Here is a 72,089-nt window from a genome sequence, read left to right on the forward strand (position 1 = left end):
TATTTTCTCCATCTCCACCTGTACCATTACATTGTGTTATCTAACAGCAGCCCTGTTGCAGGGTACATGCAAACACACACGCGGGTTCTCTTGATAAGGCTTCTTTATTGAGCCTTAAAAATATACAGCACACAAAACAAAATAGCTTCTCTTCAGCAGACAAAAACAAAATAGCTTCTCTTCAGCATAGAAAACAAGGCAGCTTCTCTTCAGCATGCAGGACAGACAGTTCATCACACATGTACTTTGAAAAACAGACCTTATAGCAGTAATCTCTTCAGTATTTCAGTCTTGTCTCCTGAACAGCTAGCTTCCATGTGTGTACAGCCTGGGGGGTTTAAAACACCTTGATTATGCAGCTGAGGTCAGACTAATTAAGCAGCTCTTCTCAACTGACACTTAACCTTGTCACTGCTGCACTGCAAGCCTAAACATAGGTTTGCCAGGTATATGGCTGGTGATGTTCATTCACCCTGTCACAAGCCCCCCTTTGTCTTACTCTGATTATCTTGTGCTCTCTGCCACTTTGTAATTCAGAGGTGCCAAGATGGGTACCCGGTCTAACCCTTTTCACAACCATTCGACCTAAGCTACATGTAGCTTCAATGGTCTGATCCATTGAAAGTTGAAAAAAACACCACACAATAGCTCTTGCATTGAAAACACGGCCAACAGGAGACGTAACTGCTGGTTCTGGACGTTGTGGATGTAATTGTTGTCGGTGTTGTGGTGCTGTTGGTCCTGGGTTAACATATCCATCCGAGCAAGAACCCTGACTGGTCAATGATACGTAGTAGTGATTAAGACATCTGTGTAAAAGAGGGTGCTGCTGATGAGGAAAGTAACATCAATGTACTTGATCATGATGATGTTTGGTTATGTTTATTAAATAATGAATATATAGGATTGTTATTACTTCTTGGAGTTTTTGCTTTACTTGTTGTTGAATATGTATTTTTACAATCTTTAACAATGCTCATGGTATCATCACTTCCATCTGAAGCCTTATCACATTCATTGCCCCTACCACCAATGCCACTGCCACTGAAACCACCACCACTTTAATATTATTTTTTCTATTTTTGATCATTGATTGTTGACATATTTTTATTTTTCCTCTGCAGGATTCTCAGATCTCATAATTTTTCCTTGGACAGTCTTCATGGAAATAACTGTACATTTTTGATGTGTACTTCGATACAATATAACATTTTTGCAAGTTCATAAACTATTCAAAGTTGCCTTTTTCATAATTTTTTTATATTACTAATGTAGCCAGGTCACCTGATGGCTACTATTCTGCCCATGTACTGGCAATAAGTCCTGGTACAATCAGGTTGCCAGTAGTTGATATGGGGTTTTCCCCCTCCGAGGAGCTGCACTTGAGTGACAGCAGAAGGGGGTGACATCCAGTCTGGGCATGACCAATCATGAGACAGACCTGGTGCCCTCCTCCAGCTGTACTTAAGGGCAGTGCTGCCCCGTATTTGGGATTGCATCTACCCACTTGACAGGGGCAGGTCACACAGCCAAGAACCTGACTATTGGGCCTTCTCTGGTCCTCTTCTCTCCGGGGGAAAGTGAGTGTGTACCATACCTCTGCCTCTGCTAGAGGGGCAGGGAAGAGCTGGGACTGCTGCGGGTGCCCTTGGCCTGTAGTGAATGTCCAGGGACCATACTTCAGTAGTAGCTGAGAGACTGCATCGGGCAGAACTCTGCCTTGTTACTGTACTGTACAGTGAGGAGAATAAACTGTTCCTGTTGTTATACCTCCTGGCTGGTGTGTGACCTTACTGGGGGAGAGGTAATCGTTCTACCATGGGAGATCACCTTCAGTTCCCTGGAGCCTACGGCAGATGGAGGCGCTGCACTGCTAAAGAATATGTAGTGTATGAACCCCAAAAGCCTAGTCCCGTGTCCCCACTACCATCGGTGGACGACTCAGCCCTCCTGTTCCCAGCAGGTATCATGCACCACACGATCAGTAATGGCCAAATCTCTCACTGGGTGGGGGAAATACCGTTACACGAATCAATCATATTTTTGGTAAGTTTTGAGTGCTATTCCATTATAAGCAATTAAATCACAATCTTCCACAACTTCAGCAACATCCTCATCAGAATCCTCATTCACAACAAGTTATATTTAAATGGATGAATCAGCATCAAGTCCACTCCTTGTTCCTCATAGTCATCAAGTCCCTGTGACTCTCCCTCTTTTTTATCTGACTATTTTAACAACTCTTCTTGTCTTGTGCAATAAATGTCACAGCTTGTTCGGCATTCATGAATGTTTTTGACTGTGACAAGAAGCATGTGCCTTTTGCACATGATGTAATAGTGGGATTGGCAGCAGTAACAGGCAGAGCAGCCACTGGCTCTGGTAGCACTGCTGTTATTGGTGGCAGCCAGTGTTTACACTTTCACCTTTCAGATTTCCTGTTCCAAATCCTAAATTTCCTGTTTTTTGCTGGTCAAGAAATCAAATTTCCTGGTCCACAAATGTATTTAAAAGACGATGAGAAGTAGATTTAACAGCAGTTTTAACTTGTAGGACAAGAGACGTCTCTATGTGTGATTTCCTGCTTTGTATCTGTTCTGCATTTAATTAACCTGCTGCATTCAGTGAGCAGTCAGTGTGCGGGTGTCTCTGTGTGCGTGAGCAATCAGTATGCAGGTCTCTATGTGTGAGTGAGAAGTCAGTGTGTGGGTCTCTATGTGTGAGTGAGCAGTCAGTGTGCGGGTCTCTGTGTGAGTGAGCAGTCAGTGTGCGGGTCTCTATGTGTGAGTGAGCAGTCAGTGTGCGGGTCTCTATGTGTGAGTGAGAAGTCAGTGTGCGGGTCTCTATGTGTGAGTGAGCAGTCAGTGTGCGGGTCTCTATGTGTGAGTGAGCAGTCAGTGTGCGGGTCTCTGTGTGAGTGAGCAGTCAGTGTGCGGGTCTCTATGTGTGAGTGAGCAGTCAGTGTGCGGGTCTCTATGTGTGAGTGAGCAGTCAGTGTGCGGGTCTCTGTGTGAGTGAGCAGTCAGTGTGCGGGTCTCTGTGTGTGAGTGAGAAGTCAGTGTGCGGGTCTCTATGTGTGAGTGAGCAGTCAGTGTGCGGGTCTCTATGCGTGAGTGAGAAGTCAGTGTGTGGGTCTCTATGTGTGAGTGAGCAGTCAGTGTGCGGGTCTCTATGTGTGAGTGAGAAGTCAGTGTGTGGGTCTCTATGTGTGAGTGAGCAGTCAGTGTGCGGGTCTCTGTGTGTGAGTGAGAAGTCAGTGTGCGGGTCTCTATGTGTGAGTGAGCAGTCAGTGTGCGGGTCTCTATGCGTGAGTGAGAAGTCAGTGTGTGGGTCTCTATGTGTGAGTGAGCAGTCAGTGTGCGGGTCTCTGTGTGAGTGAGCAGTCAGTGTGCGGGTCTCTATGTGTGAGTGAGCAGTCAGTGTGCGGGTCTCTGTGTGAGTGAGCAGTCAGTGTGCGGGTCTTTATGTGTGAGTGAGCATACCAGCCCTGGTATGATCTCGGACCAAGTCATTACTGCAGCGCTCCAGAGGGCTTTAAATCTGGCACAGTCAGTGTGCATCTGGAGGATTAGGTCTAAAGACTTGGCTGCCACCAGATCATTCTCGTCCAGGTGAATCATTATCATGCGAGCATCCTTCCATAGTCTGATAGCACTCTTGTGGTGGTTGGCACCAAATATTCCTCTCTAACCCAGCCATCGTATGTTCATGCCCTCTTGTGGAATTCCAAGCTGCAGACCACGCGCGCTCGCTGCCCGCTCCCAGGCCCAGTAAATGAATGACCTATCAGCCGGACTTCCCACTCTGCGCATGCTTTTCCCAAGACAGAAAGCATGTTAGAACTGCACAATTATTTAATTACTCGCCTAATGTACCCTTTGTAAGCATTTGATTTCCACCTCCGCAGTTCCTTAATCTGCCCCACAGGCAGACCTTGTTCAGATGCCACTGTTACCGCCCCAATCCTAAATGAGTGGGTCCCAAAATTGGTGGAATGAATGCCCCCTGCTTTTAGGCAACGTTTAAAAATGCTGTTTAACTGGAATTTGGTTAGGGGAGTTGAATCTTTATGCATCAGAAAACCCTCGCCCATTGCGATTGCTGCCTGGCATAGCGCTTTGCCGCCCTCACAGAGCACACCCTCCTGTTCTCATGCTTTCTCAGATGTACCCAGGACCCTTTCCATGCTTGGTCAGTTTTTGACCTGTGTACAGGTATGTGGCATGCTACAGTATCCTCCTCTATAATAACGTTTCATAACAGGCCAGTGTCTATGCTAGTTTTTGATGCTGCTACTCTAAAGGCTGCAAAAAAGGCAAATGTGACAGCCGCTTTAAATAAACTGATTTCAAAGGGCCCTGCGCATACTGACTCATCCGCCTTGTTCAGGCTCTGTAACCTCTCCACCGTTACCGGCTCCCTCTCATCCCCCTGATTACGCTCCTCTCTGCCCCAACCAATCAGTTTCGCCTGAGGAGGAAGTCCTTGGTGATATCAACCCGCCCCTGCAACTTTAGAAAAAATGCAATGCCCGCTAGCGTATAGCTCGCCTTCGCCCGTGTCATGCCCGCCTGCCTATGGTTAAGTAAAAAGTATATTAGCTGATGGGCTCTGCTAACTGTACCGCTCCCCTTGGAAGCCGCCATGCATTGTTATACGTGTTCCACGTGCGGGCGGCTAGCGATTGCTGCACCAAGTCCATTAGTCTCTCTGCTCTAACTAATACAGGTAATTAGGGCAGGTTAAACCTTTTTCTTGTGCGCCTGGGGCTGCCCGCCTAAAAGCAGGGTAGTTAAAGCGAGATAATGCGTCCACGATTAAATTACCTGGGACATGCTTTGCCTTAAAATTTATATTACACTGCATGCCCTGCAGGACAAGCCTGCGCAATAACCTTATCACAGGTGGTAAAGTTGCCAAAGGGCCGTTCACTGCCTGTTCTACCCCCAAATTGTCCAACCAGAATATTATAGGCTTGTTTTACAATTTCTTCGCCCATAAATTGACTGCTACTAAAGTGAGGATCGACTCAAGGAAAGCCATGTTCTTAGTTATCTCTTCTCGCCCCTCTACTGGCAGCCTAAACATATGCACATATTTCCTTTTAACTATATCTCTCTGGGTTTTCCTGGGTAGGTGTGCGTGCAGGGAGCTAGTTGCCACCGCGCTCGTATCCCTACCACTGCCGGCGGAATCTATCTGCATCCGACTCAGTACTCTCCCTCGCGCTCCCACTATCTGAACCCTGGGACTCACAGTCCGACCCTGTCACAGCCGGACCCCCTTCACTATCATCACTTTCAATTACAGCATTATAATCCGCTGGAGGGTTGGCCGGAAAAATGGGGTGACCAGGTGACCCCCCCGTGGCCTGTGGCAATGGGGATGCAGGGACAAAGGACAGGGCGGGGGCCACCACTGGGTACGGGACCCCACAGGAGCAGGGACCCCTTCTGATGCTGTTGGAAGAGGGTTAAAAAGCTCACTCGTGTGGCAAGACCCCCTGGGTGATGTGATGTGTGCCATGGGGGCCAAGAGTAACAAGGTGATTGACCTCCAGGGTAGCCTGCAGGCCAGGTGGCTCCACTGCGGCCCCTCTGTTGGGAGTCAGGCTGCCTGGGATCCATCAGCAGTGGGGACGAAGGGGCTGGGGTTTGAGGACACACCCCGTTTCTGGGATGCAGGGGCTCTGCTGCCAGGGGATGGGGGGGGGTCGTTGAGGGCTTTTGTGCAGCCTTAGTGGGGATCAGAGCAGTGCTCACCTCCCTGGCAGCCGTAGTGGCTGGTGCCAGCCGGCTCACCATTCTCCTTCCTCACACAGCTGATCCGGCAGCCCGGGGGCACCATGCACCAGAGTGAGGGTGGAGGCAGAGATTTCTGCCGGGAGCTCTGGGGTCAGACACTCACCCCTCGGGACTTCTCTGCGTGTGGTCCGGCGGTCCGATGAAGATGGCTGGACAGCAGTGAGCTGCTTCATGGCAATTTGGACACAGGTACTGCTTGGAGAAAGCAAGAAAATGTAGTCAAAGAAAATGTAGTGATGGATTCGAGCGAGCGCAGAGTTTAAATACCCTGCGCCAGCTTGACTCCTCCCACCCGGGCCCTTCCCATTGGTGTGCGCAAAATTTGAAGACCTTGTTGTGAGAGGGAAAAGAAGGGGGGGGGAGAGACGGCCATCTCCACTCTTAAACCTTCTGTGGCACATCAGCCGTTATGTGGGCGACGGCCCATCTTGGGGCCTCTGCCTTTCTGTTCATTAAACGAGAAATAGGAGTTTTTCCATTGTAGCTCGTAAATGTTAAACTGTTGTAATCTAATCTGAGACACTAAGATTACTATAAGGCCGAGCTCTCACTGCCTGCTACGGCCGCACGCATCCATGCTCGTCTCTGCCGCGCGCTCCTGCAGCCCAGTGATCTCTGCTCAAGCAGCAGGAGTTGGGTCGCGGCGGGGGGCGTAAAAAAAAATTCACCTTCAGACCGGGGTTGTGTGCCGCGAGGACCGGGGGTGTATGCAGCGGGGACTGGAGAAGGGGGTGGAGGGTGCGCCAACAGCCCTCAGCAAGCACTAGTGAAGAAAGAAAACCTGTCCTGCGCTCCGGCAGTTACTCCCTGCACCCGTAGGTGTCAGTGTGGAGAGTGCAATAACGGACGTCTAAATGGATCAGAGCTGGGAGGAAAAATTCCCTTACCTATTGAAGCTCTCAGACCTGGGTCCTGCTCTCCTCTGTGCTCCGATGCCCGGCGTGCAGAGCTTGATGGGGCGGAGCCTGCGTCCGATTCTCACAATTTAGCCATAGTAATCCAATGTTTTGTCTGTTTAATACAGCCTTTATCAGAGGAGGGACCTAAATACATAAAGAGAACAAGAATATATACATAATATAGAACTTACCCACACCCCCCTGGTGTAAGTAAATTCTGCACCGTTTAGGCTTCTCACGGGGTGTGGGTAAATCATAAATTATGTATATACTGTATCTTCATTTTCCAATGCCGATAAGCCACTATCTTGATAAAGGCTGTATGAGACGGCCGAAACGTTGTATTACTAAAGAAAGTTGAATTTATAAGAAAGTCTGAAGTGCCCAACATACAATGCAGCACAAAATAAATAGTATGGTAAAAGCTCTTAACACAATAAGAAAACGATCAAAAAAAATATTTATCAAAGTAATAATAATAATATACCAAAAATGGGAAACTAGGGCCGACACACCTGAGAACTTCTCAATGTTTCGGGACATATTAATCAGATTTCCTCTTGACAAAGGATTGTATTCTGAAACGTTTATGATTTCTTAGGTGTGTCGAACATTTTCCATTTTTGGTATATTATTGTAATTATGTGCTTTGCTTTACTATAGTGTATTATTTTTATTTTTGGAAATACTTTATTGTTATCTTTGGATATACTTAAACATTGATACATTCCATTTTTTTTTTTAAAGGTACAGTATTTAGCTGATTGCGGACTCTTTTTCCTATTGTCAGAGTTTTTCCCATACTATTTAGTTGGTGTGATATTTGGGCTTGTTTTGGGATATTGTACCTTCCATTTCTATATATTGTAATTTGGTTACCTTATTTATCTATTTTTGAGTGCACTACTACCCTTTTTGAGACCACAACAATATAAAGCAGAATACATGTACACTCAGCCATCACATTATTACATTTTGACATGACATAGAGGTCATTATGATCTGCTATTAGGCATGAACTGATCAACTCTGTACAAGCTTCACTGAATATCTATTTATTCTTTAATTGCCTTGTGTAGGTAAGAATAGTGAATTCGAGGCATATTAGAATTTAGTATACAGGACAATTATATATGTATGTGTATCTTTATTTGTATAGAACTATTAATGTACATAGCGCTTCAAAGCAGTAATACACGTGACAATCATATAAATAACAAATAATACAAATAACACATAATGGCAAGAAGCGCTTGAGAAATAAAAGTGACATTTAGGAAAAGCAGTCCCTGCCCCGAAGAGCTTACAATCTAATTGGTAAGTAGGAAGAACGTACAGCAAGGGGCCAAGGTTCAAGTACAAGATGTAAAGTATCTTCCACAGAACTACTCATATGCTTCGTTAAGGAGGTGGGTTTTAAGATGGGTCTTAAAGGTGGATAGAGAGGGTGCTGGTCGGAGAATGAGGGGAAGGGCATTCCAGAGGTGTGGGGCTTTCAGTGAAAAAGGATTATGGTGGGAGAGGGCTTTAGACACAAAAGGGGTAGAGAGAAGACATCCTTGAGCAGAATTCAAGAGTTGTGATGGTGTATAGTGAGAAATTACAGCTGAGATGTACAGTAAGAAGGGGCAGAATAGTGTAAAGCCTTAATGTGAGCAGGACAATTAAGTGTGTGATACAGGATTTGATAAGAAGCCAGGAGATGGATTTCAGCAGGGACGCTGAGACAGATTTAGGAAAGAGTAGACTCTTTCCACTCAGTAGAGTGATTCTGGCACCAGTATTTAGGATAGATTGTAGGGGAAACAAGTGAGAGGCAGGAAGGCCGGACAGCAGGTTACAGTAGTCGAGACAGGAGAGAATGAGGGCCTGGGTGACAGTTTTAGCAGTCGAGCAAAAGAGGAAAGAAAGTTTGTATCTTTGTAATATTGCGGAGGAAAAAACAACAAGTTTTAGCTACTTTTTGAATGTGAGAGGAGAATGTGATAGAGGAGTCGAGTCTGACCCCTAGACAGTGTGCTTGTGCTACTGGGTGTATGATAGTGCTTCAAACAGTAATGTAGAAGAAGGTAGTAGGGCCAGATTTGGAAGGAAAAATGAGAAGCTCCATTTTTGACATGTTACGTTTCAGTCGGTGGAGGGCCATCCAGGATGATATAGCGGAGAGACATTCAGAAACTTTGGTTTGTACAGCAGGTGTTTTAGTTTGGAGAACTAAATTTGTGTGTTATCAGCATAGAGGTGATATTTGAACCCAAGAGATGTTATTAGGTCACCCAGAGAGAGTGTGTAAAGAGAAAAGAGAAGAGGACCCAGGACAAAGCCCTGTGGTACACCCACAGAGAGATCGATAGAGGAGGTGTTAGCAAGAGAGACACTGAAAGTACAATGTGAGAGGTAAAAGGAGATCCAGGATAGAGCTTTGTTACAGATACCAAAAGTATAGAGAAGGTGAAGGTGAAGGAGAAGAGAGGGTGGTTCAAAGTATGAAATGCTGCAGAGAGGTTGAGTAATACGATTAGAGTGTAGTGACCTTTGTCTTTGACAGCATGGAGGTCATTAGTTATATTAGTGAGGGCTGTTTCAGTGGAGTAAGCAGTGCAGAAGCCAGATTGTAGAGGGTCTAGGAGAGAATAGGTGGTGAGAAAATGGACACACAGATACCCAACAAGCTCTGAGAAACCCCTACCATTACCACATAATAAATATATATATATATATATATATATATATATATATATATATATATATATATATATATATTATGTGTTAAAAAGAGTGCTAGTGGGCGTGGCTAAATGTATACAACAAAAAACAAAGATGCCCAAAGCTACTTCCAATGTGACAAAAATACACAGTGCAATACCTATATATTCTCTTGAAAAAAGGGTCATTTAGTTTAACCCTTTGGCCAAAGCGTCTTAAGCCTGCTGCCACTTTCAAGACATGACCGTAGCAGGTCCTAACACTCCCTGGTTAGCTTGCCCCTCTCCACTTTCCAAGTTGGCAGGTCAGTTTCATTTTGCAGGTTACGACAGATCAAATGTGATCATTATTCCTGTAAATATACAGGTTTAAAAGAATTTTAACCCAGGGAGTGTTAGAACCTGCTACATTGGAAGTAGCTGTGGGCATCTTTCTCTGTTTTTTGGTGAGAAAATGGAGCAAGCAAGAGAAAACAAGGTGTTTAATGAGTTTAGCAGCAACAACAATAGTGAACTGGCAAGCCTTGCCACACAGACATGTCCATATTAATGCACCTACAAAGTGGGGCTGAGGACATGAGGTCACATAAAGGTCATAATTGCCACTGAGTATGTAACCTGGCTATTCGTGTCCTCCAGTCAGTAATCATCCACTCATACTTCGAGGCTGGTAACATCAATGCAATGGCCCACAGAGACAGGAGGAACCGCGCTATGATGCAGAGAATGAGATCAGCCGCACAACGAATGAAGAAAAGGGGCCAAGGAAGGAGGACACATCGCAAAAGAAGAGGTACTAATCTATTTAATACCATTATCTCTTACCAATGTTAACATAATCTCCCTGTAGACTTGGATGTAAATAGTAGCAATTTTGCAAGTTTTTTGGCCCCAAAGTTTATTCCCCCCAAGGCCTTGTTGATTTGTTAAGAGACTCATTAGGTTTTGCTAATTTTCAGTGAGTCTCAGTTCTTGAAAGCAGGCCTTTGCTCAATTTTAGTATCAGTGCTCTCAGACATCAATGGAGTCTCAATCATTGAAGTCAACACTTCTATTAAAATGTAATTTTCATGTTAAGAAACCCCAAATATTACTTGGGTCTTTGGAAGCTGACATGAAAGGAAAGTTAAAAGCTGATTATAACCAGAGAGAATGAGCTCTGCCCAGGTCTTGCTTTTGGTCTAACCAGTGGTTTTCTCCCATGTTCTCAGTAGGACGTGGGCCCGTGGAATATCACTATTACTACAGACAGATGGGATAGACCTTGACAGACGGTTCCTGCTGCTTGGTGTGCTTTGACACTGCGCTGCTACACTGATGAGCCCCACTAGAAACCTGAAAAGCTAAAGCGGTTAGAACGGAAACCAAAAATGAGAAGGAAGCAACCCACCTGAACCTCCAATGAAAGCAGAAAAGCAGCGCAGTGAAAGAGAAGGACTAGAACTGATTGTTATGTACACAACCCAATGATCAAACCAGGGGGATATTTGTTCGGCTAATAAAGACAAGCTTGCAAATCTTTTGTGGTCCTTCTGCTTGCTGTTTAGCAGAATCTGGATATATTTGCAGTTTCGTCACACAAGCTTTGAACACCAAGTCCCATATTTACTAAGGGGTGGTATTCCATAAGACACCTTATTGATCTATTCATTTCAATGGGTTGTGGCCCTTTTGTGGTTGTGGTCTATTCACTTCAATAGTTTGTGGCCCTTTCAGTTTGCGATTTGTAGAACATTTCTGGCAACAATGGGGATAAAATTCCTGCTGTTTTTATTGTTACAGCCATCAATACTTTTACCAGGGTTGCAGAATATATAACCTACAGGCATACCCCGCATTAATGTACGCAATGGGTCCAGAGCATGTATGTAAAGCGAAAATGTACTTAAAGTGAGGGCACTACCTTTTTTCCACTTATCGATGCATGTACTGTACTGCAATCGTCATATACGTGCATAACTGATGTAAATAACGCATTTGTAACAGGCTCTATCGTCTCCCCGCTTGCGCACAGCTTCGGTATTGGTAGGGAGCTGGTATTGCTGTTCAGGACGTGCTGACAGGTGCATGCGCGAGCTGCCTTTTGCCTATTGGGCGATATGTCCTTACTCACGAGTGCACTTAGAGTGTCCTTAAAGCGGGGTATGCCTGTACTGTCTTCATACAGTTTTAATGGAATTTGGGTTAAATTTGAAAGATAAACACACATCATTTTTTTTCTTTTAACTCTGGGAGCGTGATTTCTCATTTTTGCAGGGGTAGTGTTTCCAATATCTTTCTATGATTTCTGGAAGTCAGAAGGGCTCAGCTTTACGGTTATCACAAATAAGGGAAGGTAACATGAACTCTATTGGAAAAAGAAAATGAAACTTGCACTCAACCCAGATCTCAATAATGGCATACTGCATCCTGCAGGCAAGGTGCGAGGATCATGTGTCCATACCGCTGGGTACAAACAAAATATATTACAACTTAAGTTAAAGGCTCCACCTCCTTAAGCCTAATATGTCTAAGGCTGTGCTTATAACGGCGGCGCGAGCGCTGCAGAGCAACCGCACGCAAGCTTTTCCCAAGGAGATTTTAATTTGGCCCGCGGGGGGCCCGCGTCACAGTAGTTCAGCCAATGAAGGCGACCTGCTCACGGCCACGCCTCCCAATGCCTCCTGCCTGCAGTTCAGTTTTCGGGTGTGCGCATCGCCCTTGTGATGTCACGAGGGAGCGCATGTGCGAACTGTCGGACCTAGTATAGTCAAGGCCTAAAACAGCTCCTCATATTTTCCCCTAAATCTGGCCTAATACCCCCTTTTCCATCACAGTAGATGGTATTAACCTCTATCCTGTCACCAAAGCACGTTACCTAGGAGTGACATTTGACTCTTACCTTCACATTCCCAACATGGCCAAGATCCGCCCTATAGTCTGGATTCATGGTTACTGCCACACACCGAGTTACTCATACCTCACCATTGTGGTCAAGCATTGCCATCTACAGTACTTATTTCCACATCTGCTGTCGCTGTACTCCCAACATTCCACTTAGATTGTAAGCAGCAGGGATTTCCTGTCCTATTGACCGACACTGTAGGGCTTATTGTATTATACTTCTCTTTACAATCTTTGTAAAACACTGAGTACACTGTGGGCACTATATCAATAAAGCTATACATACATAAGGTCAGCACCCAAGAAAATTAAATATTGAAGAAATATCCTGCGTGGATGCGATCTGAACTGATAGCAGCCGGAAGGAGGATGATTCCTCCCTTCCCGTCATCAGTGTGACAGAAGCGCCCACGTGACTGGTGAATTGGAGGGGCACTCAAATGGTGAAACACCGTGTTTTAAAAAAATAATTCTGTTTTACCCAATAGTCCGTTCAAAATGGAAAACTCATAAATACTGAAGGAAAACATGGGGTGAAAAAAAATAACCGTAGAAAAATAACTCCCTGCTTGTCCAAAACTGCTGCATAAACAGCACCTCCAAAAAGGAGGAGGGGCTAAAGGCATCAGCTGCAGCAGGATCTGGGTTCATCCTTGTACTACACCAGGGGTGGCCAACTCCAGTCCTCAAGGGCCACCAACAGGTCAGGTTTTCAGGATATCCCTGCTTCAGCACAGGTGGATCAATCTGATTGAGCCACCTGTGCTGAAGCAGGCTCATCAATTGAGCCACCTGTGTGGAAGCAGAGATATCCTGAAAACCTGATCTGTTGGTGGCCCTTAAGGACTGAGTTAGCCACCCCTGTGCTACACAGTGGCTACTGAAGCACTCAGTTGTTTGGTGATGGGGGTGACTATGGGTCAGGGTTGTAACATTATGAGTCTTCATTGTCTGTTTCCGTTCTGCCTCAGAACGTTACGTTTCTTCGTCTATGACGTAGAGCACAGCGTGTACTTTCCAAGGGAATATACAACACCGGAATATACCACTCTGCACACAGGGCACTGAACTGCAACGCAGGGAAAACACATTTTTTTTATATTGTTTACACACAAATAAGCAGTCAGCTATATATTAGTTTACGTTAACGAGCTTGTCCTGAAGCGTACGGTAACGCAGAAATAACCAACGTGCACCCCACCCCCCCCCTAATGTGCTATGGTTCGGTCCGCAGACTGGGGATTATGTGACGAAAATGACGTAGAGGCAGGTTGGGGAATACCACTGACTGTAAATAGCGCAGGTATTGCACATATGACACATTTCTATGTACAATCGTGTCTGCGATATTTCGTGCTAGGAGTTACTCTCAGCAATGTTACCGGGACGGGGGAAAGTGCCAAGGCTGCTGTGGGTCCCAGCACTGGGAAATATCTCCATTGTTTATTTTCTAGTGTGGATTGTTTTACCAACTACCCCTTTTGGAGGTGATGGTATGTTCCACCAGCCTGGAGTGGGTGAGTGGCTAGGGGAAGTCCATGCTGCTTTCAGTGAGGGGCAGAGGAGACAATAGTGGGGCAGGCAGAGCAGCTTGCTGGGGGAGGAAGCTCACGGACAAGGATCAAGATTACACCCAACAAACACACTGCAAGAAGAGCGCAGGACGCCGGGGACAATGTAAGTCCTTAGTTGACATTTCAGCCACTCATTCTCTGCTATAACCTTACTATTCCCAGTGTGAGCTCACATTGATCTCTATTAAACACACTCTGCAAAAGCTGAACGATATCAACCGTGCTGTGCAACTCGTAAAACTCACACGTTATTCCTGAGAACATAACTATTAATCCTAGCATTATCCCACTACTATCTGCCGCCTCTGCTTCCTGATACTGGCTTTTAAATAATCATTGCAACATTTGAGTTGTAGATCCCTTTAGTTTCACTTTATTTCTGTTGATGTGGCATTGAGGTGTATTTAATTAGACCGGTTGTGACTTTGCATTGCTCCCCTACAGATATTTTTACATACCCCCCCCCCCCCCCGTCCCGAGTGACGGGATAAGGGCCGATGTTAGAAATGAGTTATTTGTTGCCATATGAGGTTACTGTACTTTGCATTACAGGAGAGCATGGCCATTTAACACTAGGCTAAAGTTGTTTAAACACCATTAAATACAAATACACGCGATAGGCACAGAAAGTGTTGTCTGTTTTAGTTTTACTTAAAGTTTACGTTTCTAAATAATTTAAAAGTGCTTGGTCAATACACTGACCACTACATGGTACATAGTTGTTACCTCTTCAGTACTACTAATACTACGGGCATGTTATGTTTGTGTGTGTCTAATATATATATATATATATATAAATATATATATATATATATATATATATTCTCACACACACACACTCCTCGGTAATCCGACACAATGCGTTACTCAAAATGGCGTTGGATAGCGAAACGTTGTAAAGCGAAACACGTTTTCCCATAGGAATACTGTTTTCCCATAGGAATACCGTTCCTGAAGGCATTTTTTAACACAAAAATACACCAAATATGTTACGCAGGCAATAAGATATGCAGTACACACATAAATTAAATAGTGTATATACTGTATTATATATAATATAACATAATAAATAATATATCATATAGTATAATATTATATATATACGCTTTGAAACGTGTGTGTGTGTATATATGTGTGTGTATATATATACACACAAACGTTGCAACGCGTCGTAAGAGCGTTGGACAAGCCGTTTTGGCGTTGAAGAAATGAACATAGGTATGCATTGCATAGCGTTGGATAAGCCATTCGTTGTGTGTGTTGGTGTTTTCTGGTAGTTCTTTTCTTGAGAGGTGCAGATATCTAGAATTCTATGTAAATGTTAAGCTTTTTGCTTGTGGTATACGCAGAAATATACATTTTATGCTTAAACTTGCTCAAATCTGTGATCTTAGTGGGAAAAGTAGATGCCAGAAGACAAATCAAAGATTACATTTATAGCATTCATTTTTAACTTAATATTGTTAATATAAAAGTAGCAATGTCTAAAATAGTTAAGCCATTATTCTACACCCTTCCCCCACCACATGTCAGCATGGGCTGTTAAAGATGCAATTCACCAACAACTGTTTTGAAGAGCAACAGAGCACATTTCTCACCAGTCACAGAGGGGGACTCACTAACTTTCACTATGGGTTACTGTTAATGCACTGATCCCAAATTAACGTGAATGCAGGCAGTTAATTTGTGATCGCAGTGTGTTAACCTGTACTGGAAATTAGTGAGCCCCCCATAATGTTATGCAATCATAGTGGCAATGTGACACCCTGGTTATAATTCATAAAGAGGTGATGCATTTTGCATCAAATTATGATGGTTTATGCCGTAGAAAAGAAAGGGACATTTTATATGTATGTCTATTTTTTTGTAGAAGAAAATGAAATCTGTAAATGATGCTATTACATACGCCCTGGTGCAGGGGTGCACAGCTCCAGTCCTCAAGGACCACCAACAGGTCAGGGTTTCAGGAAATCCCCCGCTTCAGTACCGGTGACTCAGTCAATGACTGAGACACTGATTGAGGCACTTGTGCTGAACCAGGGATTTGCTGAAAACCTGGTCGGCCGGTGATCCTTAAGTACCGGAGTTGGCCACCTCTGTCCTCATGCCACTAAACTTTGATCACAGAAAAAAGTCTGTTATAATATGTATTTAATTCTTAGGCTGCGTCCAGGGTTGCAGCAGCCGTGCGGAGGTGCGCTGAGGCTGAGGGAAAGCGGGTGCTTCCCTGGCCTTGGTTAGCGCGCCATCTGTGGGCGTGTCGGGGGGTGGGCCAGTGACGTCACGGAGCTGGTTCGCCCTCATTGGGCGAACCGCTCACGTGACCGGCCTTGCACTCCCGTGAGCGCTTGAAACTAAATTTTTTCTAAGACCCACGCTTCCGCACACGAGCCCCTGCTAAAGCCGCTCTCATTGCGGCTGCAGGGGCTCACTGGTAAGCATAAGCGGGGCTCAGCGCTAAGCGCTGACCATGCCCGAGGCCTTAGGCATTAGTTGTATTTTTGTACTTTTTTTTTTTTTTTGCGCGCGGAAGCTTTTCCAGCTCTGTAAAAGTAAGGAATCGCCATGGATAGATTTTGAAGCGCTGTTAATGTGACTTTAAACGTTTTATTTTTAAATCATATCTCGCGTTACATGTTTAATCCCAGAGTGTTCTGCAACATATTTACTGTAACACTGGCTCTTCCTGCAGTTTAACTTTTTAACACTTTGGCCTGTCTTTAATCGGTACCCAATTCATGTTGTGGTTTATATTCTGATATTTTGATTGCTATGGTGTTAGTATTTGATGATCTGGCATCAAATGGATATATTTCTCTTTAGATTGAATTAACTATACAGTATATGTTCATTTTTTACTGAATGAGCACAGCCTTAGGCTGCGCTTATAGTGCCCTGCGACGCCGCCCCAAAACAAATAAATTGACTCCGTCGCAAGCGCTTACAGTGACGCCGACGGAGCGACATCACGACTAAAAATTTGGAAGCCGGGTAAATTTGATTATTTTTTTTTAGAGGCTTTCGCCACCTGTGACTCTCTAAACCAATCACTGCCCTTGTCGACAGCAACGTTGGCGTCGCCGGCACTATAAGCGCGGCCTTGATCTGACAAACCGTTTCAGTGTAACTTCTGCTTTTTGTTGTTTTGATGAGGCCACTCACTGCCTTTTAAAATGGATGAATCATGTGTAACGGGTATTCCCCCGCCCCCCCCCCCCCCCCCAATCGCAGATATAGTGTGGGGTGAAAGGGAACATACAATGTTACCAGGTGTGGTGCTTTACCTGTTGGCTCGCAGGAGGGCTGAGCTTCCGCTACGGGGAACCTGGGGCAATTATACTAGGGGTAATCACTTACATCGGTGCAGCGCCTCCACCTGCGATGGCTCCCACCAGAGGGGGAGGGGTTCCTCGCAGGACAATCACAATAATCACATACACGGTGAGGTATAATAACTAATACCATTTACTAACATGCCATACAACATCTCACATCAATACCATAACAACAGGTGTCCCTGTTTAAAGGAGACACTAATCACGGCGTCTCAAGACGCTACCGCTATCTTGCGCCACGGCGGACGCCAACACTTTATGCGCCACGGCGGACGCCCACACTTTATGCCGCCCTTCCCACAGAAGGATCCCACCCCGTGTCCAGTAATCCCACTGTCTCACACTACCAAGTCATATACATGTACAGGTGTGACTGCGCAGTCACTATGTCTGATAGGCCTTGTCGGTGCACTTTATAACGGTACCTGCCCTGGCTCCAGCCACGGGTGCTGCTATACCACTGGGGTTGGTTCCGCCGGGATATCCTCCTACGCGTGGGGTGAATTCCGGCGTGGATAATACCACCGCAGCTCTGCACCGTCTGTACCTTGGCGAGGATCTGTCTGCTGCCAGCAGGCCGCAGTCACTGCTTGCTTGGCCTCCGTGAAGATAGTCCTGCTCTCTTTAATGCGTGGGCTTGAGCCCACGCCTCGTGGCGGGAAACGCAACGTCCGCTGTGTCCCTAACTAGCAAACAGCTAATGGGGCAGGGTCCCTAACCTAGGGCCTGTCCCTACAGCACCACAAGCTATCAGAGGGACTCAGGACCTATCTGGGACCTAGGGGGGTTGCTGGCCTAGTGCAGGGAGTCACTGACTCCTGCACCCTACCTCCTTCCCCTAGCTGCTCCGGTCACCAACTGCCAGTCTCTCAAAACCCCGCGAATTGTATCTCTTTGCTCCTGCAGGGAGTCACTGTGCCCTATTGGCTCCCTGGCATCACGTGGGGCGCGCAAAGGCTCCTGGGATCTGTAGTCCCTGCCTATAGCCTTCCCTAACAGGCTAGGCTTCGCGGGTTCCTCACTGCGCATGCGTGAGCTGTCTGGAGTTCTCCCGGCACCTCCTCTAACTGCGCATGCGCGAGCTATCTTTCAATGGCGGCGCCCTGCTCCGCTAGCCGCCGGGACCCTAACGACGCGACCGCGGCCCTAGCAACGGCCCGATCGCGTCCCTGGCAACCGGCCGCCTCTACCTGAGCCGCGCTATGCTCGCACACGCCCCCACACCTCCCCACGAGCGGCTCCAACCTCCCTACCGCCCCGGTGAGTGTCCCGAGGAGGGGGGCCAGCAACGGGATCGGGGGACCGGGCTTCACATGTATAGCTCTTTGATGGCACCTGCTGCTCTTGGGCACTTGGTCTTATTGTGCACCTCTGAGCACACTGTTGGCTATGTATAGAAAAATAGATATATTATAGTCTGTAGAAGTGCACTGTAAAAGTTGTGATGCCATCAGATAACCAACCTCACCATCTGATGGCAACCAAAGTTTCTGCTGTTGTTTATTGGCATTATGGCAACAGATGGAAGCATCTGAAAGTGTTGTCATTGACCCACATCCTTGGTGCATGGTTCATTGCTGAGAAAGTGTCAGGAAAAGCTGCTTTCAACCCTAGTAGAAGTTGAGGCTTGATCATTTCTTCAATGGGATCTTTGTACAAAGCAGTTTTGCAAGATATACTTTAGTGCTTTAATCACAGGTCTCAGAAGAGCAGGCACAAGTTCCTTTCGGTCTGATATTTCCACTCCTCCACCCCCAATTAAAACAAAAAACAAACACATCCGCATTGACTTAAATTGTATTACCTAGTACTACAACTTTCAAGAAATACTTATCCGGGATGCCTGCATTCTACTTTAGTACCATTGTAACCGTCTCTATTTCCTTTATTCAAATTAGATTGTTTGAGAATCTAATGAAAGTAATACATGGGGACTATACTAAGGCTGCGCTGATAGCGACGTCGCGTCAAACAAATGCATTGTCCTCTGCGCTTATAGTGCACGCGGCGGCGACCAAGCGACAGCGCAACCAAAAATCTGGTAGTCCACTGTTATTTTATATATTTATTTTTTCAGCAACTGTCTCCCCTTGTGGCCAATCGGAGAGCTCCGTCCCTCTGCCTTCCCACTTTCTGACGTCACTGGCCTTGTAGCCAGCGACTTCGCCTAAACTTTAAATAAAACTGTCGCGACGGGTGACGTATCGGTCGTGTCGCCAGCAGTATAAGCGCAGCCTAACATGCTATGTTATGCATGCGCATATTATATCAACTATATTTTTATGTTGACTTCCTGAAAGGATACTTTTATTGAGGAAAACACACGTTATTGACGTTGTCTAGGCAGAGAGGATATCCTATCTAGAAGCCCTCCTACCTACCGTCTTTCTTGTCTCTACTCCCAGTAGGGGTACCAATGAACATATTCTCTGCAGGTCTTTTACCCGTGTTTCCTTCTGCCCCTCGATGCTGGAGATGACAATGAACCACGTGTTAACATGAGATGTCTGATGCAAGGCTATGCAGCACCATGAAAGTGCAGGGACGTGCAAGATTTCTTATGTCATCTGAAATCCTGTCTTGTAGAGTGGGCACTCAGGATGTAGTCACTCATGGCCAGAGTGCAACAGAAAGTAGCCACATTCTGTTCTAAATAGAACGGTTGGCTTGGAAAAACTAACACATTGTCGTTCCCCTGGAGGTTTGAACTGGCATGTCTTTCCTCCTATACCTCTTTTATACACGTGCTCAGGAAAAAGAAAGCAGAGCAACAGTAATTCTGATAGCACCTGATTGACCTAGGAGGTCATATAATCAGAAATCCTGAAGATGTCAATTATCCTCACTCGGAAACTTCAATTATTTCCCAATCTTCTCCCTCTAACCATTATGAAATCCAGAGCCAGCAAGGTTGGCATTGAAGACCTGGCTTAGACAAAGGTGGTAAACATCCTGTTAAGATGAACAAAGCAGTCTACAGCAAAGGTTTATTACAGAGCATGGATTACATTTTCTGGTTTTGTTTTTTTGCAGGGATAGGCATATGGATCCCTGAAAAGCTTTGATGCCATTAATTAATGACTTGATTCTGGGGCTGATAAAGGGTTTAGTGAAAGTTTCAGCTTTGTGAGGCAATAGTAGAATCAGCATTTGTACAAGCATGGTATCTACTGCTGGTGCAACAAATGCTGATTGGTACGCGAGTTGAACCTCTAGAAAACCTGCTAGATTTGCTATCCTACAAGTTATCTTCCTGGTAGCAATAACTTCTGCCAGAAGGATTGGGGAACTGCAATCTCTATCCAGTAAAGTGCCCAATGTGCAGTACAAAGGACAGCACATCACTTCTTGGCCAAAGTAGTGTCGAGCCTACACCTGGACCATCGTCTTGCCCAAACCTCTTGCTTAATGATCCAAGAAAAGGTGATTAAGCGTCCACCTACAATTTCAAGGTTGAATACAGTGTGCAGTAAAGCTTGCCAACCATCAAATAAGGAAATTCAACTGGATATCACAGGATGTTCTAGAATGGGGGTGCCCTGGGGGAGGGCGTGGGATTTGAATTAAAAAAAATTTGGGGGGGGGGGTTACAGAGGCCCCGCGCTTCCCCGAAGGTATGTAAATGTCAGGGATTGCACACGGCCTCTAACTTTCCAGGGCTGCCGAGAGGGGGGAACAGCTGGGGCTGGTGTCCCGGGCCCGCTGGCTAGGGGGGGGGGGGGGGGGCCTCGGTCGGCGCTGCAAATTTCTCCCGACCTCTGGCAAGGCCCTGCTGCCGGTCACGGCCGGGCCCCGACTCGGCTGCCTGCAGGACCTTTCCTCTCTGTCCCACGCCGTCGAGCTTCCACTGCGGGCGTGCGATGGGGCTCTGACATCAGCGTGCCGGAAGTAAGCTTGGCCCAGCTTCCAGCGCACTGACGTCAGATCCCCGGCGCTCGGCGGCGTGGGACAGAGAGAGGAAAGGTCCTGCAGGCAGCTGAGTGTCGGGGCCCGTCTGCGACCGGCAGCAGGGCCTTGTCAGAGGTCGGGGAAAATTCGCAGACACCGGGCCCGGCTTGACCCAAGGTAAGTCTGTATTTGTATATATATATTGGGGGGGCTTGGGGTATTTTTATATAAAACATACAGGACACCTACAAGCTCATATTGAACCCCCAAAATAACCACAACATATATATATATATATATATATATATATATATATATATATATATATATATATATATATATATATATATATATATATATATATATATATATATAAAAGCATATAAGTGTCACAGAGGACTGCTACGGAGCATGGCAATATATATTTAAAACCAGAGACATAACATAAAACACAGACAGAGCTCAGTGCACATCCAGTGAAACTCATACATGGTACAGTGCCTAAATATATTTGTATAGATATCTATTAAATAAAATGGTCTTTTAGTTTAACATTTTGGCCAAATTGTTGTAAGCCTCTGAGCCACTACACGGCAGACCACATTTCAAGGGTCCCTAACACGAATATAAATTCTTAATAACCTGTGCATTACCAGGAAGAATGATTTATAATCTGTCAAAATTAGGTGCATAGTCTAAAAAAAGACCATTTTATTTAATAGATATCTATATATTTATACACTGTACCGTGTATAAGTTTCACTGGATGTGCACTGAGCTCTGTCTGTGTTTCATGTTCTGTCTCTGGTTTTAAAAGGGTATTTTTATGTGTTGGGGTATTTTTATATGTATTGGGGAGGGTTTTTTGTTTATATTTTTTTTAACATATATGTATTTTATTTTTTTATGGATTGGGATCTTTTTTTTTTTTTAGATGTATTTGAGTCTTTTGTAAATGTATTGGTATTTTTTTAATTTTTTTTAGATGCTTTGGGGGTATTTGTTGTATTTTTTTTTTTTTGTACGTACAGTCTGGGGGTTATATGTATTATTTTTTTATGTGGTAGGGGTTTTTTTTGTATGCCTTTGGGGTGGGGGTGGAGGAGGTTGTATATATTTGCGGGGCAGGGGATTTTTTTTTCTATGAATTTGGTGGTTGGAAGTTTTTTGCATTGGGGAGTGGGACTTTTTTTGGGGGGGTTCAGAACTGTAGTCCTGTGCCCCGGGAAATCTGTCTGCGGCCCTGAACTTTACTTACCTTCACAGCAACACACGTGACCCCGCTGCGGCATTTGTCACCGGAGCTGTGCAGGGCGGGGGGTGAGAGGCAGGGGGTCGCAGGGAGATGAGTTTGCTTACCCCTGTTCTAGAAGATCAACAGCCTCTTCCTGGACAGAAAGGGCCATGGCTTCCATTAAGGAAGTCTGCAGAACAGTAACGTGGTTGTCGCCTCACACCTGCTTTTACTCTGGGAGTGCTGATGCTGTGGCGGTGATGATCAGCATTTAAGTCTGGTAGGGGAGCGAGGTGCAGCGCTTTAAGGTTATGTTCCTGCAATTAACTTGGTGGGAGGGGGAGACGAAGCACTCTAGGTGGATAGTGTGGCCGGGTGACAGGAGTTTGTGTTCCTGAAACGAGGGGGGGGGGGGGGAGATGTTTAGTGCAGTGATGCCCCCCCCAAAAAAACATCTCTTGAATAAACTGACCATCAAGTTCTCTTTTTAATTTATTATTTTTAAAATCTGTTTTTGTCTACTGCTGAATCAGTGGTTTAACACCTCGAATGCTGAAAGCATGAGCAATACACTGCACATTGCTGAATTGCCCCTGGCTTCAAAGGGCAGTCAAAATATAATACAATCTTTTGAATGGCCCCAATTTGGATATGCTGTAAAGCTGCTTTCCCTGTGCTGGAGAATATTTTAGTTCCATACATTTGAATAGAGCTGTACTTTTCTCCAATGGGGATGCCAGCCTCACAACTTATTTAATAGGACTAAAACCACCACCAAACTCTTTAAACGAGTAAAATAAATGTAAAAAAAAAAGTGGTCTACATATTTTTAAATACGGAATTTCCAAAAATAGGTTGCCCTGTTTGATAACAATCACTTTACCATAAATCTGTTTGTAATTGTCTTAATGTGTCTTTTTTATTTATTTATTTAATGTGTCTTTTTTTTTTTTTTTACTTTATCAGGGGCACCATGGTTGAAGAGGAGCAATTTGTTAACATTGACTTGAATGACGACAATGTCTGCAGCATTTGTAAACTGGGAACCGACATAGAAACCCTGTCATTTTGCCACATCTGCTTCGAGCTAAGTATTGATGGTAAGAATGTCTCTGCTAGTTAGTTAGCTTCTGTTTATTCTGTGACATGGACAGTTTCCTGTCGAGGCAAAGTATATTTAGCTTGTCAGCAGAATTTGGTTCACTTTCCTCTTCAGGATAAACCCCCTTATTTTTAAGTATTCATTTCCTTCCACAATTTTGAAGAGTTTATGCGTTTTTTTTAAAATGTATTAATTCACTATACTTACAGAACTTATATTTGCAAATAATGTAATCAATGAAAATGATGGTGTGTAAATAGATTATTGCCTTAAGCTAATAATCGATAGCAATTTTACATTACATTGTACTTTTAACCTTTGGTCTATTGTTGTTTTTTTTTTTTCTAAAAATGAAATACCGTGGGGGAAAGGGGGAGGGGGACGAAAACAAGCTGTCTTACCTAAATCAAACCCTGCTTATGTGTATCTATACTGGGTCACAGTGTACTTTACCTCTCTTCTGCCCCTTTTTTTTTCTTTTTAAGGCCGCGTCCATAGTGCGAGTGACGGCGTGCGGCGCCAACAAAATGAAGCAGCCATAGTGCGTGCGATTTAGAGCGACCGCGCGGACGAATTTTGAGCCGGCAAAATTTGTTTTGTCGCATAGGTGGTTCAGCCAATGAGGGCGAACCAGCCTGGTGACGCGTACGTCACACCTGCCTGTTGCGAGCTATCTGAAGTCCACAGATCGGTCAGGCGTGCGCGACTACTGTATCCGAGGCCTAAAGCTTATGTTATTGAAAGAAACTAAGCAGTCATTTTGACCAAAATCAAAGTGTTTTTTTTTGTTTTTTTTTTAACCTTTTAGATCTCATTTATTAATAAATGTTTGTATAGAAGTCCTAAACATTATGACACTTTACTGACCTGTTTCTTGGTCATCTCACGCTTGATCAGTGTTACTTTGGAATTGTTGCTGCACTGTGATTTAGAAATGAGCTCCTAACTCAGGAATGCAGAAATCCCATGTGCCTAAAATTTCCCTCCTGGGCAGCAGCAGTGATTGACAGGTCAAGTGACCACGACACAGTGAGATGTGTGGGGGGGAGGGGAGAAGAATAGAGATGAGGCCCTCGCCTCCTGCTCTCAATGGTTAGGTCAGTGTCGGAGGGGTTTTAGTGTGCATCTGAGTGTTGGTGTGCTACTGTCTGTGTGTCAGAAGCACACTGACACACAGGTAGGTGCTCGGTCATACAGAGCTGTTTAAGAGAGGGGGGGGGGGGGTTGCCAGAGCAGCCGTCCCCCCACCGATGTGGCTTTGAAGAAATGTAGCTGCCGCCTAGGTTTTTACTATTTTAATCTGCCACTGAGGGCCTCCAGATCCTTACGTTTATTGGGAGATATTCTATTGTAAGTATAGGGGCAGGAATTAATTGTGTCAATAAAATACAGTGCCTAGGGCAAGTGATCTCAAATGTTTCCAGATCTCACTGGACGGTGTATTTTTTTTGTATTTTTTTTTTTACGCAGCATAACTTTTTTTTTTTTAATGAATACAGCGCAACCCCGTTATAACGCGATCCGTTACAACACGAATCCGCTTGTAACGCGATGCAAGTGTGGCTCCCAATTTTTGTATTTATGAATACTTTACAACACGATTATTGCTATCTTAAATACTTTATTGTACAATGCATACAATTCTACATTATTTCTAACGTGATCCGCTTATAGCGCGATGTGATTCTTTGGACCCCAAGCACGGCGTTATAAGGGGGTTGAGCCGTAGTAGAAATAGAAAAAAAATAATATTGAGCACAGCAAATTGGTATCCCAGTTTAGACTACGGATTTCATCCTGATATCTACTCAAAGTAATTATTCAAATCTGCACCTTAAAGTGACTTGATTAAGGATTTCCTACACGGAGATTCGTTTCTCCTAAATATACATGAACTTTTTTCGTGTCCAGATTTTAGACAAATATAATATCTAACTATTCATCAATATATTTTCTTATACCTATAACATTTAAAACACCTTTGGCACACGATGCAGGAGAAGCAGCCTGGCCTTTTTAGGGGCCACCATTTTGAGAACAACTGCTGTAGGGCTATACAGGACATACAATTATTTTTATTATCGTTTATTTGTAAAGCGCCAACATATTCCGCAGCGTGGTACAGAGATTTGATGTTAAATTTTTTTAAATTGGAATGTGTTAAATTAGCTGTTTAATTTGGTTGCACTGCGACTTTAAAAAATAAAAAGTCAGTGAATTAATGTCAGTTCTATGCTTAATATCTGATTAAAATCTTATACTTGAAGTGTAACAATTCAAATAGACTTAGAGAGATGTCTGCATAACCAGACATTTAACGTTATGGTGGGTAAAAAGTGAGAAAAACCCTCCACTGTACAGTGTACATCAAATAAAAAAATAACACTTGTGGGTACATTTGCATGTCTCAGACTGGTCGGCGACGCCGTCTTTCTCCCACTATCTGTTGGCAAACGATGGATAAGAAAAAGTGGCTCGCGGAGTGCTCATTTACATGTCATTACCCACGAACCCTGGCTGCAGTGGAAGCATTGTATGCTAGGCGGTAATGGTGAAAAGCAGGGTCGCAGCGGTCTAGGACATTTGGTCACGGCTGTTTCCCTGCGCCCAAATGATCGCTGACGCTGAGGCGCACCTCACCGTCGGGACAATCGGCTGCTAGATTAAAGCCCCAACCTTAACCTTTATCCTTGAACCCCGTAATACTAATGCTACCACCTACCCTAATAAACTAAGCCCCTAAAATCCCTAAAGTTGACCCCCTGCCCTAAGCAGTAAAAACTTACGCTGCACTTATAGTCGCGTCAAAACAAAAGCATTGCCGCCGTCCCGTGCGCTTATAGTAAGCGCGGAGCGACGACATGATCGCTGGAAGTCATATTAATTTGATATTTCCAGCGACCGAAGCCTGCCGTCGCCGGCACTTTGAGCGTAGCCTTACCTTCTCTTAGAAGCAGCGGAGGGTCCGTTCTGCAGCCAAACACCCTCCGTGACCTTGGTCTGGTGTCACAGACCTGTGTGAGATGCAAATGTGCCCACAAGTATTTCAGTAACTTTATTTGCTGTGAGGTGGAAGGGTTTTTTGTTTTTAGTTTTTAAACGGCACCATAACTTTTTTCTTTAATGTGTGGTGAAATCCTCTTACCAGCTTCACGTTGCATAGCCAGCTACCAACCTTGCTCTGATGAGATCCACAAGGTCGATATTGCTGTTTATGAGTAGGTTTACTAGCTATGCACTTCTTTAACCCAGGCTGTGCTGAAAAGCTGTGTAATATGGCAGGCATGAGCTTATAGGGTTCCATGTTAAAATGGGTGAGAAGTATGAGTACTTGCTGTGCTCATTTGCATGTCATTACCCATAATCCCTGACTGCAGTGGAAGCATTGGTTTGGTACCTGGGAAACAGTGTTGCAGACCTGTCTGAGACATGCAAATATGCTCACTAGTGATATTTTTATTTGCTGTAAAGATGTCTGTGAATTGGTTTTAAATTGTAGTTCCCTTATCGTCTGCCTTTTTTGTGTCGCTGCGTGATATGTACCGTCTCCCGTTTTTTGCATTTCCTAGTTTGCTCTAGGACAGCAACTCCTATAATGTTAGTACAGCTGAACCCCGTTATAACGCGGTACTCTGGGTCCACCCGATGCCACTGCCTTATAAGCGGGATCGCGGGTAAAAAATGACTGCCGCATCAGGGGTTCCGTGTCCGCCGGAAGGGGAGAGCTGGGATAACTCTCCCAGCGTTCCCAGACCAGGTGGGGCAGCAGCAACCCCGCGCAGCACTGACCCAGCATCTGGCAGCTCTTTCGTCGCCCTGCTTCAGCTTCCCTGCTTCAGCTTCGGTCTGACAGCGCGAGAGCCAGCTCCCTTAAAGAGACAGTGAGTGACTGTGTCTCTACTCCCTGGCCTAAGTTAGGGAAGAGGGGAGGAGACTGCAAGGCATTACAGGGAGGGATGAAAACGGGGTAATGTTTAATTAACCTTTAAGATCTAATAGATCACTGTATGTTACGCCCAGTACAGCTAGTGTATATATCTATATCTCTCATGACTGAAGCATCTGATTTTAAGAATAGAAACAGCTTTTGAAAGGACAAGAAGGAAGATTTAAAAAGTGTCAAATCAGAACGGACTTGTGCTTTAAGCGCTTGTCTGATGTATATATTTGTATATCTATATAAATCTATCAGGACAGATGCTCCTATACTATTGGAGTCAATAAGTGTAATTTTTTTGTATAGGTGTGCCTGTCCTGTTTTCCTTTTTTGGATGGTATGCACCCTCCCTTTATCTTTATTTCATATTTTGCTTTGTGCATGCACTTTAAAAAAAAAAATTTATACATATATTTATAGATGTAACCAATTACATCTGCACTTGTCTTCACAATTAGACTGCGTCTTCAGTCTTTCCTTCTCTTGGTCATAACCTTACCTATCATATTGGTGAACAAATATTGAACCTAGGACATTTTGTTACCACGCTCCCGGTTATTCGTGTGACTGGAACTTTTCAGGACTACTCTGTTTTTAGTGCTGCATGCAATTAGGAGATTGTTATGTTACATATTCACATCCTGTTTGTGTGCGGTGTGTTTTAAAAAAAAAAAAAAATGTTTTTATCCAGAACGGTTATGCTCTGGATGTGACACTAACTAGTCCTATGTAACAAAACAAAAATAGACAGCACTCAAAGAACAGCTACCGTAGATAAGGGTGGTGCAGCGTGGAACAGGGAGGAACCCCAGTTCCTCCAAACAAGCAATGAACACAAATCCAATGTTCCCAGCACTCATAAAGGACAAATAGAAAAAGGTATATGCCAAATGTTTTAATGGAGAAGAAAATCACAAACCCGTAAGAGGTATAAGTAAATCACAATATCATAACGTGACGAGAGAAAAAAAAGGGAAAGGGAGGGGGGTGAGGGTGGGTGCAAACAAGGTGAAGATGCAGGGGAAGGGGGGCAATGTTTTGGAGTCAGGACCCCTTCAGGCCTGTTCCCAAAGGGCAAAAACCTGTGCTGTAGCTGGGATATCCTTAAAACCTGAGCGGGGGGGGGGGGGGAAGGGGGGTTGAGAACCTTGTGTCTAAGGTAGCATATCACCTAGATTTTTATTATTAAAATATTACTGTCCTGTATGAAGTGCACCTTTGGCACAGGTTGGATAACCTGTTCTCTATTAAGAACATAGTTGCTTTAGCTTACTTCCACTTTGTTGGTTTTTCTCATGGTTCCAACTTATTAGGCTCCTTGTACTGTTGAATGTTTACCACACTAGGTATAATATTTAACAAGTGCTTGTTCTCAGCTTACTCTACTACAGAGATTTGAAGGACACTAGATAACCGCTTCAATTTGACACTGTCTGGACAAACAGATTTTTATTACTTGCTCGAGTTTGAAGTCGAATTCTGGGAATCAGAAAGCACAGCTTGGTCAGGATACAGGAGGGTACACGTAGGGGATGGCCAAATTAGGAATTTGGTTGGAAAACAAGTAAGTTAGATCGGCCAATGAACACTCTGGGGTTTGTTCACTAAAGTGCAGTAGTGCTGATCGGGGCTCTATCCCCTGGGAACTCCAGCTGAAGTCAATGGAAATTTCCATATGATGGAACTATTGCATTTTAATGAATAATCCCCTCTATTCTCATGGGACTATTGTAGAAGGTATTTTTAGTATATCTATGGTGTAAGGTGACAATCTTGAATAGATCTGATTTTATTTATATATTCAGCTAACTAAATGTATTGATATGTTGGAATGACAAAAATCTAATCACACGGCTTGTAAACTGTTTAAAATGTAATTTTTTTCCTTTCTGGTACATTACATAACACTTAATAATGCTAACATATAAAGTTGTTGTGAGGTAATGAGTCATATTGTTAGTACAGGTAGATCATTTAAAGCTCTGTCATTACCTACATAGCTTGTCATAGCATGATGGTGTATTTAAGCCTCTTGGCTTTAAGTTAACCTCTGTTGCTGGCCCCTTTGCCACAGACTGAGTTCCTCCTGCAAGTGTTTATTTTTTTTTTCCTCTTTATTCCTTTAATATACTATACAGTAGAGGTTGGTTTTTCACATCTCCAGTATTTTTCCTGCTAACTGAATTTTGTTAAAAATAAGTAGGTGCTCCTAAATTGGTGATCAGTGACTACGTGTCGGTGAAAATAATATGGATATAATTAATGCAGAAAAAGCATTAGATAAAAATGTGCAGCTCAAATAACCCAAAATGAAGAACTGCTCAAAATTCTTCAGAGGGGAACAATGGAAAGGGATAAGTGGTAGAAAAATGATGGTGGAACTATAATACACCCGCAGAATCGGTGGAGAAAACGAATCACTAACCCCAATGGGTTAAAAGCTGTTGAGTCCAAAACACCAGATGTAAATTTTTGTGTGTGGCGTCTCCTATTCTCAACAGGTCTTGTAGTTGGCAGAGTGTAAATGGTGTTGATCTCGAGTGAAACGCAAAGAGAATACAGTACAGATGTTTTTCAATATTTGATGTGCTTTATTTACTACATTACATCAGAATGCGCACTCGCAATTTGTGGATCTATAAAAAATATCATTGGTTTAGGCTGCGATCCCAGTCTGCACTGTAGCACGCGCGCCCGGCGGGGTGGCGGCGCGTGCAAAGCGCTTCACTGCGATCTGCAGTCTGTGGCAGATGACAGAGATTGCAACGGGGGCGTGGCCATGACTTCATGCAGATGGTTTGCCCTAATTGGCTGAACTGCCGTAGGTGGTGGTGGTGGTGGTGGGGGGGGGGTGCGTGGCCACCCTCCGTCACAAGTTATAAATTCAATTTGGATGTCTTTTGAAAAACGGGTATAGGCTGCCAAATGCGCGCAAAGGTACATATGGGGCCCAGCCCCATTGAGGGGCGGTACTTGTTCGTGCAGCGCCGAGGCGGGCACTGTAGAACGTACTGGGGACGGAGCCTTATACTCTGTTCAGTCACGGCGATTTGGCCACCCCTCGTGACTGGAACAAAGTCTGCGTGGTCACTTCTGGTTCTCGAGACACTTATAGCTGAGGGGTGTTTTAGACTAAATCCTTCCAAGCGGGCCGGGGATTTCCCAAAAAAAAACTCTGCGTTTCACTCAAAAGGCTTTGTTCAACTGAATTTGAAATGTGTGATTTGTTTTTTGTTTTGTTTTTATCACTATCACTAAAAAATATATTCCATAACAGAAGGCAACATGTCTGCCAAGCCTCTCCCAAAATCTCGGTATAAGACCGTTTCTTTGGTAATCTCTTTGAAGTCTGCATGGAAAGCAGCTCAGAGAACGGTTGGATCAAGTTAGAATAAACCAAAGTTGCCATGTGACTACTTTTTTTTGTTTGTTTTTTTTGTTTTTTAAGCAATTATCATTTGTATTTAATTGAGATGACCATAAATACAACTCTTCTAAAAAAAATATACACAAACAGGATACAGTTATGGTTATATCTATATTCACAATTTAGCTCTAGGAATACAGTACAAATCGTATGAAGAAAGGAATCATTGGACCAGGGAGAGTAAATAGTATGATGGTGACTTTGTTTGAAATATTTCTCTTTGATGTGGAACATTTGCTGTTTGAGACTGATAGTTTATATTGTTTTCTGCAACTGTATTCTATATAAAGGCTGTTCTCTGAAAAAAAAATAGTTTGTCTGCTAACCAGGTCATAAGCGACACACTGCACATTTGGTCACCAAATGTAATGTGCTGGTTGATTCCCTGTCCTAGTAACTGTTACTTTTATACTTGTTGCTCAGGTCAGAGTATTTTTGATGGCCTGGTCATGGGATACGGACAAACAAAACCGTTGTAATTATTTTAGTATGGTTCACACACTGCTTCTTTGTAGTATTAAGTCAGTCAATATGGACACATACAAGATTGTATAGTAGTTAATAGATATGATATATATTTTTTTGCAGGATTTGTATGGACATGAATTTAAAGGAGACGCAGAAGTCTGTTAAGTTAATCCATTGGAAGATCTGAGTCACGTCATTTTCACTTAGACTACTAGCAAATGTGCACTTTTAGCAATGTGCAGATGTTATCGCCCCTGTTAACACACAAAATAACACATTTAAATAACGTCATCTCCTCCTTACCCATTATTTTTAGGGGATCAATCTAGAAGATAGAAAGTGCACACAAACCTTATGGTGTAGTACAATTTAATCACAAAAATGTGGTTAAATAAAATGCACACAAATAAATGTGAAGATTCAAGCTTATTGCAGAAGAAAGGGGGGTCTCTATGCGTCAAACACACTGGGGATTGTCTCAGATGTTCAGCTAACACCTGGTGCCTGCATCTTCCTGCACTCCAGACTGAACCTCCTGATTTGCTGGATATGGCTGTAATGTCCCTTCCGACGGTTACGCTCACTCAACTGCCCCACTCTGCCTGGCTCTTTAGATCCAATCCTACGCGTTTTGTTAGTCTCTGCCAACTTCCTCAGGGATGGTTTTAATAGCACTACTTACTGTTAAATAATGCGCCAGAGATAACGCGATGCATTGCGTTAACGGATGCAGTTAACGTCTGCTACCTCTGTAAATAAAAACCAAAATGCTGAAGGCAACTTTAATAATTAATTGTAAGTAGTTTATGGTTCTGTTTTTTAAGGCTCTCCGTTTCTTAAAAACTGACATGCAGCCATGTAAAAATAAGTTAAATAGTGAATACATTTTGCCATGTTTGAAAATAGAGATCAGGAAAGAACATTTTTTGGTTTCTCCCTACACAACCCGTTCTTTACTTGTATAGCCACACAGCCTGTTCTCAAACTGTTTTTTGGGTGGAAGGTAAACCAAGAAGCCCCAATGCACATCCAATTTAATTTCTATGTTGGTTTTTTTCTTCTTTTTCTTATAAGTATGGGTCGTTTAATTAAATCTTTTGGACAAAACGTGTTAAACCTGCAACCACGTCAAGATGGACCATTTCAGCAGGTCCTACACTACCAATATTATACTGCACTTTGTATTTCCACCACTGTGTAGAGCAGTGGTTTTCAACCCGAGTTCCGCAGAACCCCTAGACCCGGTGGCGTGGCTGCACCCCCACATTGCAGTGACTGGCATCTCCCGAGCTAAGCAGCGGCTATTCTTCCTCTCTGCCTGCTCCGGTCGGCGCCGGCTGACTAGAGGGGGAGAGGGAGGATTGGGCGGACGCGCACGCTCTCGCAAAGTGGGGTGTGTGGAACTACTTTAACTTGTCTCCTGCAAATGCTCCTTGTTGCAACACTACAAGGGTGTGTGTGTGTGCGCACAAGGGGGAGATTGGCAGGGTGATTGGGGGGGGTGCACGAGGGTTGGGGTTCCCCAAAATTTCAAAATCGAATTCTGGGGTTCCCGAACCAAAAAAAGGTTGAAAACCACTGGCAAAGAGAAACCAATGTAGTCCATACCAATGGGATGCATGACATGTATGCAGTGCTCACGGGGTTCAAATTTAGAAGCCCTATATTGTGCTTTTGGTTACTGTTGAATATTTGAGGTCCCTTTCCCAGTAGCACTCACAGTTGGCACAATTAAATCTATAATACTGTGGGACTGGGTCTTGCGCTTCTGAGGATTGTGCATGTCTAATTATAAATATGTATATAAACATACTATAACATTTTGAGTTTTGATTGAACTAAACTAGCTGTCTTATTTTGTACTTGAAGTGTGCTACAAGGAAACGGCCTATGTGGGATTGTGCTGTACTTTGCAGTGTGCTCTCTAGATTCTGTGTAATCACATTTTGGATAATGAGAAATTAACAGAAATAGGTGCATTATACTCAACAAACCTAATGAGCTGCAAGAATGTCACCCTGTGGAAATGTCTGAATATATACCCATAGTGGGTTTTGCAGAGATAACATTTAACATGGCAGGTTGGTTGGTTGCACGGTGGAAACAGAGCAAGCTTTTTTTGCTTCAGAGCGCTGTTTTTTGTTTTTTTTTCACTTTATAGAAGAAGAAAAAAATACTGCTTGGTTGTTTTGGAAAAAGTGGATGTAAAATGTTTCATTGTTTTCAGCATGCATATAACTTATTTAATGTGTGGTTGGACCTACTTCCAACTTCACACGGATGATTTGAGCTGGGCGAATCCGCCCAAATTAGTTTCCCGGATTTTCGCTGCTGTTACCCCCAAAATCGATTTCGTGGTGTGAAATCCGCAAACTGATTTTGGTCTTTTCTTCTTTTTTTTTTTTTTTTAAATCCGCGCGGATTCCTCAAAGTCCGCCATTGGATACAACCTGTGCACGGATTTGTAGAATCCAATCCGCGGGTTCAGCAATCCGTCGACAGGTTTGGAAAATTTTGGAGGGGTGGGTGATAAATATGCAGACCACCCTTTTTTTTTTTTTTAATTGACCCGCAGACCAAAGGAACAGGCCAATTCACCCATTTCTACTGATGAGACCCAAAAGGTCAAAACTGCTGTGTGAGAATAGGTTTATTAGCTATGCATTTCTTTAACCCAGGCTGTGCTAATAAAAAGCTGTGTAACGGGAGGCCTACATTTATAGGAGTTAAAATGGATTCGAATCGAAAGGTGACACTGCTAATTTTCATGTGATTATCCAGAATCCCTTGCTGTAGTGAAAGCATTGTATGCAAAGAGATAATGGTGAAAAAGCAGGGTTGCAGATCTGTCTGAGATGTGAACGTGCTCACAAGTTATATTTTTATTTGCTGTATGTTGTAGGCAGTAATTCATATACATTTTTTTTGTTTTTTAATGTATTTGTTAAAGCCAGGTATTTGTTGGTTATAAAATTATTCATAGGTCCTATGTATAAGGTCTCAGATTGTATTGGCTTCTGCTATTACAGTCTGTCAGATGGGAGAGTTGGATTTCAGCCTTGTGCTCCCCTGAAGTCAAACTCCTAGATATCCTTGTTTCAAAGAAACCTTGATCTTTGTGACAAGTTACAACAGAGAGAGGCATGTTGAATACGCTGGAAGGAATGTTGCAGAAATGTATATTTGTGCTGTCCTTTTTGTATTCCTTTTTTTTAATATAAATAAAACTAGCTGATATACCCGGCGTTGCCCGTGATGTAATGTTCTGCCTCCTCCATCCTCCCTCTCAACTCCCTTCCCCCCCTCTTCACAGCTGTTCAGGCTTCCCCCCTTCTCTCCTGACTCCCCACCCCTCTCTCCTGACTCCCTCTCTCCTGACTCCCCCCCCTCTCTCCTGACTGAATACCACCCCCCGCCTGTCCACTGTGCGCCGCCATCTTACCGGGGGCATCTGCAGGAGGAAGGGGGTCCTTCCGGAGGCTGCCTGCCCACTGCCTGTCCCCCCGCCGGGGAGGGAGGGAAGTGAGCGTTGGCGGCTGGGGCAGGAGGGCCGCGCCGCGCTTCCCCTCCGTCCGGGAGCCGGTGGGGGGGAGGGAGAGGGAAAGAGTTGGGTGACGTCATAGAGCCACCAATCTGATTGGCCAGAGGCTGAGGACCAATCGGATTCACCGCAGCTAGTACCAACCTTTCAATTTTATATATTAAGATGAGCTGAACTCGTGTGTGCTTGTACGTACGCTGTCCCATATGTATTCTTACATATGCAAACATTGAAATACATGGTATACATAGTGACTGTAAAAAAGTGGAAGGACTTCGCCATGATATTACACATCATTCCTCATTTTTAACATGTGTAATGTCATATTTCTGGGTCTTCGTAGTGCTAAATATGAGTAGTAAAAACGTTCTCACATATTGCATCCCTGGAAACTTGCAGCCCAAAAATGCTGCAGCAATTCAAATTTGTAGTGGTACATTTTGACTGACATTCCTGCTTATACTGGACTTTGCTGTGGGATGCAGTTTGAAGATTTGCAAACAGTGGTGTTGATCTTAAATGTTTTTACTGCCATTCTAGGGCAATGGAAGTGCTTCAGAAGTTCTGGATTGGGGTGCAAGCAATCGCTGCTTTAGTAATTGCCCAACCCCATTACCCTCTGTATCCATTTGTCCTTATTTTGTATATCGTTCTGGTTATGCAATTGGTGTCACTACCGCGGAATATGTTTGCATTTTCCAAATAATAATAACCCTGACCTGTCCTCTGATAGAGGATAGCATCTTTAATTCCATGTGTCAGAGTAGCGGTTGCAATCGGCCGTAGACGTGCACAAAAATGTAATACCGGGTATATCCTGCTCCTCATCTCGGGCACCACCGGCTACGCCACATTGTTATGGTGACGCATCACAAGAAGAAGATGCTTGGGCTTAGAGGTCCCACGCTCTGCCTCCGCAATCAGTTTAAATGTTGTATAGAAGAGCGTGGGGCACCTATAGTGCCAGCTTGTGACGTTCAACAAACATCACTAGCGCACACTACAGGTTTATAAACTGAAACTTTGCTAATTCTTAGGCTTTTCAGGATTTTTTTTTTTATTTTGCAGTAGTGTGCATATTAGGACATCAAACCAACTTTTATAACTGCTATTACTTAAATGCCTACAGGGCAACTGCAATTAACTCCAGTACCCCATACAGGGTAAATGGTTAGCACCAGATGGTAACTCCACTTCTGAGCACTCGTGCATTTAACTCCTCTGCTGACAGAGCTCCACCAAAGCATTTGCTGCTAATAACAAGGGACGAGTATTGGATTGTGCGTGTGAGTTTTGATGAGGGCTCTGCGTTTACTGCTTGTTGCACAGCATTGTTCCACCCTTGAATTACACCAGGTTGCTGATTGTGTCCAGTTGCAGTCACAGGAACCACTTGTATGTCTGCCAGTGCAGAACTTAAAGTGTCAATCCTACCTATGGTAGGATTGTGTTACTTATTTTACATCAGTTCCTGGAGACCCCCTGGTGCCAATGAACTGCTATTTTCAGAGCTGGGGAGACTTGTTCCCAAGATGACCTGTGCCGGTGCTTCCTCCTGGAACACAATATGGCTGCCAAATCTCGGTAGCACCCACATTGCGACTTCCTGTTGACCCAATAATGGCAGCCGTATTGAAATCTCGATGAGGAGCAGTCACCCGAAAACTATAATTATCTGGGCAATGTAGAGTTCTCCAAGACTGAGCGGTACAGCTCCCAGACTTCGCCTGGTTCAAATGATGTAACAAAATTATGTTTATTTGGTACAGTATGTTTCCAGTTCAATTTGACCCAAAACAACTGGTTACTGTCTAAAGGCACTACACCTTTACATTATCCACTTTGTGAGTAGCATTTAGGTGTTTTGATTGAATACAGCCATATCATATTAACTCCATTTATGAAGCCTGGTTTGAATTTTCTGGTATTAAAAGTACAAGTGTTTCCATGTTCCATTAGTAAACCTCTCATTTCTCTGCTGCTGTTCTAACAAATTAATGCTTAAGTTCAGGATTCTCGAAGCAATTATAGCTGAGAAGTCATTGGAAACTTTGTGTGATCTAAAGGCAATGGCAGAAGCTTAGTCTCTGTTGGATTAATTTCGGTTGATGGGGCGGAAAGGCAAAACTTGTGCTTAAAGGTTTACAATGGGAAATGCACAAAGATAATAGAAGTTAAGCAAGCAGACTACTGCTTGCTGATTTTGTTCTAGTTGGAATGGCATTTGTTCGTGTATAAGCGCCTTTATTGATTCCTCTTATGTGTTTATTGGAATAATTTGTAGGTGCTTAGCAAGGCTGTTTAATAACTTAATGCAGGATTCCCCCCCAAAAAATCCTCCCTAGGTGGTATTCATGGCGCCTCCTTAGCTGAAACACATTAATTTCAGCTCTTGTGACCCCTTTCTAGAGATGTTTCCCCTCTGTAGGTGCTGCTGGTTTTTCACACATCTACATATTCTGCGTCACGTGGGCCAATGGATGATATTGCGACTTCCTATTGGCTCTCATGCTGCAGGAGATGTTTACCTGTATGGGGGCACGTTCGGAGGAGCTCTCGGGACGCTAAGCTGAAGTTTTGGCCCATAGGCGAAGGAGGAGGAAAACAAACTCTTAGGCGGAACCACAACTTGAACAGTTCTGTAGAATTCAAGTGTGACGTACAGAGCTTTCATTTCTGTGCACCTCTGAACCCTTTAGTTGGTCACAAACTGGGCTTGAAGGTTACCTTTTTGAACATTCAATTTTTCAGTCCTTGACAATGCTCTATGTACGCAAGAGAAATTCATTGGGGTTCAATCTGCGCGCTGAGGCCATTATCCGGGTTTAAATAACCCGTAAAACTGATATAGAGTTTTATTAAAACTTCCAATCTGTTGGAGAGGGGAAAAAAACGTGCACCCCGTGTGCCAAACTTCTATAGTGTAGTCATTTTAGTAAAATACCAGATTTCAGCCCAAACCCAGCTACAGTTTAAAAAAGATGTGATTGCTTAACTGTGCAGCTGTACTACATATAGAAATTCATGCTGCATTTTGCAAACTTCTTTTCGGTCTGTCATGATTACCTGGGGAACAAGCAGTTTTCATAGTGTTCGAAGCGTCGCCAGTACAGTTCTCATTTTCGCTGGTCTGTTGCTATGTACTATATTATTGATGCTATTTTGGGAACAAGCCCCTTAATGCTGTTACAAAACCTCCCACACTATTTGAAAGTTTAGTAGTGGAATTGCAGTGAGAGCCTGAATGATGCTGGTAAAAAAAAAAAAGGCCATGGACAATATGAAATGTGCATTTTAGGAGTAAAGTGAAACCCTCACAGTTTTATAGGTTTGTTTGGGGGAGTATGTGTGATCTATCTATATGTCTTACAGATGAATTTCTTTCTCTGGTTAATGCCATTATGTTCTGCTTTCAGTTTCCTCTTCTGGAGTGGAGTTATAAAATCTGGGAAAGACGATTGATATGGCCATGCCTAATCCCAAGGCCATGCCTAATATTTAAGCTGTGCCTTTTGCTGCGCTAATACCGAACATGGTGGTTGTCTTGACGTAATCGATCAGATGTTCTAAATTAAATCTATTTAACAGCGGTTACCAACTTAGAGATGCAATATGGGATATTTATTATTTTTAAATACATGTTTGCTAATTATGACTTTCAATAAAACTTTAAATACTAAACAGATCCATTCTTATGCTGTAGCACGCCCAAATGTGCTTGCAATTGTTTTTATACATTTAAGGATAAAGGAACATGGCTACTCTGATATGCCTTTTTTGCCCAGTTATTTGAATGTTTATAATATGGCGTAGCAGCAATTAATAGGGAATTGTAAAAGTGATATTTTATTATATTCATGACAATAATTTTAAGCCTAAACTGTCCACATCTGACAGTATTGTTTTATTATAGTGTACAAAAATGTTAACCAAAATGTAATTAAGCCGGCAATTTCACATCTTAAAAACAGTTTTCAGACTAACATGACTTATTGAAGAAGAGTAACCCCAAGAGGGGTCAGTGTGTACCATGCACAACACCAGCAAGGAGGATAAGTGAATGTCCTGATTATGTTTTCTAAACTCCATCTATAGGAGCAATTGGCCAGTATATGTCAAGTGGTTCACCATAACAGACCTACAGGCTCAGTTACTTCTGCACCTGGTGGTCTGGTGATACTGTGTATGTGTATATAGAGGTATGGACTAATATATGGTTGAGGCAGATCTCACATTAGTCCCATCATTACCCCACATACAAATACTGTCATAGACATACAGAGCTAGTAGCCCTCTTCAATCCTTAACACTCTCAGTTATATAGGAGTATTTATCTGACGACTTAAAATTGTACAGGAATAGCTATTACCACGGCTAGTCTAATAGTATAACCGTGGGAAAAGACGGTGATTAATAGCTATTTCCCCCATTCACACTGTCTAGATACAGCACACAGACACCTCCATTTTTTATTTGTTTTAAATCATTTGGTTCACTGTATACTCCGCTGCAAAATATATTTGAATTAATTTACTGTAAGGAATCCACTCCTGGCTTTGATTATAGCTTTTGCAGACTTCTGCAGTTGCAAAAGTTTCCTCTGGCAATCAATGGCACATGTGCTGCTTCTCATTGCAGCTTCTGCCCTGTGCTACATCATTGGAGGAATACTCACACACCCTCCTCCTGTGATTGGATCTTCGCCCTTTATATCCTGGGCTTTGGCACTGAAACAGTGCCGAGCATAATCTCCTACCTGGGACGTTACTGTCTCTGCCACAAACCGCCCCAGGCCTCTCTCCTAGCGTTCTTACCTTCCAAGTTCCTGAGTATCCAGAGGCCTGTTTCTCCTGTGCTGAAGCGTGTTGCCAGCACCGGTACCTGCTGCATTCCCTCCTAGCAGTGGCTACCCTTCCTTTCCTGCGGCCTGCTGCTATCCCCTTGCAGTGGCCTGCCTTGGACTTCTGCGCTGAAGCGTTGGTTCTCCCCGACGCTGCCCTGCGGTGAACTTCGGCCAGCCTGCTGTCTCCTCCTGCTGAGATCGGCGTCATGGGCCGAGGCCGCTCCTCGCGCAGAAGCCACTAACGCTCCTAAGCTGAAGCGGGGAACTCCTGTCTGCTTGTTGCCGATTCCTTGCTACGACTACGACCACCCGGATGTCTTCTATCCTGACCCTGCTTCGGCCATCGATTGTCCTGTCTTCTCCTACCCCGACTTTGGCTTCAATAATGACGATGTTGCCTTTTCCAATCCTGACCCTGCGATGTACGACTACGAACTGCGCACTCCGGATCAGTCTGCGCGGACTAAGGTCGGTGATAATGTAACCCCACCTCAGCCCTGCGGTCCGGTCCCGGTTTGTGGCGAGCATCGGCGTAACATTTACTAATAATTTTTTTTTAATACAGTTAAGGGTGTTTTCTCCAGTGCGACATAATAGGGAGCTTTTCTTTCGTTCATTACATGACTTATTACCATTATTTTTTTTTATATATATATATATATATATATTTTTTTAACTCTTTATATTTATAAAAGTACAGAAAAAAATGCTTGAGTACTGTATGTTGCTACGGCGAAATATTTCTAATACCAAGGTGAAAAGAAAGATGTGCAATGTCATACATCCTGGCCAAAGTGTGGGCAAGATGACCACAGCCCACTGATCTGTATGACACTTATGCAGTGATTGATTGGCGCCCGTCTTTGCTGAAGTTCCTCTCCTTATTTATATACAGGTCAAATGTAGCTCTGGCTCATTTGTATACTCCTGTGTGTACAGTGATTTCTAGGGGGGGTTATTTATCGGGCAATAGTGTCAATCTGGGCACTACTACACATTATAACCCCTATCAAGTCCATGGGAGTTTTAGTGCAGAGGTGTCCAATCGGCACTATCGCACTTTACTGAATAGCTTCCTGTGTCGCCTCTCCTAAACCTTCCTGCTAAATGAAAATACAACTTTTACCCATCCCTTAAACCAGGATGGGCCAACTCCAGTCCTCAAGGGCCACTAACAGGTCAGGTTCTAAGCCTATACCGACTTCAGCACAGGTGGCTCAGTCTGAATGACTGAGCCACCTGTGCTGAAGCAGGGATATCTCCAATACCTGGCCAGTTAGTGACCCTTGTGGACTGGAGATGGCCCCTCCTGCCTTAAACTCTTGTAACTAGTATCCTATACCAGACTGTTGGTTACTAATATATATTTATCACTATGCTAATAGAGACCACCATGTTCCTGGAATATGTGATATTTGAGGGCTGGTTTTGATACACTACACTTACTGCCTACATTGTTGCCGGCTTTCTTACCGGAACAAACACAGCTATTTATAACTTTGAGACTCAGATTTCAAGTTCATAAAAACACAGAAGTTTCAAACACTGTTGTGGGGATTGCCTCTCTTGCTGTGTATAAAGAGTAAGAGTTGCACAATAACGTTTGAGACAAAGTTGACATAACGGGAATTATATGGAACTGGGGAAAGCTTGCTGAACAGCTGTCGGCTTTGTAGAAATGACTTCTGTTATACAGATTTTTATTTTTAGCAAGCTTTTAGCTATCTTTTTAGCCATATGATACAGTATAACCTGGTTATATCAGAGATGTCAAGGGTTGACACTCTGGAGCAGGAGATGGGGCTCGCATTTTGGGAGATTTGAGGGAATCTAGTGTCCGTCAGGGAGTTCAGGTTTTAGCAACTGTTTGGCCCTGTGCAATATCCGTGTGGGGCCCACCAGTCTCATGGACGGGGCCTAACTATTTCCTTTCTTTCCCATGGAGCAGGCGGCTTGAGGCCACACCGTGTGACTGCCTCGTGTGGTAGCAAGGAGGGCTGACTAGTCAGACGCAGCACACACAGACTGCATGCTTCTAGGGCTTCAGTCCTTACCACGAGGCCCCTTAAAGTGTGGGGTCCTGTGCAACAGCAATGGTGTCTCCGGCTCTGCTGCTGAGGTCCCTGATGACAGGGGCAGATTTAGGGCTGTTTCTCGGTTTCTAAACCCCGTGGGATTGAGGACATGCTGCGTGAGACTATGAGGACACAGCCCCTAATGCGTGAGACGCTCCCACAAATTGCGTGAGACTGAGTTGAGATGCTCATGTTCTGCTTGGGGCTTGAGCAGTGAAACGAGCCCTTCCCTTTTTTTTTTTTTTCTTTCTTTAGAGCACAGTTTAGATCTTGGCTAACAGATTGTCGGACACCCTGATTTTGCCAGCAGCTTGGCTTTAAAGATGCAGTTTCTCCTTGGAACTGTCAACTAATGGCAACATGTGACACCTACAATTATTTCAAAATAATTATTCTTTTTAAGGTTAATTAGCAAACCTTGTGACCTGAGACTTGGGATGGGGTTTGATTGCCTCTAGCTTACACAGCCGTATCCCCCTGCTGTCCTCTTCCTTGGGCTACGATCATACCAGCTCCGGCTGGGCGTGTGCGCGATCCGGTGATGATCCAGCAAAGCGGCATGTGAACTGAAGTTAGGAGGCAGCTGGAGGGGAAGGGAGAGGTGCGGCCGTGAGCGATTCACCCTCATTGGCCGAACCGCTCACTTGACGCGACCGTCGCCTGCCAAGAACAAGTTCTCCTGTCTGCCGCCCTGCAGTTCCAGGTCTCGCGCAGGGTATGTGCACTTTCATTTTATTGTTGCTATTTGTTTTTGAGCCGTGCGGCGGCGCACAGTGCGACACCGCCGGCCACTTTTGGTATAATCACGGCCTGGCTGTCTGATAAGGGAACAGTTGGTTGACAAACACGTCCTCATTCAGAAATAAAATGCAATTTGTAATTTCCACAGAAATAAAAGCTTAAGATAGACCCAGTTGGTAATGAAGCAGAATTGAGAACCTTCTCTATTGGTGGCTATATTTAGGAGCCACCATTTAAAAATAACGGACTTCTCTTTTCCCCCAAAATATAAAATTATGTGGCTTATTCAACACCAGCCGAAGTGGCTGATCGGGACGTTTTTCTGGTCAAAATCCCCACTGAAGTCCATGGGGAATTTTCATCTAAAAGCGGCTTGATCAGCCACTTCAATTGATACAGCATAAGCCCCCCCCCCCTCCCCTGGCATTGTCCAATCTCATGTGGCGAGCATGTCGGCACGATGGAGGTGTCTCCTCATCTCGCATCCTTTGCAGACTGTCTCATACAGAGATTGGTAATGTGATCTGAGTCCGCACACGGTGCCAGTGTATGCAGACAGCAGGACGAGGGGATTTTTCATAGTGTACAATTTAATACAGATAAGATGCAGGATTTGCAACCATCAATCTCTTTTACACCTGAAGTATTTTAACCTCTGAAATGAATTGCTTCCCCCTCACCCCCCTTTGTTTGCTACTGTCACATGCGGCACACCTGTGAGCGCGTGACCTGCATATGGGGCAAGGGTTAATGCACCGCAACCTAGGTGGCACTTTTCACCTTCCACAAAGGCCCCGCAAATGAATTTGTATGAGGTAAATGGAAGGTGACGTGTAAGGCCGAGTCCATAGACGGACAGGCCGTGCTGAGGCGTGCGGACGCTCCGCGCTGAGCCCCTGCATCCTCAATGGGGATGCCTTGAGAGGGGGCTCACGCGAGCGTCCGCAGGCGTGCTGACGAGTTGGAGGTTTCAGTTGAGCGCCAAGCTGTTTTTCAGCGCTCTGTCGGCTGAAAACCTCCAATCACAGCACAGCAGCGTCAACGTCACGGCGCCGTGACGTCGGCGCCGTGACATTGACGTCAGTGCGTTGCGGGCGATTGGCCCAGCGACGTCACTGCCCCGCCTCCAACCACCTCCCCCCGGCTCCCTTCGCGCACGCTGGCTCGCCTGCAAGTCCGTGCAATCGCGCTGACTGAAGCAGGCGAGCCTCAGCATTAGCGCGCCTCCGCTCTCCCCACACCTCTATGGCCCGGGCCTAATACAGATAAATGTAAGGTTATGCATTTGGGAACAAGAATAATCAGGCAATTTACAAATTAAATGGGGATAAATTAGAATCCTTGATGGAGAAGGATTTAGGAGTGCTTGTAGACAGCAGGCTTAGCAATAGTGCCCAATGTCATGCAGTAGCTGCAAAGGCAAACAAGATCTTATCTTGTATTAAACGGGCAATGGATTTATTTACTTGTAAAATGTTTTACTATGAAGTAATACATTTGAGTTACCTCTCCTTTTCCAGGTGGAAGGGAATTAAACATAATTATGCCTTTTTTTTTTTATGAAGCATTAAGACCACACCTTGAATATGGAGTACAATTTTGGGTACCACGCCTTCAAAAAGACATCATGGATCGAGAAAGTGTAGAGAAGAGCCACCAAATTAACGAAGGGGATGGATATTCTGATTTATGAGGAGAGTCTTGCGGAATTAGATTATTTTACTTTTGAAGAGGTGTGTAAGAGAGGATATGATAATTATATACAAATATATTCAGGGACAATACAAGGAGCTTATAAAGGAACTATTCATCCCAAAGGCAGTACTAATGACACAGGGTCATCCCTTTAAGGTTGGAGGAAATGAGATTTCCCCAGCAACAAAGGAAAGGGTTCTTTACAGTAAGCGCCGTTAAAATGTGACATTCATTACCCATGTGGACTGATAGCAGATACAACAATAGATATCTTCAAAAAAAAAAATTGGACAAACTTATTAGAAAAAAGTATACAGGGATATACCAAATAAGTAAACATGGGGAGTAATCTGATAAATATTTGAAGTCAGGAAGGAATTTATGTTCCCCCTTATGTGATATCGTTAGATGATATTTCACTGGGTTTTTTTGTTTGCCTTACTCTGGATCAATATACTGGAAGTACAAATATAGGATAAAGGATCTGTCGTCTAAATTTAGCATAGGTTGAAATTGATGGACGTTTGTCTTTTTTTTTCAACCTCATCTACTATGTAACACGTGTGTCTGATCCCAAAACACACCTTATTAAATGCTGATTTTCATATTGGCTTGGTGAGACTTATGTACTCATTTTTTCCCCATTGAAACGCATAAGCCCAACCCTGTTGTAATCAGCTCTGGCAGACAGTTTTATGACTTAAAAGAAAAGAATTCTTCCTTTGCGACGTTTAAAAGTCTGACTTCAGAAACATACTCCACTTTATTTTAATACTTGGACGCCATCTTCACGGTTGCGTCTGTGCTCTCCACATACATGCCTGCATCTAAAATTTGACAGCCTAAGGCCTCGGTCCCGCTGCGCTCGTTGGCGCGGGCGGCGGGTCGCGAGTTCCCCACCAGCAGGGGAATCCTCGCGAACTGGTCCCGGTCCCCCCTGGCTGCACAGAGCACTACACGCTGTAGCGCGTCAGCCGCTGGAGACACCAGAGAATGGTGTTTCCTAGCGTTGACGCGTGACGTGTGTGGCTGTGAGCCAATGGGGAGGGGAGGCTTCGGGAGGAGGAGAGGCTTCGGGGAGCGGGGAGGAGTGTGGAGTGAAAGCAGGTGAGTGCCTTTCTCTGTGTGTGTGTCTGAGTGCGTGCCTGTCTGTGTGTGTATGTGTCTGAGTGCGTGAGTGCCTGTCTGTGTGTGTGTGTGCCCGAGTGCCTGCCTCTGTGTGTGTGTGTGTGTGTGTGTGTGTGTGTGTGTGTGTGTGTGTGTGTGTGTGTGTGTGTATGAGTGCGTGAGTGCCTGCCTGTGTGTGCGCGTGTATGAGTGCGTGAGTGCCTGCCTGTGCGCGTGTGTGTGTGTGTGCGCGTGTGTGCGTGTGCGTGTGTGTGTGTGTGTGTGTGTGTGTGTGTGTGTATATATATATATATATATATATATATATATGAATGAGTGCCTGCGTGTGTGTGTTTAAACTTACCTTCCAGCTCCAGCCCGAGTCCGTGGAGGGAGGGGGGGGGGAGAGTAGCAGGTCCCTCCGCTCAAGCTACGCCCCCCCTCCCTGTCAAACCGCCCATCTCCCGATCAAACCTCCCGCTCCGGCTCCCGCTCCCTACAGACCGCAGATCGCGGTCTGTGTATCTCAGCGCACCGCCTGTCAGCAGCGCAGGTGCGCTGACTCTGGGAGCGGGGCCTTAGCCTAATGTCTCCTCGCACGAGAAACGGATGTCTTTTGCACCTCTTAGTTATGAAGTGTGTGGTATGATTTGATGTGCCTAATTGCAACGGTGACAGATATCCATGTGTTCCTCTTATAAACTTCTGTCAGGCCCATAATTTCTTATTTTTAATAAAGTCCTCAATCAAGTAGTGACCTGTTTCTCACCTCTCTGGGATGTACAGGGGACATTTCAAGCTTGTTACAGGTTTCTTTGAGGCTGACAGCCCAAGATCTGGCTATCGTCCCCAGCCTTCTAAACCGTACATATTTCACTTTTAGTGGGCTATCCGTGATATCCACCAATTAAGCCCTCTATGTAGATCAGTACAGATACATGAAGGGTCTTGATCTGTCATAAAACCAATGATATTTTTAACACAATTTCTAACCAACGTTAACCCCGGAAGTACCAGATTGATTAAAATACTTCATATCCCCTGCCATTTTTATTACAGCTTCTTTTTATTAAAGTTAGATTATTAGTTTAATTATTCAATCTTGAGTGACCTACATTTCAAAGCACTGGTCTTGGATATGGGAGAACCTAGTGTGAAACATGGGGTTATTTATTCATGAGCTATGATAGTGCTGATCAGGTGACTATTGCACAAACTCCCTTTGAAGTCAGTGTTTCCGTGTGAGTGCTCTGATCGGCACTAGAGCCGTTTAATGACTGCCAGGAAATGGGCTTATTGTGCCTTGGACATGTCAGAATATCTTCACGTGCTTTAACATCAACTATTAGATGGTAAGCTCATCAGCCCAGGGAAAAGTTGTCTTAAATCTATGCAGCCCCATGTTCAATGCCATGGAAATGATGATCATTGTCTAGTTATTTGAAGATTGTGACGCACCGGTATTTCTTTGTAATGTGCCAATTTAAGTTACGAAGAAATTTTTTGGTAAACTTTGCTAAATATTGCCTTTTTTCGATCAATGTTTTTAAACCTAGTAGGATCCTGCACTGGAGACTGATTGAGATAGATATACAGATCAACCCTCTTATAACGCGTGCTTGGGGTCCAGAGAATCACATTATACGTTATAAGCGGATCACGTTAGAAATAATGTGCAGTTGTATGCATTGTACAATAAAAAATTTGAGATACCAATAATCGTGTTGTGAAGTACAGCTAAACCCCGTTATAACGCGCCTCGTTATACCGCGATTCGGTTATAACGCGGTTTTCCCGTGGCTCCCGTTTTAAAAAAACAAACAAAAAAAAAACATTTTTTTTTTTTGCACACTGCACACACTGCACACACACTGCTCATTGCTCACACTGCACACACACTGCACACACACTGCACACTGCACACACACTGCTCATTGCTCACACTGCACACACACTGCTCATTGCTCACACTGCACACACTGACACTGCACACACACTGCACACACACTGCTCATTGCTCACACTGCACACACTGACACACTGCACACAATTATTATATAGAAATAAACAGACAACTGCACTTTAACAGATGTATTTTGCCTGTGCAACGTCTTGTGACTTTTGTTTCACAAAGTTAAGGGGGTGGGAAGTCATTGTGCTGTGGGGGTTGGGGGGGTGGCGGGGCCCTGCGCTGCGGCTACGGCGGGCCCTGTACTGCGGCGGGGGGGGGGGGGGGTTAGCGGTCTGTGTGTGTGAGTGCGAGTGCCTGTGTGTGTGAGTGCGAGTGCCTGTGTGTGTGTGTGTGTGTGTGTGTGTGTGTGTGTGAGTGTGTGAGTGCGTGAGTGCCTGCATGTGTGTGCGCGCGTGTGTGTGTATGAGTGCGTGAGTGCCTGTGTGTGTGTGTGTGTGTGTGTGTGTGTGTGTGTGTATGTGTGTATGTATGAGTGCTCCAGCCCGAGTCCGTGGAGGGAGGGGGGGGGGGGGAAGAGTAGCGGGTCCCTCCTGCAGCCAGTGGAGGGAGGGACCCATAGAAATGAACAGCACTTGTGTTACCAAAAGATGAAGATGCTCATCTTGGCAATGAGGCTAGGCAGATTTCTGTACCAAAGATAGATTACATGTCAGCAAGATTGTCATTTGTTGTTAAATACCCCACACGTTGCACATAGTGTTAGCATATTAAAGCGAGGCCTTTTTACCATGCTTAAGTTCTAAATACCTGGTCCCTCCTACAGTCCGGGGAGGGGGGGGAGAGTAGCAGCTCCCTCCTGCAGTCCGGGGAGGGGGGGGAGAGTAGCAGCTCCCTCCTGCAGTCCGTGGAGGGAGGGGGGGGAGAGTAGCGGGTCCCTCCGCTCAAGCCACGCCCCCCCTCCCTGTCAAACCTCCCACCTCCCGCTCCGGCTCTTACACTTACTTACACACACACTCAGACACTTACACACACTCACAGACACTTACACACACGCGAGGGCCCTGTGCTGCGGCGGGGGGGTTAGCGGTCTTCCGGAGACTGCTTACCTGTCTCCAAAGCAGCACACTTATGCAGGCACCCCTCACGTTCGCCGTGCGCATGCGCCGTGCGGCTCGTAAGGAGTGGATGTTGTCCCGCGGTGACAGGGGGAAGCGGGGACAGGAGGGACATGCCCGCTCCCATCTCCTGCCCCGCGGCCTGTCCCGCGGTGACAGGGGGAAGCGGGGACAGGAGGGACATGCCCGCTCCCATCTCCTGCCCCGCGGCCTGTCCCGCGGTGACAGGGGAAAGCGGGGACAGGAGGGACATCCCCGCTCCCATCTCCTGCCCCGCGGGCTGTCCCGCGGTGACAGGGGGAAGCGGGGAGCGGAGGGACATGCCCGCTCCCATCTCCTGTCCCGCGGGATGAATATGCGCTAAAGCGCGGCCATTTTTTTTTCTCGCGACCCCGTTAGTAACGCGGTGGTCTCGGGGTGGACCCCGAGACCCGCGTTATAACGGGGTTTAGCTGTATTCATTAATACGACAATTGGGAGCCACCCTTGCACCGCGTTATAAGCGGATTCGCGTTGTAACGGATCGCATTATAACGGTGTGTGTGTGTGTGTGTGTGTGTGTGTGTGTGTGTGTGTGTGTGTTATCCATGTTTATGGTTTTGAAGCAAAAGGTGGCACTGTGTGCTCATTTGCATGTCACTTCCCAGAATCCTTTGCTGCAGTGGAAGTGGTGGGTGATAATGGTGAAAGGTGGGGTTGCAGACCTGTCTAAGACATGCAAATGAGCATACAGTAATATTTCCATTTGCTATATATATATATATTTATTTTTTTTTGAATCCAGTATTTCATGGCTTTTAAGCCATTCCTAACTATTTCAACTACTTTACAGAATAAACTAATCCGCTTTAAATGAAAAAGTGTTCAATGTTATCTGTGCGCTGCAGTTCTACCTGCTGTTAGAGGATGAGCCAGTCAGAGTAAAGGCTTTCAAGCACTGTGCATGTACTCATTTTAACTTTAATACCATATTCTTTGTATTCCCGCATGGATGACTTGCAGCAGGGACTTTCAATGCCGTTTTGTGTTAAGCACATTTACCTTATCTTCTGCAAGAATAGGAGAATATTCACTCTTTGGCTAGAAGGGATGCCTTAATCAGAAGTTTTGTATGTTCATGCAAGCTAGATTTTACTTGGCAGAAAACAAAGCTTGGGGTATTGGAGCCTAGTACTTGGCTTTGAAATGTGAGTGAAACTGTACAAAAAAAAATAGCTCTAGGTTTATCGAAGATAAAAATTAAATAAACAAAAGTTCTTGGTTTTTAAAGCACTTTTCATTTTCCCTTTTTTAATATGTTACTATTTGTTTTGCAGCCAGAAGGCTTAGATATTACATACATATCGCGTCTATAAAATTGGTATACTCCCTTCCTCCTCTTCCTCATTAACTTCACAAACCGCTCTTGCTAGCCAGCCAGTTCTTATTGTCTTCTTGGTGCTGTCAGTCACCAGAGAGCAAGCTGCTGTAGTATAGTGGGGGGAGATGCTGCTAGGGTTGGAATTGTCCATATAGCTCCAGTGTCAGAAAGAAAGGGCTAGAATAAAGCTCATTTTGTGTGGCCTTTACAGCATTGGTTCACTCCAAGATTTATATTTTGCTCTGAAACCTAAAAGTGAATTGGCACAGACCTTTCACTAAATAGTTTAGGCCAGGGGTGGACAACTCCAGTCTGCCAAGGCCACCAACATGTCGGGTTTTAAGGATACCCCTGCATCAGCACAGGTGACTGAACCACCTGTGCTGAAGTAGGGATATCTTTCAAACCTGACCTGTTGGTGGCTCTTGGGTAGTTTCCTAAATTTTGATTCCAGTCTGTTTAAACTGCACATTTTAATGCCAGTCTTTGGCATACAGAATGAGAAAATGGTTGCGTTGAAAAGTAGCCTCGAATGCCCTTTTGCCGTAAACTTCAACAAAAGAATAGGAAAGCCAACTGCACTTAGGGACCGCATGTAGGTCATAATAAGATTAGGAAAACATTACATAGTTTGAATGAAGCATTCGTTTTCATAAGAAGCCTGTCGTGAGAATTGCTATCTTAGACTTGTAATAGACAGGTGTGTGTACTTTATACCCGGTTTGTTATGCATTTTTGTTTGAACAGCTGTCTGTTTTAAACTTCGTGTTTAGAATAAATCCTTTTATGATGTGCTTTTAGACCTTTTCCAAAGACTAGCGATCACAGATTTCTAACACTACAAAATGTACACTGCTGTGACTAGAGTGGCATACAGGGTTTCTTTAGCAAATACCTAGATGAGAAAATATAGTTTTGTTTGTAATGAGATTTTAAAACCATATATTTATATTTTTGCTATTTAAGTCTTTTGGTTTTCTTCTTACCAGGTGTTCCCAGGTTAGATCTTCTACACACCAGATCCTTAAGGGGCCACAAAGACTGTTTTGAGAAATATCATCAAATAGCCAATCAGGATTGTCCACGGTCCAAGCTTTCCAAGAGTCCCTATGAGGAAGTGAAAACCATTTTCAGCAAAAAAATGAACTGGATTGTACAGTATGCACAAAATAAGGATTTATACTCTGATCCCCAATGTTCCAAATCTTCTCAAAGCAAGCTGTGCAAATTCCGACTTCAAAATGACAGGACCCTGCTTCCCCAGTATGACTCCCAGGTTCCCAGGTATTCTGCAAAATGGCTCGATAGCGGAGCTTGTGGCATTTTGGAACGTAGGGAGTCAAGAGACTTCAGCTTGAATGTGTTACAGAATGGTAGTGCAAGTTTCTGCCATAATAACAATGCATTGTGGCCTAGTACCAAGAAATCACAGAAGACTGAAAAGGCCAAACTTGATTCTGGTTCTAGTGTTCAAAAGAGATACCATCATTGCAGCAAAGAAGAATGTAAGTACAGTAATTTTGTAGGCTACAATATTTCTGTATTCGGTCTGTTTCAATGTAATAAAAATACAGAACGATTCTTCGTGCAGAATTAAACTTTTTAACCTTGTGAATTCACATCCTGGTCGTTAATATGTATTGATGTGATTAATAGTAAGGCAGGTAGCTCTGAATAACTGATATGGATTATATGAGAAATACTTCAGCCCTTACTACACAATGAATCTAAATGTGGCAGCATATATTTGAGTGATGATGCACACCACAAGGTCACATCTGGTGTAGTGCCCTGCAACCTTGTTTAACTGCCCTTGGGTAACCTATTCTCTACTGTTTGTCTTTAGCTGCTGTTTGAATAATGCCAGTCTTGATTGACAGCAAGACAAACATATATTGACTTGTTAAATCAGCAAATCTTCATACAACAACTTGAAACTTTAATCAAAACCTTTAACAGACTCGTCTGAGGGGTTTATTTAGATTATTAATTTAAGTGGTTTTTTTGTGGGAGGGGGTTTAAGGTTCATCCAAAGCCTTGCTTTGTAAAGCCTCTGTCATGCACTGACCTACGACTCTCCCTTGTTCATGGAAACAATAAGGTATTAGAATAGTGGTTCCCCCCTTTAAACTGAAATGCTGTTAGGCAGAAAGATGGACTTCCCAGGAGAGGCTGTCGAAATGAGTTGACTTTCACTTTTCTGCGATTTTCATACGTAGTAATCTTTAATGACATTTTAAAACCAGTATGTGTGTACACAAACACTTGTGCGTACAAATATTGAGATCCTGGTGTGTTTTAGTTCTCGACGCACAGGATCAGGACACGTTGTATATCCTAATTTATTAACTGGTTTAATTATTTAAAAGTACAGTTCAACCTACGAAGCGTAGTGCTTTGTAACTTTATTTTTCTCTTTCTAAAGGCTGCCGTTTCCTGTTTTTAAACATACTGTAAGGTGATCTACATGTAAATTAGACTGAAAATAGTAGAGCATCAAATTAGGTTTTTTTTTGCCAACTTCTAAATGTCCTTAACTAGAGGGGTGTAGTGTCTTGTTTATATTGTTTATATGTGGGGGGGGGGGGTTGTTATCTCAATAATAATCTTGTAGCCATTTAGTGTTAGACCATTACATGTTATGCTATTGTAGCATGACGTGAGACATGCTCGTCTGGCTAATAAAGGGTTGGAAGGGATACTAGGGAGTAGCCCAAACTGGCTGTAGCCATGGATCACTGCTTGAAGTACAACTATGTGTACAGTTATTTATTAAAGTTTTGAGGAGGTTTTCGTCGAGTCTGATTTCTGTGGTGATAGTAATTGATTTTCTCCTGTCTCAGTGAGTTTGATGAGCAGTGACGAGCTGGAGCGCTTACGTGAAAATCTCCTCCGGCAAGTCAAGGGTAAGGCTCACTATGAAAAGTCTGGTTGATGCTTTAGCAATTAGTGGGCAGAAGTACACAACTGCTCTTTAATGAGACTCCACATGACTGTCAGGCATTTTGTGTTGTCACATTTCTATGTATATAAATTTATGACTTTGTTCTTATTTTGCACTATTTTTAGATTGTTCTCATAAAGCATAGGAAAATAATCTCCTATTTGGGTTGCTTGCTGCTTATTTTTTTCCGGCTGCCACGATGGTCTCCTTTAAGAAGCAGCCTTCGTAATCTGTGAAATGCTGCTACATAAAGCTTAAAAAGCCGGCCCATTACTTGACATTAAATCAATATAAGCCAGCAACTGCTGCTGCACAATTCATGACAGTTGCAGATGCGCAGGAAATTAAGCCACTGGATAAGTATAGGTTACAGTAAAGCTTATCAGTGCTTAATGGCATTAGTGACTTATTTTTAGAATCTATATTTGGAAAACAAATGACAAGTGCAGCCTGAGAAGGCATTGGGGCACATTTGTACTAAGTGGGGCTGTGTCATAACACCTGGCGCTTTAAGACTCCTTACAGCCCATTCACTGAAATAGCACCACTTGCTAAATATGGGCCTCAATTGTATCAGAAATCCCCTCTAGTACATTGGACCATATCTGCAAACTGGTATAGAAAGAAAAAAAAAATACATGCAAAACAAATGTACTTTGCATATTTTGTTTTACCCCAACATCTACTATATTCTGTTTTTTTTTTTTTTTTTTTAGAAGTGTTTGAAGATCTGACTTGCGCATTACAGGAGAAGGACTCCTTGTCTTCAGAGCGCCATGTGCGCCATGTTGCCATTGAACAATTGTTGAAAAACTGCTCGAAGCTGCCATGTTTGCAAATGGGCCGAGCTGGATCGAAAGTAAACATTGCCATCAACAACTGCCACAGTCTGTCTTCATCACAGGATGGCCAGTTCTGAAGACGTTCGACCAATTTATGGAGGACACCACAAGGCTACCTGACTATTGAGCTTTCACCTACGTTTTATCAGAACTTGTTTCTTGGAAGGAAAAGAAGAATTATATTTGTAAGCTTTGGAAGTTTTGTTTTGTTGACATTGTCCTTTGTTTTTGTGAAAACAACGCTGGTGGAATTTCTGTTTTTAGGGAACTATTGAATGAAAGCAATGTTATATTCAACAAGAAGCTCAAAAAACAAAAAATTCCCGAATAGCTTAAAAATGTGGAGTTTCATTCACTTTGCACAACAGGAGTGAAGCATAAAATGGATCATAACTTACAAGACCACTATCCTTTGCCTTGCTACTGATGAGTGTAATACTGTGCAGGTCTCCTTACCAGCAAGACTATTATATTGCTAAAAAACGTTATAGTCTGTTTGCACCTTGTAAAATGAGACTAATTTGACCAAATACAATAAGGCAATAAATGAATCTGGAATCTTGTACATAAAAGAAATATTCAACAATTTGTCCTGCCCAGTTTTATTACTGGTCAATATTGTGACAAACTGTGGCATACCTAAATTCCAGAATCATGCATTTCCTGTGCCTATTTATTAACAAGGGTTGCAGATTGAATTTGTCATGCAGACCAGGTTGGCAAATGGTATTGTTTACTGTAACTTTGGCTAGCTATTGATGATGGTAATATCGTACTCTTCCAGAAAGCGTCTGCTGTCTGTATTTAAAAAGAAAACCAAGTTCTGGGGTTTGTATATAATGCAGTACAAGTTTTTACTAAAATGATGGTGTCTTGAAAAAGAACCCCCCCCCCCCCCCCCCCATCTTGAAATGCTTGGAGTATTAGTAACTTTTTCATGTTTAGGATAACTATTTTATGATCTACTTTTATACTAAGACAAATATTTTGGGTACTTTAATAGCTGTATATGAAACTGTTTTTCTATATTCCTCTTTAATAGCTGTATATGAAACTGTTTTTCTATATTCCTCTCATGCTCAATGCAAGTAGAGTGTTTGTTTATATATAGATATATATCTCTATCATACACATTTTAAGTTATGGTGGGTGAAAAAAGCGACAAAAAACCTCCACCATATAGCAAATACAGAATATCACTTGTGAGCACATTCACATGTCTTAGACAGGTCTACAACACTGCCTCTCAACCATTATCACCTAGCATACAGTGCTTCCACTGCAGCAAGGGATTCTGGGAAATGACATGCAAATGAGCATTGTATCACCTTTTGCCTGAAATCCATTTACATGGAACTCGTATAAGCTAATGCTCTGCGGTTCACACGGCTTTTGTGGAGGTGTTCCACAGCACGGTGGGGGGTTTTTTTGTCACCTTTTTCACCCACCATAACTTAAAATGTTTATGGTAAACCTACCCAGCCTTGACTATTGCAAAGCTAGTACAACGAACCTCACACTGATGAGACCCATTAATGTTGAAACGTGTCTGTAAGTGGTTTGCCTGACTTTGCATCTAATCCCATGCTAGGCTTAAAAGGTGTGTGAACAGCAGAGCATTTGCTTATATGGGTTCCATGTAAATGGATTTCAGGCAAAAGGTGACACATTAATGCTCATTTGCATGTCATTTCCAAGAATTCCTTGCTGCAGTGGTAGGTTTTGGACAGGTAGGTTTTCTTTTACTGAAACATTGACAGTCTTGGGTTTTGAGTACTTATTTGTTGCTGACATCCCCAGAACTAAAAAAAAGTTGTGGGAAATATGGAACATAAAAAGGTCACTGTTTCGTCTACGTTATTCTAATTTCGTTTTTTCAGAATTTGTTCATTCAAAGCATGGATAAAGGTCACTTATGAGGAGGGAGTTTACATATTTAAGTTTAAAATTGGGTTTGTTGTGCAATAGCGCTTGCATACAGATCTCACCAGAATCCAAGCACGTGTGTGTGAACAGTAATTTCTCCATTGCGCACATTTGCTGTGTTAAAGTAACATTACATTATTAAAGAAAAATGCACGGCTATACTATATTATGTATTGGTGCTTGAAATAATTACATTATGGTGATGTAATCATCATCATGATATTGCTATATGTTGCTATGCAATACCTACAGGATCATGGTAAACACTGACACATGCAGTATTAAAATTTTACGCATGCAATTGCTGAATTTGGGTCCTTGGCGTTAAGTTACACGTGTATTTAAAATACCAGTAATGTGGCATCTTGTTTAATTAGATCCCCTGCTTACAGCATATATAAAGTCATCTCAATGACTTCCAGATGTAATTGGGCAATAGCTGTAGTAATATGAACGGAATAAATAAAAATACGCTTTATATTCATATAAAGATGTTTAGTTACTTGGCATAGGGTCCACTGAGTGTAGTGAAAATAGACTGTATGTAATGAACTGACTTTTAGAATTCTTTCGGGGGTTTTTTATTTATTTTTTATTTGTGGAATTTCTTAAATACAACACTTTTGAGTCCCTAATGCATGTGTTGGTCACTCTTAATGCCAAAACATATTTTTATAAAACCTCTCGTCTTTCTCCCCCCCCCCCCCCCCCCCTTTTTTTTTTTTTTTTCTCGGTGTGGATTATTTTGAAATAACAATACTCCATATTCTAAAGTAATGTTCTGAGGTTATTCCTATACTAAATCTACTACTGGAATTGGGACCATTTTTGTTCCATAATAGATTAGATAGTGCTTTCCTACTTAAATAAATTCTGTGAAGCTACTCCGTAACCCAGTAACTCTTGCTTTGTAAGATAACCTGAGGCTGCATTTGATTTGAAAAAGTTTATAGTTGTCGTGTTGATGCAACGTTTAGGGATGTTTAATGGTACTTTTTTTTATCACTTTGTGCCTAATGTTTGCTCAAGAAATTGTCAATCCCTCTTAATCAGTATAGTACACGCACACACACCACTATATTCATTAACTTGCTGCTGGCAGTGCTATTTCAGTGATTTGTATATGTATATCTAGATATCTCCCCATGACTGGGTGTCTCATGGACAACTCTTTGCATTATTATGTTTTTAAAAATAAGGCATGTGGAGTACACTTCCAATAATTGTTATAAGAGCAATTTCAACTCAAAGTATTGAGGGGAATGAGAAAGGGATGCAAATAAGTTACGCGAGGAAAACAATCAATGTTTGCCGGAATCATCTTCATTAATATTGGAGAATAGTAATAGTCGGATTGTTGTAATCTGCCCACAGGTTCAAAATAGTTTAACTACTGTGTAAAAAGTAATAATTTAGCGAATTGGTTCAGTGAAAGTTGATGCACACTGGTTAGCGCCAATGTAGAGCGAAAACATTACCCAGCTTTTTCTCACACCGATCAGACCATTTTTAAACAAGTTAAATTTAGCCTTCAGCTGTAACCATTGGAAAAAAACTTTCTGCCATAATCCTTTTTCTTTCGGAAGTGATGCTATGTACTGTATCTTTTGGATCCTAAGCATGAATCTGATGAGTTTACATGTCCCTTTATGTCCTTCCGTGCTGGAAAGTCATGGCACTCCAGCTCTGTAGGTTTGAAATAATTTGGGTCTTTCAGTTTGAATTAATTTGCTTTTAAGAAGCAAATGTTTAGTCTGTGCCTAGACCACGGGCTGAGTTGTAAAACAATATAGAATTACAGTACATTTGCATAAGCAACAATGCTATTCTCTAAAATGACTCCCCCTCTTCGTACATATGCTGGAGTTGCAGTAATAAGAGGAGCAGATAATTCACCATTTTTGTTTCATAATTGATTTTTTTTTTTTTTTTTTTTTTTTTTTGCTCCATAAGTAAAAATGTATAATATTCCTTTTGAAGCTCTCCCTACTTAACAGGTAACATAATTCTACAGCAATTTCAAAGTTAATGATCAGGGATGATTTTACTTTTTTTTTTGTTTAATATTTTTATTTAACAAATGTTTTTCCAAAATGAAAGTTGGTGTATGAAGTGGGACTGCAGATCTAACACCACAAACTAGTATAGTATAAGCCAGGGGTGTGCAAACTTTTCCTCGTGCGCACCCCTGCCTGCTTACCTCAGCGCTTCGCCCCCCCATATCTCCCCTGCTCAGCCCGGCGCCAAATGACGCGCAGGGTCATGTGATGTCAAGTTGCCATGGTAATGTGACCCCACCGCGTCATTTGACGCCAGGTTACCATGACTACGCGTTGCTGGAAGGGAAGACGAGTGTATTTATAGAGGCCTGGCACGGTCCCTCGGCATTTAATTTAAATGCCTGGGGGGAGAGAGTGCGGGACCTCTAGCTGCTGTGCCTCTCCCCCCCCCCCCCCCCCAGAAAATCTAGCACCCCAGTTTGCGCAGTCCTGGTATAAGCCTTGCCATTAATAAGCAAAGCAGGGTGGGTAACCGTGTTGGTCCGTTCTTCCATGTAGTAACCTAGGAATCTCTGAACTCATAATGTAGTGTTGCTAAAAAGATTAAGTTTGTAGTTCAGAAGCATTACAAAAAAATAGTTCTTGGCCGTGTTTCTGGAACCTGGAACAATGTACATAACAGTTGTGGTTTATTTGTATGTCCTTTTTTATCGCTAAAACGTAATGTTAAACATGCCTTTTGTAAATATGCATTTTATATAAAATTGTGAATTTTAAGGTTCTTGGATTTTATACTGTTGAAATATGACTGTGTGCTTCTTTTGTTTGTTATAATGATTACTGATGGTTTTGCTACAGTAAAAGAAATCTCTTGCAACAAAGGAGTTGATGTGCAGCATTCACAAGCACAGTAATGACACCATCATGTAAACAAAAATGAATGATTCAATAGGAAACGGGGCAACAATTTAATTAACGTTTTCACGTGTGTTAAAGATTAGCCCTCCAAGTACTCTAAAACTGGACATAAAGTTTTGTGATAACGTTTTCTGCTTAGTTATTCGCCTAAAATGATTTGAACCTTCTAAAATAAAAATTAAGTGTTTCTCCCATCTAAACCTTAAAGCTGCAGCTCAGTCAATATCCTGCATGTGTGTTTTTATTTAATAAATCAGTTCTGTAGTAAGAAAAAAAATACTTTTAGCCTTTTCTGTTTGAAAAAATAACTTTGAAAGACCAATTTTCTTGTATTCTATTTTAACGACCATTTGCTAAGGCACTGCCCCTTCATGTCCTGTCACAAGCCCTGGCACACCCCTCTGTCAGCCCTGCCCTCCCTCTTGCACATGTCAGTGCAGGAGAGCTCATGAATATTCATGAGCTTCCACTGAGTGACAGAAGCAAAGGAAAAACATATACCATATCTAAAGATTTCGCCAATCAATACATGGAGAACGAATTGACTGGCAGCTATACAGTTCTTTAGGTAATTAGAGATGGCCCACATGAAACTATTGAATTAAAAAAAAAAAGACTGAACTGCAGCTTTAACCGGAAACAGAACTCTGCACGGAGCCCCAAATTAATCCCATTGACCACTTTGTAACGTAGTGGGAAATAAACATTAAGCTAAACTACAGAAAGTAAACACTGGAAATGGTCTGATCTTCTAATCAACAGAAGGACGTTCCCATCCAGAGAGGTCCTTAATTTGTATCAATTATGTGAAAATCTGTGAGGTTTAAAAAGCCCTGTACACAATTATCTATCCAAAATATTCTGTTGATCACTTAAAAGGTATCGCAACCTACAAAAAATCTCTAACGTATCAGCAAACAAATGTAAAAATTGTGTGCGTGTATTCAGGGATGGAAAAACCCCGGCGCCTAAAATGTCCCCCCTGGCGCCTGTGCTGTGCGCAGTGATGACGGACCTGCTTGCCAGATCAAGTCGCCACTGCTCAGTGAGAGCAGGAGACATGCGAGTGCAGGGCAGAGCTAGTCTGAGGGGTTGGAGCGGAGATGTGTGAGAATGTGTGCCTCCAGTGAGGAGAGCGGGGAGGGCAGATTAGGAGCCGGCCCTGGGGAGAGATGGCCGGACCGCGCTCGCCTAAAGCGCTGGTTCTCAAGTATTTTCGGGTGTTTGTGTGTGGTTTAGGGCATTTGGCCGTGGCCAAAACGTCCCCAGCGTTCTGCTGACGGGACAATTCGCAGCTGGATTTTTTTGCCATGATGTGCGCTTCCGTGCCCAAACCTGGTCTGATAAGTGCATATTTAAATGTCCTGCGTGGGACCGCTGCACTGCCTAGACCGGCTGCTCCAACACTCCATCTTTAAATGACCCACACGGGGCACTTATTAGACCTAGCTTGTCGGAGTGGGCAGTCGGGTGCAACAGACCGGTCGGGTCGGGCTCGCTGTGAAAGGACTAGAGGCGAGCTGCCCTGTGGCGACGTGCCCTGGCAGCTTTTTGGTTGCAGTCGAACGTGTGTGTGTGTGTGTGTGTACGTGTACGCAGACTATGTATAAGAGTGAATTGAAAATAACATGAAAGCACATCCAATCTGGCATTATTTCTAATGTACATGTAGTCTCATATGAAAACCCCATCATAACTCGTGACTGTGTTGGTATTCAGTCATGAAACTTATTTTCTCTTCATTTGGCTTCAATACATTAAAGGAATACATTTCTACAAGCACTAGGGTTTCATCACTGCCAAAGTAAAGCAATTACTGCAGAGAAATACCTAATGAGACCTTAGGTGGCATGACACTTCTCTGTAGGGGGTGGGGGTCCTAATAGTATCCATTGTAAAATACACATCTACCCCCCATTTGAATTCATAGCACCTAGAAAAGAATATACGCAGTACAATAATCATTGTACTCAGAAAATGAAAAATGACATGCCTGGAAATCCTATACTCCTTTCGTGTTCATTACTGGCAATAACAAGTAACTGCTTTGGAATTGCACTGACTTCTATGTTAAAGCAGCAGCATGTGCTGCTTGTGATTTTATTTTACTAAGCTTAAAAGGGGGAGGGGAGATCTTGATCGCAGAACCTGTTGGGGGTCAGAACTCTTGCCAGCAGGTAATAGAAAGTTGCAGCGTCATCAGGAGATGATGTAACATCATATTTGAGACCCCTCAGCACTGTTGTTTTGTGTTGTCAAGACTGGCATGAAAAACCAAATATGCACATATCTTGGGAGCCAGGTGTCCCCGGTGGCTGGGGGACCATGGTGCAGGTGAGCATAAAAATATTTGGGGGGATGGATTGTTTATTTTTAGAAATGATCGTGAAGAACTACTTTGAATTATAAATTGGTTTTCAAATACTGATGCTATTTCTTTCATAAATTCGTTAGGGCATCTAATTGAAAAGTCTTGTACTTGGTGATGGGTAGACTTTATACTGTGTATTTTGTCTTTGTAAGATCTTTACTCTGGTAAAAGCTGTGCTTTTTCAAGGGTGTTTTTTATTGGGATACTATTGAGAAAGTAAAAAGTATTTCACTTTAGAAAAGTGAAACTTTCATTTACCCATGGTCTTTGCTTTAAAATTGTAATTTATGTTTGTTTTGCTTTATGGCTATGTGACCATGTGTGCTGGTATTTTTTTTGGGGGGGGGGTGGCGTGGGGGGGTTTCTTACTTTTTGGAATAATAAAAATATTTTACAAATGGTGTTTGTATTTTTGTTTCATTTTATAATGTACCTTATAGCGTTGCCAATAACTTAACATGTACAAAACTTTGAGCTGAAAAGGAAGTAGGTGGGTATATTTTCTTGTCCGTTTTATAGTCGGAAGGTGAATATCTCCAGCTCTAACTTTACCTACAGTAGTATGGATTTGGTCTAATTTGACTTTGGATGCTGCATAAAAAAAATATTACATTAAAATGTGCCAAGACTGCATCTTCTTTGCTTGCTGAAAGTCGTGGTTATGTAAAACTTTGGAGAGTATCTAGCAAATAAGGTCAGTAGCAAAAAAGTGTTCACACTACCTAGATTAGTCTATGGTCACTATTTGACTCTAGTAGTCTGGTAATTTTGTCAGTTGCCTCACCCCATTGGCATGTAGTCACTGTTTTAATGTTCTCTTCAAAAACTAAATTGTAACGTGATTTCATTGCGTGACAGCTGCCGTATTAGGGTTGTATGGTCGAGTTTAGAACGGAAGAAACAAAAATGTTTCTAATGACAAAGCGCCACATGAGGTGTGAAACTTTTTAATGTATCACTACCCTCATATTTGATATTGACATTTGTTTGCACTCCAGCCCTTCACATTTGTGCGCTATGCATCACCATTTGTGTTTCTTCTGGTATACAGTACTCCCATCCATGTGGCTGAAGTATGCCAACGGAATTCTCAACAGCAGGGATTTCTGGAGTATGTTGGAACACCCAGTGCTTTTGGGAGGATGTTAACTGATTTTTACATCGACCTTGAAAAATTGCATAATTTAGTTGCTTATGGTTGTTGCTCTAAGACTTATTTTCTGGAGGGTGGGTTTATGACTTCAGAGACCGTTCCCCACCATGGTTCTCGGTCTCTGGCCCCACCTATCCCAGTGTATGCCCCAAACATTCACCAGAATATCAACTTCTGTACTCTTTTGGAATCATATAACCCTAGCCATAACAGAAGGATTTCTGTAGTCTACGCTAAGAATGCAGCTATTCTTGATAGAAATACAATAACTCCCACTGCATTTTTGTGAAACACTGATATTAAATGTGGTTTCTAGTTTTGTTTCATGGTCAAGAATTTAGTATAAAATACCGTTTGTTTTATTACTTTGAAGAGGTCTAAAAGGTTAATGAAATCATGTAGCATATGCATTTTGTCCCAAATACATTTTCAAAAATTCAGTGTCATCAATATTAATGATCCTACTACTAGATATGTTTGTCACCAACTGCAGAAAGATGTGTACCCCCCCCCCCTTCAATGTGGTTACCAGTTTGCTGCAAGAGTTAATAGTAGAGCAATATATGCTAGGAGGTCCCACACTGTATTGCCAAAGGGATACTGGTATCACAGGGAAGTATATAGGAGAGGGCGAAGATTTTGGAAGGGAGGTTCATGGAGGACAAGAGGAGAGAAGCGATAGAGGTTGGGTTCCTGAAGTAATAGGAGAGATCAGGCCCTCTTGTTAGTTACAGATAGAACAGCAAGGATCATAAGATGATCAATAGGTCCCAGAGAGCGGTGACAGACACACCACATGCAGATGGCTCCTGGGTGTCGGTGGATCAGAGCTACACGTAGATCAACATATGTGATCTCTTCAGCCTATAAGGAAGTATTAATTTCCAATCGGAAAGTGGGTATAGTCTATTTACCCCAGTCTCTTCCTTTTAGGTTTATGCTGTCCAAATTTTTCTACCCTCCCATCTGTCTTTATGTAGCGTCTTCATGTACATAGTGCTTCACAGTAGTAATACACACAACATTCATATAAATAACACATAATGGGAAGAAGTGCTTCAGACATAAAAGTAACATTTAGGAAAAGGAGTCCCTGCTCGGAAGAGCTTACAACCTTATTGGTAGGTTTGAAGAATGTATTGGGTGTATAGTCTTAGCCACGAAGTTACTCGTATGCTTTGTTAAGCAGGTGGATCGAGAGGGTGGTAGTCGGGTATTGAGGGGAAGGGCATTCCAGGGTTGTGAGGCAGTCAGTGAGAGGTTTATGGTGGGAGAGGGCTTTAGATACAAAAGTGGTAGAGAGAAAACATCCTTGAGCGGAACGCAAGACTCGAGATGGTGCATAGCGAGAAATTAGGGCTGAGATATACAGGTACAAGATGAGTATTCTAAAACTTGCCTTGGAAAATCTGGGGCTATCACCAGGTACATGCTGCAAACAACATTTCAATGACATTTCTGCAGAGAGTAATGGCCCATCGGATTAACACAGCAGGGGTCCCTGGCAGTCTCATTCCGTTTTAATGGGACTGCCAGGGACCCCCGCTGTTAATCCGATGGGCCATTACTCTCTGCAGAAATGTCACTGAAATGTTGCAGCATGTACCCGGGTATTGTTGGGGATTGCCCCTGGTTTGTTTTAGAATACTCATCGGCACTACAGTAAGGAGGAGCAGAAGAATGTAAAGCTTTAAAAGTGAAGAGAATTGTGTGAGATGCAGGATTTGATAGGAAGCCAGGAGAGTGATTTCAGCAGGGGGAGACGCTGAGACAGATTTAGGAAAGAGTAGAGTGATTCCGGCTGCAGCGTTTAGGATAGATTGTAGGGGAGACAGGAAGGCCAGACAGAAGGTTACAGTAATCGAGACGGGAGAGAATGAGGGCCTGTTTTCAGAGTTTTAGCAGTGGAGTAACAGAGGAAAGGGCGTATCTTTGTAAGTTGGTGGCCAGCTACCAACAGTCTACCTCCACATTCCTCTGAGACTTTGAATCCTGGCTTTCCTTTCTCTCCTCTGACCCTCCCATTCTTTTACTGATGGACTTAAATTGTCACACTGATACATTAATCTCCTGTGCTTATCGCTTCTCTTTATTTCTTCCTTTTTGGCCTCCACCAATAGACCTTTTCCAGTACCCGTAAGGATGGCCACTAATACCTTGGCTTGGTCATATCCATCCCTCTAACTTGCAGCCTTGGCTAAATTCACAAACGCACTAACTTCACATTTGTTCATCTGAACACCCCTGAAGGAAATCGCTAATTCGTTCTGATTTTTCTACACTATACATTTTTCCTGTTTTCACATTGTACTCTTTAATACAAAGCAATACTACATCTCGCTAATTAACATTCACATATCCAATACATGTGATCTCTGTATTTGTATGGAATTGGCTCTTGCAGGCAAGTGAACTGTCGCAAATAGGTGATGATCACAGACAAGTCTTGATAATAGAGACTCCTGATCCTTCAGATTAAAAGTCTAGATATTATCAGAAGAGGAGTGTTTGCAATCATGGCACTATAAAGATCTGCAAGAGGAGCTTTCACTGTTCAATGTAGAACTAGTGCAACTGTTGATTTGAGAGGCTTTAGAAATGGAGGATCCGAATGAAGAGTTCTCTTCAAGGCACTCAACTTCTCTTTCCTAAATATCTGCTTTCATTTCTCACTCTGCACATAATTGTCTAATTTGCACCCTATCCATCTCTACTGCTCTTATCTGGAACTCTCCCCCCCCCCCCCCCCACTTACCTGCGGAACGCCCTCAAACTGTATAATCCAAGCACCATCTCTCTCCACCTTTTAAGTCAGACCTAAAAACATACCTTCTGATTTAAGCATTCAATAGCCTTGATTCATGGCTACTGTATCGGTTACGCCAAGCAATGCCACATACTGTACTGCATTTGCAGAGCTAGCAGGTGAAGGAGTAAGTCCCCACACACCACTTTGTAAGCTCTCATGGGCAGGGATTTCCTTTCCTACTGAGTGATTTTTGTGTGTTGCACTTAATTAAATTATATTCCTTGCGTTGTATTGTTGCTATTGTAAAGTGCTGGATACATTGTTGGCGCTATTCAAGTAGAAATATACGTGCATACATACACACACATACCATTCATAGATATATATTTTTTCCAAGACGAGCAGTGGATATCATCATAACCAGGATGTCAAAGAAAGGCAGATCATCTACCCCAAGAGAAGACAGATAACATCAGGCTCCACTGCCTTTTGAGATATTTACAGACCAGGATAACACACTTTTTTTTTTCTTCTTTGACAAACTCAATTATATATCCAGGCAGCAAGAAGTACGCATATGCTTGAAACTGGCAGTGTTTTTAAAAAAAAAAACGTGACAGTGGGATGTTTTATTTAACAAAGAAATTCTTATTCCATTCAACAAGAATGTACAGCTCTTTTTTATGGCATTTAGAAGGTTGAAGTGATATTGATCTTTCCCCCTGGATCAATATAAGTAGAATTATAAATACTGAAAGAGTGTCCCACTCAGAATTTAGTGAAGATTTTGCTCAATGGACACTTCTATTTATTTATTTTTAACCTAAACCGTTCCATTTTATGTTAAATCATTAATTCCTCTATGGGAGGTACATATACTGTAGGGATGAGTGCTTGGACATCAGCACTTTTTAAACCACAGGTGAATGTATGGTATTGAGGACTGTATTCTTAAAATCCATAACAATAATAATAAGAAGAATTAGAAAACCTCAAACTCTGTCACACAAACACTATTATTTCATTGGACCGGAGGACCAGACTTTTTTTATATCCTCAATTTCAAAGTTCATGTCAAATGGGGAGAAAAAAAAACAGTACCTTTTACCAAGATTTTGTGATTTGATCGTTAATCTTGATCCAAATAATGATTTAAATGTAGGTTACTAGTAACTAGTCTCATGATTTGATGAAAATGAGATATACTGTATACTTCAATGCATGTTTGGTAAATTTTGATCAGAAAAAAAACCCCCTAGAAGGTTATGTATGTATCAGTTTCCTGGCTGCAAAACCAGCGCAAAAACGGTGCACCCGATTTATCAAGGAAAAAGCTCCAGTTTTGGCCTTCTTTTGCAGCTAGGAGACTTTTTGGTACATACAGTAGCACCCAGACCGTGATCTTTTGCACTGATGCAGACAGTGGAAGAAAAGTGAGATAATAGAGAAGAATAAGAGCGGAGAGAAATACATAGGAAAAGGTTGTATGAGTGGGAAGAGGAGAAGTACATTGGGCAGAGAGAGTTTCATTCCTTGGAATAAATTGATGAGTTCCAGAGAAGGAGTAAATATTGAGATTAAAAAAAAGGGGGGGGGGGTGGGGGGAGAGAAGGGGGAGTTTGTGTGTTTTTACCATGTTTACTGCTCTAATTAATGTATATATCTCATCAGCCTTTGATCAACTGCATGAAGGCCTCCCCAATAATTTTCCAGGTACTGCGTTGGAAAGTGCCTCTTCTCCATGCTCCATGTTGTTCCAATAATATTAAAATAATATATAATGCCATTCAGTAAGTAAACAAAATTACTTTAAATTACCCCTATGCAATACAGCAACACCCCATTAATACAATTCTATGCAAATTCATTGGCGTCACTCAAATGTGTATTATAGTGTCAAAACTTGATGGTAAATAACTTCCTCATGTATTTAGTTTGCTGAGCTTCCCCTGTTATCCTTCTTTTTTCTCTATGTACACTCTTTCTTCCCCCCAATACGTGACTTTCCTACAATGACAGGGATCATGCTAATTGGAAAGAAGTCACACATCACAATCCTCCACACTGCTCCGAGACATTTCCAGATTGATCACTGTAAAATATGTTTTCCTCTCTGCTGCATATCAGCCAACAACAATCAGTGCTGACTTCATGTCAGAGAAGTCTTGAATTGCTACTGTATTACTCTGGGTTCTATATCATGTTGTAAGACATACAGATCTGCCCAAATGCATTGGGTGTGTTGTACTAGGTAGTTTTAGATTATGGTGATGGGATCCTCTAGCTAGAAAATATACCCCTAAAAGTTGTGTTCACAATCTATTTATATCATTTAATGGCTAACATTGAGTGTACATTTCCTGCTTTACGTTAAGTCTTTATATGCTCCTTTTGAGTATGAAATGAAAGAGGGCATTTATCAGTATTTTGGCTGCAAACCCAGGGCACAACTGGTGCAAAAACACTGTCAGATTCATCAACCATGAAAATACCATTTGTTTTAATGGAAGAGTTTTTCCTGAACAATTCTAATGCATTTTCTTTGCAGCTGGAAGACTTTGATAAATAACCCACGAAGTGTCTAATCAATTGGAAGATGTAAATATACATTAGCGTTTCACAATGTAGATTTTTTTCTCTCTCGTACATTTCTATGCATTTCACACCCTCGCAGCCTGAAGTGTTTACATTATTGTAATTCAGTTTACTATATTTTAGTACTTTAATTGGGGATTAAAGGTAAATAAGCATGACAAAAAAATGTTTCAGTTGAAGCTGCAAACTGCAATCCTGTTTACATTTTTCATTTAATGAAAGACAGAAATAAAGTTAATCTTATCTACTCCTCTTCAGGAGCGTCCCAGAGGTCCTCGTACGGAGCTCTGTGGGACGCCATTGTAGTGCAGGAATGTAATGATATTCTAATAATTCCTTGGCGGCATCTTAGTAATTGATGAGAAGTGACTTTGTACAGCTCATGTACCACAAATGTATCTTCCCATTATTCCCACTGCACCCACTCTCCAAGTGGCGTTAACAATTATTCTGGCAGCATACTGTGCATTTATTAAGGATTTGCAGTAAACCTACTGATATATTGTCCCTACCGGTGGCTATTTATTACATCCAGGAGTTATTGTTATCCAGTTGTTCAGGGGTAACAAGGTGAGTGGAATCTTAGTAGAGGCAGAGTATAATATTGTTAGCTGCTGCTGCAATTAATTCCCAACCACAAGTGAGATGTGTAACAGCTTGAAAAAAAATATTTCCCTCTATTACCATATGGTTAGCAATTAGCATCTAATTAATCAACACCCTCCCCCTTTGTGGTAAGTTGTATTAAGGACAGATGCATTAAAGGTAACATTATAGTGATTTAATTAAGAATCACTTAATCAGTCTGCTGCTGCTGCTCTCGTGAGCCGTGGATTATTTTTTTGGTATTGATGGAGATTTTCTAGGATGATGCATCTTCTCCCAATATCTCTTCTATATTTGCTGCAGTTATCCCAGGTGTGTATGACATTTCCTCGCTTTAGGTGTCATGTGCAATATAAATGGCTTTGTACACAGTTGACACTTTATAAATAAATATATACACACACATTTGTCCTTTTTTGAGATTTACTGTTTCCACTCTGCTGCTGATGTCTCCTAAACATATACACAACAAATATAAACATCACTAAACTAATGAGGCAATGTTTTAAAAGATGCAATTGAAAACAATATTACTGTATTTCAATTCTATTCACACTTACTACTACTACTATGATCCACATGTGAAAAACACTGTCAGAACGAAGGTTAGCGATGTATACTCTAGAAAAGTGGGCTCCCCAAAAGCATTAGTTCTGACTATCGGCCCCTGTTTCTGAATTCAGGGCGCAGAGGAAGATAAAGGAACGGGTCCCCAAAAAACTTCCATGTAATAGACTAAGGATTCCTCGTAGAACAATACAATAATTTGGGTATTCATGTAGGCAAACTGCAATTTCTATATTTCACCTTTTTCTCTGTGTGTATATAATCAGGTTTTCCCCCACCCTCTGGAAGATTACACTATTACACTATTACAGTGTGTCATGTACTGGTTATCTGCTGGCTCACAGAAGTGCTGAGTCTCCGCCGTTGTTAGTGGGGAAAACAGGACAGACTGACTCCACATTCCCAGAACTCTCTCTCATGGGAGAGAACCCTCTAAATTTGGTTGTGCAGCCCCTTAAGTACCCCGGGGGAGGGTCCAAGGCTGAGCCCCTGATTGGGCAGAGCCCAGACCTTGGCCCGCCCCCATGTCACTAAAGGGAGCTGCTTACTGCAGGAGAAAATGCAGATTGATCCGAACACTGCCTGCGCTGGTACCAGGGTTTATGTGTTAGGCAGGGCAGATTAGTAGCCAAAAAGAATACATGGCTACACACTCCCCCTGGTGGAATCTCATGCTGAGAACCTAAATTTATGTACCATCCTTCAGCTGGAACAATGCATACAGTTTATAACATACTCATAACAACAGTGAGGCATTACAGATCACTCCCATACATGGAGAATCTTTACCCCCTCTAATAATAGTTGTAAATCTACTGTGAGCGAAACTCTCATTTACACCATACTCACATCTTACACACAAAATGGAGACTGAAAACAGAATGGACAAAATGGAAACAGAACATCGCTTTCAATCCTTCTCCAGAAACACCCCCTCCCCAGTCAATTTCAGTAATCTATTCATTTCAACGGTATACTGATTTCAGCAATATTACTTCCCAAATACCATAAAGGAAAAACAAAGCACTTCAAGTATTTGACCATATTGTAAATGTGAAATCAAATGATGTCTCTGATTTAAAAATCCATTTTCAAAAATTGGAGAAATTATTGATCCTTAAAACAATTTAAGGACATTGAGGGGTTTAAGAACTTTGATCGGATTTTATCCAAAACAATAGATGATGTAGAAAGAGAAATCATGGCAAAAAAAACCCCAAAGTAATTATTACTGGAATCGGTCAGATTATGATAAAAAACTGATTTACAGCTGGCAAAGGGTCAATCAGAGTACAGATCTGCCTTATAGGGGCCCAAGAAGCAATTCATCATTTAGATCTACCCCGCAAAAATCCATCTTGAAAGGAAGACTTTCTGAGAATCAGAGTGGTGAATCAGAATTATCAGATGTAGTGGTGTCTTCCCATGCAGTTTCCTTTGTGGATAAAGATGACCAGTATATCAGTCTATCTCTCCAGGGATGCATCAAGATCCAGAAGAGGAGAAAGTCATACATCCGGGGGATACCAGTCCAGATCTGATTCCAAGATGAATAATTCAAAGTATTTTAAATTTTCTCAACAACCGCAAAAAAACTTTGCTCTATTTCAAAAAAACGCAAAAGAACTAGGGAAGAGAAATCGACGGAAGGCGGAAACCGTAGAAAATAAAAAAGAACTCAAACAAAATTGATAATGGGATTAATTTATCAGGAACAGAGTTGTCAATTTGTTGTTAATTTCTTGTTTTTTTTTTTTAAAACATATATATTTTTTTCCTCCAAGCGCTAAAGCCCTCCAAGCAGTGACAGAAATTCTCAATAAAGGTCTTAAATATGCACCCACTGTTGATTTCGACCTGTTTAATACAGTAGTCGATGTCTGTAAACTTACTTTAAAAAAAAATGTTCATAGCGATAATATTCCTGAGAGTGAGTCTCTTTTGCTGGATAATTCTGTTTCTATTTCTCAAGAAATTTCTAATTCAATCTCATCTCTTTCTTATTCCCCATGTCTTTCTCATTCTTCAGGTCTTTCCTTGCCTCCCTCGGATCCCTGTATACCTTCAGGGACATTTGTGCCTTGAGGGATATGGACGATCTTTGGGAAGAACAGTGTTTGGTGAGTGGATATCTAAATTTAAGGAAAGTTAAATTTTTTATCCCATATATGCAAAGGGTCCATACTGTATATCACCATGTTTGAAAATGTGGTTATCCGAGATCTACGTACATTGGCACAAAGTTTTTCTTTTTCCCCTTCATATATGGATCATGACAATTTGAATAGGGGCCCGACGAATTCATATCTTAAATCTTTGATAGATCTTATAGATCTGGGGATACTCACCAATGTTCTTTCCAACGATGAGGTGTGATTCAATGTTAATTTGAACCCGGTTATTCACATCTTTCACAATCTCCCAAAGATCAATAAGACATTGGTCGATCCACCTGGTCGGCTAATAGTCTCAAGCATTGGATCTTTGGAAGATGGACTCTTACGGTATGTGGACTGATATCTACAGCCATTTGTCAGACGATTACCTTCCTTTATTCTAGACTCAGGAGACTTACTTAGACAGATTCAGGAAATCGAGTGAAAGCAGGACTACATTTGGGTAAGTCTAGATGTCTCTCTTTATTCTATTATTAGACATGACCTGGGATTGCCCGCTGTACATTGCTTTACTGAGGGTCCAGAATATTCACTCTTCAACACTACCTTTATTATTGAAGCCATTTATTTTTTACTAACACATAATTATTTTTTGTTTAATCACAACTTGTATTTACAATTAAAAGGCACAGCAATGGGGATGAGTTTCTCCCCCTCCTATGTGAGTTTATTTATGGGGTGGTGGGAAGCACATTTTTTATATAGTAGCACCAATCACTTTAGAGATAAGATTATATTTTATAAGCGTTTTATTGATGATTTAGTTATAATTTGGAAGGGGGATAGTAAAACATGATGTTCCTTTTTTTATTATATCAATGATAACACTTATGATTTAAAGTTCACTTTTAACTATAATATACAACACGTGCACTTTCTGGACCTCCGTTTATATAGGAAACAAAATTCAAGGAACTCATTCCTTAGCGCAGACAGCTGCCATCCCAGGCCATTGATCTCAGGAATACCTAAAGGTCAGTTTCTCAGATTGAGGAGAAATTGTTCCACTCTACATGGATTTCTTACTCAATCTGAGGAACTAAAGAAGCGTTTTCTAGAAAAGGGGTATCAGTCTGAAGTCTTAGACAAGGCTTTTGAAGAGGTAGTCAATCTTGCCAGAGATTTCCTTTTGGGTTCTTCTTCTAAATCCAAAGAGCTGGGGATGAGGATTTCTCAAGAGAAGAAGAAGATGGGGAGATACTCTAGAAATCTAATACACCATTGTGTATATCTCAATATAATAAAAAGAGTAACCAGGTTAAATCTATTTTGTATAAACATTGGAACTTGTTAGATATGGATGCTGGTCTAAGAGACTATATTAAATCAGGTCCAAGATGCGTATTTCGCAAAGCCAAAACCATAGCTGCTTATGTCTCACCAAGTGAAGTCACCACGGTCAGCAAATGTATTGATACCTTCATTACAAAGGGTTCCTTTCATTGTGGAACCTGCAATGTCTGCATACATGAAGCCATCTAGTTTTTTCTTTGGTCACAACCCATATAAAAAATACATGGCTACACATTATATATATACTACAGTGGTTGACAAATCACCAAAAAAATCTACTCGCCACACAAAAAAATCTACTCG

At 42.7% G+C, this 72,089-nt stretch overlaps 1 protein-coding gene and 1 long non-coding RNA gene across 3 annotated transcripts; both read left to right on the top strand.

The window, feature by feature from the left end:
• Positions 1-9,944: 9,944 nt before the first annotated feature.
• Positions 9,945-10,927, top strand: LOC142490903 (uncharacterized). The gene is made up of 2 exons (XR_012800139.1): positions 9,945-10,201; positions 10,620-10,927. It is a non-coding gene; the product is annotated as an uncharacterized LOC142490903 (long non-coding RNA).
• A 2,784-nt stretch (positions 10,928-13,711) lies between these two features.
• C3H21orf91 (chromosome 3 C21orf91 homolog) lies at positions 13,712-55,286 on the top strand. Of its 2 annotated transcripts, XM_075593959.1 has the most exons (5): positions 13,891-13,968; positions 23,289-23,422; positions 50,635-51,150; positions 52,489-52,551; positions 53,306-55,286. In XM_075593959.1, coding segments are annotated over exons 1-5 (918 nt in total). In that variant the 5' UTR covers positions 13,891-13,966; the 3' UTR covers positions 53,509-55,286. The 2 variants fall into 2 exon arrangements, with proteins under 2 accessions (XP_075450073.1, XP_075450074.1); XM_075593958.1 differs by lacking the exon at positions 23,289-23,422 and having other exon boundaries at positions 13,712-13,968.
• The last annotated feature ends 16,803 nt before the right edge of the window (positions 55,287-72,089 follow it).

The sequence above is a fragment of the Ascaphus truei genome, chromosome 3 (genome assembly GCF_040206685.1).
Source record: "Ascaphus truei isolate aAscTru1 chromosome 3, aAscTru1.hap1, whole genome shotgun sequence".
NCBI lineage: Eukaryota > Metazoa > Chordata > Amphibia > Anura > Ascaphidae > Ascaphus > Ascaphus truei.

Coding starts and splice junctions, on each gene's coding strand:
- C3H21orf91 (XM_075593958.1), top strand. CDS start 13,830: ATGCTGCTTTCAGTGAGGGGCAGAGGAGACAATAGTGGGGCAGGCAGA. Junction 51,151..52,488: donor TCATTGCAGCAAAGAAGAAT/GTAAGTACAGTA, acceptor CTCCTGTCTCAG/TGAGTTTGATGAGCAGTGAC. Junction 52,552..53,305: donor TCTCCTCCGGCAAGTCAAGG/GTAAGGCTCACT, acceptor TTTTTTTTTTAG/AAGTGTTTGAAGATCTGACT.